We start from the raw sequence: 72,089 nt of genomic DNA, 5'->3' as shown, positions 1-72,089 counted from the left end.
CGACAATTAAGGCAAACAATAGATTAAACACAAGCTTGAAATGCAACACTGAATAATGAATTATCCATAGGTGCTTTGAAAAGCTCTAACATATTTCTGAAAATCTAGACAACCATATGCACATGCAGGGCTGCCTGCAGGCTTATGAATGATGCTAGAAGGCCCTGTGTCCTCACCTTTGGTTGACCTTGAGGCTCTGTATAAGTAAGAAGTAAAGGTTAAGGCGAGTTATAAACTGCCTGGTTGAATGTGGAAGACAAGCTTCAACCTGCACACAGAGGCCCTTGGCAAAGACTGGAGACTTATTCATTCACACATTTAAGAAATTCTCCATTCAGTCATTTCATTAGTTGATTATAAAGCTAACTGAGCAGCGACCTCAGTGGTAAGACATGACAAAGAATACATATTCTATGGAATTAGTTCAGAAAAGTCACTGAACAAACAACAACTCCAACAAGCAACAACAACAAACCCTGGGGAGAGGGGAGAATCTGATTTCCAGAGGTGCCACATTATATTATTTGAAATGTCCAGGTTTCAACAAAATTTATGAGACATGCAGAGAAACAAGAACGTCTGATCCATACGCAGGAAAAAAGCAATTAATTGAAACTCTGCTTCTGAGAGAGGGAGAAAAGACTTTGCTCTCCTGTCATGTACAATCTTTTGAATGTAAACCAATTCTCTTGGGAAGTAAAGGGGAAAGTCCCCACCCTGGAGTGCAAGCAAGCATTTGCCTCCTGAGGAGATAAGTTTGGTTACCCTACAAATAGGAGCTGTTGGCTTCAAGTCTAACACCCTTTAACTTCCAAGGTTTGCCTTTTTTAAAAAAAAATGACATTCTTTTCTTTCTTCTTCTTCTTCTTCTTCTTCTTCTTCTTCTTCTTCTTCTTCTTCTTCTTCTGCTTCTGCTTCTTCTTCTTCTTCTTCTTCTTCTTCTTCTTCTTCTTCTTCTTCTTCTTATTTTTGGCTGTGTTGGGTCTTCGTTGAGCCATGCAGGTTTCTTTCTAATTGTGGTGTGCAGGTTTTCTGTCTCTAGTTATGGCGCGCGGGGACCAGGCCGCATGGGCTCTGTAGCTTGCAGCACGCAGGCTCTCTTGTTGAGGCATGGGAGCTCAGTAGTTGTAGCACACGGGCCTAGTTGCACTGCATCATGTGGGAATCTCAGTTCCTCAACCAGCGATCGAACCCACGTCCCTTGCATTGGAAGGTGGATCCTTTACCACTGGGCCACCAGGGACCTCTCCAAGGTTTGCCTTTGAACCCAAGTTTTAGTTTCCTTTGCTTGGAAAGCCCTAACTGTGCTGAAAAGGAAAATATTTTCTCTACCATCCGAACTAAGCCATCAGGCTGACTGGCCAAGATGATGGCCACCATAGGAATGTCTAACATTGGATGATCTAATTGGATTTAATTGGATGATCTTATAGCTTGGTTTGCCCAGGGCAGTCCTAATACATACACGTTGTAGCTCAACCAAAGCTTGTCGCTGATTTTAGCGCCTCCTTTCACTTCCAAAAGTGTCCCAGTGTGACGATTAGCTGTGCCATCACCGCACACAAAACACTAATGGTGCCTGTTTAGCTGTAGAAGGGTAAAAGAAAGCAGGAGGCAAGGAGATGGGGCCTGGGCACCAACTAATTTGTCAGCTGGAGTGAGTTTCATTTTATACAGCCAGTATTTCAAACTTGATCCCATACTTCTATAGCAATTAATAAAATGATCTGATTATGAGATGCCTGTGCCTTTTTGAATTGAATAAGTGACACGGTAGGGGAAATCTAAACTTCAGGAAATTATAGGAAGTAGATAAGCTTCAGCCAAAGAGAATAACAAAGGAAATTGTACGAAATAGTGAAGAAATGAATCGGCACTGAGTCACAGGTAAAAAGAAAAAAATAGCTCTTGGTCTTTTTCAGAGATGTGAATCAGAGGAGCAAAAAAAGGGGAAATGGTCCCAGAAGAGTTTGGCTTTCAGGGAAGCTCAGGAGTCAGTGAGTATTGATTCTGATCTGTATTTTGCTTTAACATCTTTATTGGGGTATAATTACTTTACAATGGTGTGTTAGTTTCTGCTTTATAACAAAGTGAATCAGCTATACATATACATATAACCCCATATCTCCTCCAGGAAACACTTTGATATTAATGAGGCATCAGAGGGGTATTATCTGAACTAAGCTCTGGTGTCGTTGAATCCACGGGGCAAGACTTCTGCCATTCAGTAGGGCGTGGTGAGGTGTTGAGGAGCTTACCCCTGGGCTTTCTCGTCTGTGGATTTCCTTCAAAGAGCCACCAAAGGGCTTACTGCTGGTAACATCCCTGAGAGCCTCTCAATCTCATTTGCCTCTTGGTTTCTCAAGCATTTTACCCAGATGTCTACTGTAGATTTATCACATTTAGTTGTTTCTATACAGCATCTTCCTGATGCTCTTACAGGGCAGGGCTGTCTTATCCACCATGGTAATGAGTACCTCCAGATTTGGAGTGTGTCCAGCACATTGTGTTAAAATGGAATGAAAGTGGTCAAATCATTTGTTGCCTTTGTTTTCAGAGAGGCAGAATCGTCTGTCTAGGTCTCTCATTTAGACCTAGATCTAATGAGCATCACCTGCCTCCTACTAGAGGATGGTGGCTTGAATTTGGGAGCCAGGAGAGAGCTGGAGAAAAGTTGTAAAGAAGGGGATGCCCAGCAGCGAACTCCTTTCTCTTTGACATTAGGCGTTTCCTTAGACATCCTTAGTGTGATGACAGGATAATGGAGAACTCTATCTCCTACTTTGGGATCCTCTAGCCACACCTCCCTTGTCTTTTTGTTTGTTTGTTTGTTTTTGTTTTTTGCGGTACACGGGCCTCTCACTGCTGTGGCCTCTTCCGTTGCGGAGCACAGGCTCCGGACGCGCAGGCTTAGCGGCCATGGCTCACGGGCCCAGCCGCTCCGCGGCGCGTGGGATCTTCCCGGACCGGGGCACGAACCCGGTCCCCTGCATCGGCAGGCAGACTCTCAACCACTGCGCCACCAGGGAAGCCCACCTCCCTTGTCTTTTATTCAACCACACATCTAAACTAAATCTAGAGGTGTCAGGTGGCATGCCACAACAGAAAACCATCCAGCTTTTTTAATATCAAAAAACATGGAAAGTGGGTCACAGAGTTGCTGCTTGGAGGTGAGCTACTCAGTCAAGATTACTGACGTTGGACCACCGTGAGAGCCCCAGATAAACTTATTTGGGTTGGTAGTAGCCTCCCTAACCAACATACCCCATATGAGATCTTCATTCTGCAGACAGCTTTTTCTGTGTGGTCAGTCACAGTGGTTGCCACTGGCTCCGGACTGACCTGGTTCCAACAGAAAGAGAGCTTCCTTCTCTCTGTGTCCACATGCCAACGCTGAAACAGCTCTCATTATTCTGATTATGACTGACCTGTAGCCCTCTTCCTGGGCCAGTTACGGTTTATGATGAAATGGTGTTACTTAGTAGTTTTGAGCAGGAACTCTGACTGCCTGGATTAGAATCCTGGCTCTGTCACTTTCTTAACTAGGACACATTGGACTTGGCTACTTAACTGCCTCACGCCTCAGTTTCCCCATGTGCAAAATGGGAATAATAATAGTACATTCTGGCATGATGGTAAGGAGAAAATGGGTTAATATGTAGATTTAGAACAGTCGTCGGTGCAATAGGAAGGAGAGCAAGCACTTCTACAGCCTTGGTCCCGCGGTGTCATCCACCTACCGCTGTGGCTGAGTGTGTCCATGCTGGGAGATGTTGCAATTGAAAGAATTATCAAGAATACAAGTGTTTTGCAGTTTACAAAGTACTTTTCCCATCTAGTTTTTCATTTGCTCTTGCCTCAGGGCTGCCAAGAGGTCTTAGAGGACACAGAGGCTCAACGAGCCTTAGATCACCAATGAAGAAACAGCAGTGATGAATCTTGAACCCAGAGAGCTTTCCAGGATACCCTGAGTGATATGGGTATTGCCGAAGAGGTGGTGATTGCCGGCTCAGCAGCTTGAGAACGCCGCTGGATAACACAGCCCTTTGCAACCTGTGATTTAAAGTAATCCTTGGGAAATGGGTCTGTTGGGTGCTGTGAGGCACTGTTCTCTGTTCTTCAGGGACCTGGTGCATAGAGGGACACAGGACCATGTTCTGCTTCCATTTGGTTAGGCACTCCCTGGCTTGATGTTTGGGGTAGCCACGGTGCTTGATCTCTGGGGATATTACCCCGTGTGCAGAAGTTTATATAAAGGCCATTCAGAGCCTGAAATGACTGTGTGGGCATTTCTTTCCCTTCTGGCTGTGGGTTCTGCTCTGATTCTCTCTGCTCCTCAGGGGACTTGATGTTCCCATTCAGTCAGAGACTTTGCTTACAGGGATCCCATGACCAGCTTTTTCATTTTCTCTGGTCACATAAACTTTTATTGTATCCCTGAACTCAGTGTCCTTTCTGAATCAGCACATGTGAACTCATTCGTCTCTCTGTCTCTGTCTCTCATTCTATTTCTCTCTCACACACACATACACACACACGTACACACACACTGGTGTCCACAATGTCTTTTCAAATCAAGACTTTGACTTGAAAAGTGCTCCCTCCTTCCACCTCTATCACCATTACTGGGGCTCCAAACCTCTGGGAGACGAGACTGTTTTGTATCTTGACCAAAGGGTGGGCCAGGAGTCAGAGGAAGAGTTTGCTATTTCTCTCTCTTTTCAAACCACTAGGGTAATCCTTTGCAAAAGTTATGGCTCTCTGGGGTTTTCTTTTCCCCTTTAGTCATCAAATATGGACTCTACCACTTATCCAAGATTATAAGTCAATAAGACACATACCTTATTTGAGATTGCTTCACTATTTATAAACTGGGAAAAATAATACCTGCCCCCTCAAAGAGTTATTGTAAGGAACAAATTTTTTTATATTCACAAAAATAGTATTCAGGTAGTTTTCTTATTACTCTTCCTGGTCAGGGACTCCAAAGTAGCCTGTGTATGATAAAAGCATGAATCATGTTCTTGAAAGGTTAAAAAAACAAGTGCAACAAAACACATCAGCCAGGTGGAAGCTGGTTCCTGTGCAAGGCAGCTTTAGCTTCAGACAACAATCACACATGATTTAGTGAACATCTAAAGGGCCCCTGGACAGTATGTTTTGTGGGTGATCAGAACAGCACTGGACCGACTGTGGGAACTTAATGAATGCCTTCTGCCTCTGTGGATGCTGACGATGGTGGTGATGGTGATGATCATATCAAAGGTCATTGCACATATGAAGGTTGGTATATAAAAGTGGTACTGATGCTTGCAAAGATGTAGCCATTTTTCTAATGGTGCTCTCTGGAGGTCTTCTCATGTCTAGATGCACTGATGAATGGGCAATTATTTTCCACTGATCTGGTTCTCCTCTTTGGCTTTCCAATTTACTGCCTCAGTGCGGAGCTAATCAGTGGACGTTTGCAGTGGAATCTTGCTGGTTGGCTGAGCATCAAGCCCGACAGCTGTGTCTGGAGGGTCACAGGCAATGAACTGCACAGCTCTCTTTCAATGAACCAGTTTTCCAGGAATTCAATGATGAGCTGACATCTTATGAAATAATCGTGTGGATTTGGACAGAGAACAATGGGCCACTTTTCATGATTCAAGACGCATGACCACCTTGACAATACAGTCAAATTTCCAGGGAAATAACCAGATGAGTTTTAGGAGAAAGCCAGGGGAAATGGGATAGTCACCACGTCATTAAGCAATACTAACCCGCAGTCTTTTAGACATCTCTGGTAGCAATTAAAGCTCCTGGAGAAAGTACATTGAGCTTCTCACGCTGCCAGGGTGCAACTGAGTAAGTTACTGAGATGTTTCAATAAATTAACTAATGTTTGGGTGACAATTACCATCTGGGGACTAGTTTTATTCCTGCCTTATTTTAAAGGAAATTTTGTTGCTCTAGGAGGTACAACAAGGCTACAGCGGTAATAAAATAATCCCTGGTTCAGCCTCCACAAGCAAAGTCACTAGATCCTTAGTGGTGCCCATTGCCACAGATTGAAAAATAATCTGCTATGTTTTTCAAGGGTGTCTGGGGTCTGACATGTGATCACTAGTGCCCCCTCCTTCTACCTCTGTCACCCTTACTGGGGCTCCAAACCTCTGGGAGATGAGACTGTTTGGTATCTTGGCTAAAGGCTGGTCCAGGAGTCAGAGGATGAACTTATTATGTCCCAGTTCAGCTGTGCAGCCCTGGGTGAACACACACGTAGCCTCTCTGTGCCCAAGGTTGGTTCTCAGTCCTCTTCTCCTCTCTTCACTTCTCGCCCTTGGCAATCTCATGGCTCCAGCTGTTAGCATGCACAGGTTCAATAATTCAACATTTTTACAACAAACATTTACTAACTGCTCACTATGTACCAGGTACTGTTCTTAATGCTTGCCGAAACACACACACACACACACACACACACACACACACACACACACACACACACAGCTTCTAGTGGTAAGACATGAACAATAAACAATTAACAATTTAATAAACAATCAAAGAAAATATGTAAAATATCAGAGGATGATAAGCACTGGAGAGAAAATTAAAGCAGGGAGAGCCAATGAGGGGTGGTGTTCCTGTCATTCGAAAGGGAGGCTGGAGGAAGTCTTAATGTGAAAATGGCCTTGAAGCAAAGTCCTAAAGCCCTAAAGTAGGGAGGAGAGCAAACCGTGAGGACCCTCGGAAGGAGAGTGCCCCAAGCAGAGGAAACAGCCAGGGCAAAGGCCCTGGGGTAGGAGTGAGCCTGGTGGGCTTGTGGTCCAGCCAGGCGGGTAATGTTGCTGCAGCTGAAGGAGCAGGGAAGAGAGCAGAGGAAGACGAGTTCTGAGAATTAGGAGGGTGGGGTCAAGACAGGGCTGGTACCCAGCAGGTGGGGTCATGCAGGCCTCTGTGAGGACTTTGGCTTTTACTTGCCTGAGAAGGGAGGTCACTGCAGCGTTCTGGCTGAAGAGTGATCTGAATTACGTGTTAGAAGGACCACAGTGCCTGTTGGGAGAACAGATAGGAGGGGTGGGAGGGTGCAAAACCAGAAACCGCCAAACCAGTTAAGATGCATCTATAAAAAGTGATGGTGACTTGGACCAGCGTAACAGTATTAGAGGAAACGAAAAGTAATCAATTTGGAGATGACTTGTAAGTCATGGCCAACAGGATGGGCAGGAACATTTCCAAATGGGCATCTCTGGTTGGCTTCTTTCCCAAGTACCAGTCCCACAATTTTAATCGGCGTCTGGACAATCCCACCTGATGACTTTTCAGCAATCTAAATTGATCATGCCCCTAACACCAATCCCCGTCTATCCACATCTCTTCTTAATATTTTTCCCCTGGACATGGAAACTTAGAATCATCTAAAAGTCTTCCTCACTCTCACATCTAATAGTTGATAAATTCTAAAGATTCTTTCTGCCTTGCCATTTGAATCCACACTTCCTTTTTAGATCTACTGTCGTACTGTAGTTAGACTTCTCTTGTCTCCTGAAGATTCAATTCCATAAATACTGAGTGTCTATTATGGGCAAAGCCCTGCTGGAAATGCAAGGAGGGGCTGGATGCAACCCAGCCCTCCAGGTGGCTTGCTAATAATAAGACGAGACCTAGAGAGATAGGAAGCCTCTGTCTGGTCACAAAACAGCACCCGCAAGGCTTGGCCCCCAGGGCCTTGATCACACCCGGGGTGGGGGGGGGTTGGTGCTCACAGCCCGCATGAATGCTGAGCTGGCAGAGGAGGGCTTGAGCTGTATCACATCTCTTATATCCCAGCTCTTGCTGAGTGCCTCCTTGGTCTGCAGCTCACAAGACCCACAGCCATTATCCCAGGGAGTCAGGACTCGCTGTAGGGGAAGGACCACAAACTCTATTCACATGCTCAGAGCCTGAGCCTCCGTTCTACCCACCATTCACTGCAGGCCTTTGATGAGCTGCTTAATTCTCTCTGAGCAAGATTCCTGGAGTTCAGAGGTAGTAAATATGGGGCTTCCCTGGTGGCGCAGTGGTTGAGAGTCTGCCTGCTGATGCAGGGGACATGGGTTCGTGCCCCGGACCGGGAAGATCCTACATGCCGCGGAGCGGCTGGGCCCGTGAGCCATGGCCGCTAAGCTTGTGCGTCCGGAGCCTGTGCTCTACAACGGGAGAGGCCACAACACTGAGAGGCCCGCGTACCGCAAAAAAAAAAAAAAAAGGTGGTAAATATGAAGTGGCTTGCAGAGTCAGCATTTGATAAACAGTAATGAATATTGGATGTTGGGTTTTCCCCCTTCTGGCAAATCTTTACGATACCACTAGATTCATTCTCCGAAAATACAGCTCTTGGGCTGTTATGTTGCCTCCAAGTAATTTTCCTTAAAAGAAAAGCCTCAAGGAATGTAATGTATGTGTTTTTAAACTTTAATCAGTATTTCTTTTTAGATCTTTGACATCCTCAAGACTTTTCACCAATAGAAACCACCTTCTCCTCCTTTACAGACAAGCAAATAGAAGGAAACTTTTTTCTCATTTCTGTTGGGACAACTCAGTAAAGTAGAAAGCACTTTATTATGTGCCTGAAATGTTCCCGGGTGGGGCAATAGGAGTTACAAGTGTATAATATTTGTCTCCTGTTTTCAAGGGTCTTGTAGTCCAATGGGAGAGACTGGATTCATATATGAAAAAATCAGAGCAATACAATTGCAAGAGAAAATCTAAGCAGTGAGATGATTATCCGAAAAAATAAAATAAAGCTCTATGGAAACCATGGAGCTCGCATTGAGTACCAAAGATTGAATAGATTGGGCTGGGCGGAAGGCAGGGAGAGGAAAGTCCAATTTGGATCGATGATGCTCTGCTCTCTTATCTAGCTCTCTGTTATAGACTATTTGCCTAGTAAATGTCCTGTTCTGAAAAATCTGCATTAACACTGACACACTCTATTAAATTCAAAAATTCATTTTAGAGCCTTTATGCATTCCTTCCTGCAGGAGCCTCTGCAGCCCCTAGCTTGGGAATTTCAGCTTTCCCTGTCATTTGCTACTATCCCCTGCTGAAAGTAGGATCTGTATCATGCAGATAAAGTCTGATAAGGAAGCTGGGGTCACTTACCAGCTTTTCTTTTCTCTGGGAGTTTTCAAACACCCAAGTAAAGCCAAGTTTTCCCCAGGGAACCCAAACTGCTTAGGTTTCCAGTTTAAAGTCAGAAGGTTCCTATTATGCAATTTGTTCCCACTATTTTTCTCACTTCACATTGGAATGTTGATCTTAAGCAACTGTCTCTTCTACAAAAATACACAGGGCATCTTTTAACACAATATCCCTTTTTATTTCATTTGGCTGGGGAAAGGCAGCTCTGCAAAAGGGAATTTAGAACTTGTCAACTGAATTTTGGTTAATCCCTCTTGAGTTTAAAGACAATAGATTACTGTTTCCCTTCCTTTTCCTAGAAGCGAGACCTAAATTCAGTCTTATTTCATAGAACTTGTGGGACGTGTATCTGGGCACTTTAAAGTAGCAGAAAGCTCTTTTCTTCAAACCTAATGGCGCCCTCAAGCGGCACATCCCATTTCAAGACCCTAAACCTAATGGCAACTCTTTCAGAAGCTTCCCTTCTTAGAAATTGAGAAATGATTTTTTTTCAGTGATCAAAGCTGCGGTTAGGTTAATTAGCTTTTAAGATGACTATCTAAGTTCTCCTGGATTAGGCTTCGATTCCTGGAGCACTTGAGATGCTTCTTGCTGACTGCTGCCATGAGAACAGAACGCAGGTGCACACACCGATGCTACAGAGCACGACTGATGGACGGTTTCTCAGGATGCTCTCACGGGAAGGGTGAGTTCGCTTCTAGAATCAGTGGTTGTGCTGAGTTAAGGCTTGAGCAAGGGAGAAGACTTGAGAAAGTAGGTAAAGGCTTGGAAACAAAGCATAGCCTTGCCTTTATTCCTCCCATACACGCAGTTTCAAGAAAGCAGAGTGATGTATACTTCACAGGGTGGTAAATAATGCTGATTTCTTTGGTTTCCTCTCAAGTGTCAGTGGTCAGGTTACTGGGGGGATGAACAATCCATTTTGGTCATTATTTTTCAAGGCTGACTTAGAGCGAAGAATCTTTGAGGCATTCTAAGGAGATGGATTCAGAGCTTCCCACCCACTGGCAAACCATTTGCCAGACCTGCTCACATGCCCCAGTGCAATAGGAGTGACGTGGCTGACAGGAGAGACAGGCCTGCCAAGGGCTGTGGCCAACAGTCCAATATCTGTTACATGGGTGTTTTATTCGTCACTTGGCCCAAAGAATTAGCCCCCTAAGAGCTGGGAAGCACTGCCCCTCCCCTTACTCAGCCAGGATGAGTGGTCTGATCGACAATCAGCGCAGACTTAGCTTGGCACATGCAGACACGGTCTGGGGGCTGGGAAGGCAAACTGCTTCGCACAGCGTCTGTCAGGGGAAGAACCTAGAGTGATTCTCGGGCTTACGCTTCCCCAATAATCTTGGCATTTTATACAGGCCCAAAGGAAGGGTCAAAGCAATGATCTGAGAGCTTAAAAACTATAGGAGTAGGAAAGAAAAGCTTTACTAATGTCTCTTCATTAATTGGAGAATGGGGGGTGAATTTCAGTAGGGTGTCATGGAGATTTACACACGAGTCAGGGGGTTCATCAGCTTTGGAGACACCAACTGGGTTGTTGTCGTTATTGTTGCTAAAACTCAGAGATATTCCCAGGAGAGCACCACTAATTATGGGAGTACAAGTGGCCACACTGACTTGGGAGAAGAAAAGAGGCTGAAAGAGCTGAGAAAGAGAAAACACAAACGTAGGTGTGCTTAGTTGGCACCAAAGAAAAAAAGAGTTCCCTGGTTCTCTTGCTCCCTCTTCTGGGAAGGGAACTGTGTACTCTTGCCACAAAAAGCTGCTCCCATAAAGTTACAAGACTGGAAGACTGGAGGAGTTTCATCATGAAGGGAGAAACCTCATGCTCCATGTTTTCTCATAAATGCCTGAGCCTGGAAGGAGGGGACAGCCCCGTAAAGGACAGGACATGCCTTCTAGCTCTTCCAAAGAAATCTGAGCCGACGGTGAGGGAAGGATTGCAACCTGGAGACACTCACAGGGATTTAGTCTCGTGATTCACACTGGCCACTGGAGGGCGCCCGTAAGTTATCACTGCCCAGAAGCCCAGACAAGACCTCTCCGTCGCAGGTCCAGATGTATATTGCAGGGTTTCTCAGCCTCAGCACTGTCGATATTTTGGACCAGACAATCTTTGTGGCGAGGGGGCTGCTCTGTGCACTGTAGCATGTGTGGCAGCATATCTGGCCTCTGACTACTAAATGACAGTGGCCCTGAAATCTACCCCTCCGCCCAGTCATGACAAAAAGTATCCCCAGATATCTCCAAATGTCCACGTGTGGCAAAAATCACCCTCCAGTGACAAACACTTGTGTACTGAATGTTGGGTCTAGACATCAGTCAGACCATTGTTCTAAGGCTCAAATTCTCCTTCCCTAAACTCTTGTTTAGCCTGGGCTCAATGGACAATTGCATAGACACAAAAGTTGCTCTGGCCAACATCTGCAGCCATTTCCCAGTTAAACCCCGGACCCAGGGCTCCCAGTCTGATACGACGCAGATGTACATCCCGCCTTCTTTCTCTGCAACTGTCTCTCTTCAAAACCTCGTTCCCAGCTCCAACGGAGTGCAGACTACTCGGAGGTGAGGTATTTTGTTAACTAATTTACACAAGTTTCCTTTTTCATCTGGAATACTTCTGGGCATCATCATGCTGCGGGATACACACGTTTAAAATGAGAGAACTGCCTGAAGGAGGATGTGGTTTAAATCTAGCAAATGAGTCTCTAACAACAGAATTCCAGGTACCATGGCATCTATAGAATGTGGATATTAATAGTATTTATCTCATAAAGTTATAATGTGGATTAAATAAGTAAAGCACTTACAACAGTGTTTGACAAAAAGCAAACACTCTAAGAATACCAGTTGCTTTTATTGTTATTATTACCATTTTTATTATCTATCCAAGAGACATGTTTGGGAAGAGGTGGGCTAGCTTTTAGCCTGAAACACTTCCTATAAAACTACCCTTGTCTTCAAAATAGACATTTCTCCAGAGAAGACAGGCAGATGGCCAACAGGCAACTGAAAAGATGCTCAACATCGTTAATTATTAGAGAAATGCAAATCAAATCTACAATGAGGTATCACCTCATACCAGTCAGAACGGCCATCATCAAAAAAATCTACAAACAATAAATGCTGGAGAGGGCGTGGAGAAAAGGGAACCCTCCTACGCTGTTGGTGGGAATGTAAATCGTTACAGTCACTATGGAGAACAGTATGGAGGTGCCTTAAAAAACTAAAAATAGAGATATCATATGATCCAGCAATCCTACTGCTGGGCATATATCTGGAGAAAACTCTAACTCATAAAGATACAGGCACCCTAATATTCACAGCATCACTATTCACAACAGCCAAGACATGGAAACAACCTAAGTGTCCGTTGACAGATGAATGGATAAAGAAGATGTGGTATACGTATGCAATGGAATACTACTCAGCCATAAAAAAGAATGAAATAATGCCACTTGCAGCAACTTGGGTGGATCTAGAGATTATCATGCTAAGTGAAGTAAATCAGACAAAGACAAATATATGATTTCACTTATATGTGGACTCTAAAAAAAATGATACGAATGAACTTATCTACAAAACAGAAACAGACTCACAGACATAGAAAATAGACTTACAGCTACCAAAGGGGAAAGAGGGGGAAGGATAAATTAAGAGTTGGGAGTAGCAGATACATACTGCTATATATAAAATAGATAAACAACAAGGTCCTATTGTATAGCACAGGAAACTGTATTCATTATTTTGTAATAACCTATAATGGAAAAGAATCTGAAAATATATATATATCTCAATCACTTTGCTGAACTCCAGAAACTAAAAAAGCACTGTAAATTCCCTTTTGAAATTCCCCTTTGAAGTCATCTTTGAATATTCCACCCTGAGTTTAAATAGCATTGAATAAATGAATAAATGAGCTATAGAGAAAATGGCAATAAATATTTGTGAAGCACCTACGCTATGCAAGATGCCATGAAGCTATCTAGAATAGCTTGTTTTAATTGCATTGTTAAAAATAATTGCATTGTTAAAAATTGCATTATTAAATAATAGACATAATTGCATTGTTAAAAAAGTTGCAGGCAAGGCACTCAAATCATCAGGACACAGCCGGGCTAGTGAGAGTAGAGTGTAAGGTGTATGCGAGTGGAGGGGAGGGAGAATGAGCCCCGCACAGCAGTTTGGTGGGGAGGGCACTTGGTGATTGGGTGGGGAAAGAGGATTGTGAGCCTTTATTTGGGGCCCAGGTATTATTGTGTTACCAGGAAGCAGCGGCCCCTCAATCCCAGGGTCCTAGACTCACGCACTGCAAGTTTCACATGTGCCATCTTCACAGCAAATCTAGAGACTCTGAAACCTCAAACTTACACAAAGACCAAATAGTCTTTTCTGAACCTTCCAGTCATGCTCCCTGCATTTATGTTCTCGACGAGAAATGCTCCATGGAGAGTAAATGGTCTAAATCACAAGTTTTGCTGAGCCAGAGAAATAGGAGCCTTCATGAAAGTGCACAGCTGTTGCCCAATTTTCTCAGTTCCTTCCAATGCAAGCAGAGAAGTACGAAGTACGCTGAAGATCTCTCTCTCTCTCTCTGTGTGTGTGTGTGTGAGAGAGAGAGAGAGAGAAAGGGAGGTATTGATTGCCAGTTGCTTTATATTGGAAGGAAGATGAGGGCTTCCTCGAGTAAGAGCATTAGTGTTTACTCCTATTTTAGAGTTAATGTAATATTGTCTTTGGATTAATTTCCTTTAAAATAATTTGTATAAATGGTGTGATCTTTGTGTACAAATTAACTCCAATCTTCATCCCAGAGGTGATGAACAGTCTTTGAAACTCACAGGGCTATTAATTAGTCATGGAGAATCCTGAAGAGCAATCTAAACCTCAAGTTGATTTCTCGGCTCTTAAAGTGTTCTTACTGAAATAAGACCTAAGAGGGCATGTTAATTAGCATAAGGGATGTCAGATAAGTTTAAGTGATGACATTCATGGTGTGCGATAGAGTTTGATTGGGAATATAGTACAGGACTCGCTGTCCTTGAATGAACGATGTTCAAGAATTTGTCAAGCCCAGGACTTTAATATCTGCTTTCCAGATCTACAATCCCTTTGTCCCTGCTTCTGCTGGCTACAAGGAGGACGTTGTCACTGGACTTGTTCACACACCTTGGAATGGGCCTTTCATGTGAAGGCGATCGTGTGGCCAGGGCAGAGAGCCACACACAGACTGGGGACTGCATTAGGACTCTGGGTGGAATCTGTCCCTTTTGTTGTTCTATCACCTGGTAGTGAGGTTACAGTGAAGCGAAAGTCTAACCCCACCCACTTAGAACCACCAGTGAGTTAGCTTCCGGAATCCAGCCAAAAAGAACCAGACGTTTGCTGAACGACCAAATGGACTTAGGCCAGTTTGCAGCAGGGCCAGTAGCCCTTCGGGGCAGCTCTGGGCACATGGAGCTGGTCAAGACGCTTTGTTCAGAAGTCTCCTTTGGGAATACAGGCTTCCTGAGGAGGGGCACACTGGGCTCCCCCATGGATGTGAAGTGAGTGATGGAGTGAGCCCCCATCAGCTGGATCTCTTGAAGCCTAGGAAAGCTTCAGTGAGGAACCACAGAGCAGCAGTCTCCCTGAACAGACGCTGTGGTTATGTCACAGCTACTTCTTGGCTACTGCTTCCTCAGGTGACAACCTCCGAGCAGCTGAAGATGGTACATGCCTTGCAGACGCTCTAACAAAGTACCTGGCACCATGCTGCAGGTACAGAGGCACTAGGGCACAGGGCCTGAGGGCTTTCGCTTCAGAGACTTGGCTTTAAGGCCAGACACTCTTACAGGTAGAAGGGGGAAGAGAAATAGGAAGGAGATTCACTCCTCAGCCTGTATCTTCTCGATCTGTTTCCCTCTAGATTCGTATCCTTCCTCATGATGTAAAAACAGAAGCTGTCACCCAGTCGCTGACTAGGAAGAGAGACAATGGGGTTACAGGGCTAGAGGAATGAGAGAAAAACAGGTATTTTTCATGGTGTCACGCAGAATGCTAACTTCCACACAGCTTTAGCAACTCTTCCTGTAACTCTGTGGCCTACGGGGGACTTCTGTGTGACTCGTGCTGATGGACTAATCTTGAATCCAATCTTGGCCAAAGGAAGTGCCTCACATGGCCCTGAGTCTCCAGAGCTGTCTCTTAGAGGAAACAGAAGAAAATCCCCACTGGCTCATGTCTGCTTTAATACTTTATGTCTTCAGCTTAAGGCCCTGCTCCCAAATGCTCTGGGAGACCAGTCCTTGAAGTGCCTATCACTGATTTGCACTTTTGTATGGGGTATTTCATCTACTTTCTTCAGAACAGGTTTTCATTATGAGAAATCATGAAGACAGCAGAGGAGTAGAAGGGTCCCACGGGAGCAAGGGCAGCACTGGCATTTAGGGGTATTAGGGTGTACACTTCACTGACTTCTAAATTTTTCCTGGGTGTCTCTCTGAGTTCTGCTGTGAAACGATTCCTGGATCGCAAGTATTCTCCAATAAACTGATAACTCTAAATTGAAAAAAAGTTCAAATTCACTTTTTCACCAAATATTTATTGAGTACCTGCTATGTGTCAGTCACTGGTGCAGATCCTGGGGGTATAGCACAGAGATGATGGTTAGGTGGATTAGGGTAGCATAGAGATGGAGAGAAGCAGGTCATGGTTAGAGGCAGAACTGCAGAACTTTGGATGTGAGGAAAAGAGATGAATGAAGATTGATGCTTAAGGTTTGGACTGGAACCACGAAGTAGATGGTAGCGTTATTTACAGAGAGGAGGGATATGAGAGGAGGATCAGGCTTGGGTGGGAGGGCAAAATAAAGGGTTCTAGTTTTGTCATGTTAATTTTGAGATATCTATCAGACAGCCAGAAGAAGATGGTAAGTAGGCTTGTCTTAGCTCGGGCTGCTGTAAAAAAATACCATAAACTGGATGACTGAAATAAGAAACATTTATTTCTCACAGTTCCAGAAGCTGGGGAGTCCAAGATCAAGGCACTGGCAGATCCAGTGTCTGGTGAGAGCTCACTTTCTGGTTTGCAAATAGCTGTCTTGTCATTGTACCCTCACATGGCAGAGAGCAGAGAGAGGAGAAGAAGCTCTCATGTCTCTTGTTTTAAGGGCACTAATCCCATTCATGAGGGCTCCAGCCTCATGACCTAATCACCTCCTAGGGGCCCCACCTCCAAATACTCTCACATTGGGGGTCAGAATTTCAACATACGAATCTGGAGTGCAGGGACAGACACATTTCACCCAAAACAAAGCTTTTGGAAACAAAAGTAAGGCTGAAATCCAGGGGGAAGTTCATAACTAGGGATGTGAATCTGTGAGTCATTTCCATGTAGTACTTAAGACCAGGGGGGTGGGAAAGAGTTTGCAGGTAGAGAAGAAAAGAGGAGTCAGGGTTGAGCTCTAAGGCACTGCAGCCTGTAGAGATTGCTTGGAGCTAGCAAAGGAGACCGTGTAGGTGAGGTTACTGAAGTAGGAGGCTAACCAGGAGCCTGTGCTTTATGGAAGCCAAGAAAGGGCAGGGTTTCAAGGAGGGAGTAGTCATCTTGAATGCTACTGAAGGCCGGGGAAGGTAAGAACGGAGACGCACCACTGGATGCGGTGACTGGTGAGCAGGATAAGACCAGATGCAGGGGAGCAGGGATGAGGAGTCCAGGCTGGAGTTCCTGAAAGGAATCTGGGAGATGGGGAAATGGAGACAGTGAAAGGAGACAACTGCCCCCCCAAAACTTCCTTTCTGTGTTACTGGAAGGGAAGTGCGTTGGGCTATAAGGACAGGATGGAACTTGGAGTCTTAGAAGACTTGAATCCTAGGACTGAGACTCATTGGCTGGATGATCTTGAACAAATACTGTTCCACATCTCAGTGTCAGTTTCCTCATCTGCAACGTGGGTTTGACAATATTGCCTGCTCCACGGGGTTTTGCTTTGTTTTTGGTCTTTAAATGTTAATATTTGTTTTTTGCCCTTAATCTCAAGAAACTGAGCATAGCTCAACAGCCCAAGAGATTTTCCTGAGGGGAGACAGAGGCAACTCACCTACTTATATTGTAAGAATCAAGATTTAGTCACTCTCATAGAGTATCTCCCCAACTTGATCATGAGGACGTATCAAAATTCCATTAAAACAGACACTGCAGTAATACTCTAAGTAACGACTCATTCACTTATTTTTTCATTCATTCAACACATAGTAATTGAAAATCTATTATGGCCCAAGCACTGGGGTTACTGCAGGGACCAAACCAAGTCCCTGCCACACAGAGTTCACATTATAGTGTAGGAAGGCAGGCAATAAATGTGTACACACACATATTAGGCAGTGACAAATGCTATGGAGAAAAATAAAGCAGGGGAAGTGGGATGGAGGAGTTATTTTCCATAGGTGACTATGGAAGGCCTCCCTAGTTTGAGGACATTTAAGCAGAGACCTGTAAGCAGAGAGGGATGGACCAGGAGAACACAGGAACTTCACAGGCAGAGGACACGAGTGTCAAGGCGCAGAACAGGGAATGTACTTAGGGTGGTTGTCTGCTATGGCATTGACTTTTCCTTAGGAATCCACTCCAGACATACTTGTCGTCTTCTTGTTCCTCAGAGTTTCAAGTTTCACAAACAGCTATTTAGAGAAAGAAAGCAACGTCTGGTAAAGTGAAAGTTGCTGACGGTTGACTAGGAAGCACTGCCATCTCCTTAAAAAGTATGCAATCGCCACTCCTTCCATATGGCCCTTTGAAGTTTGCTAATTCAGAACGACAATATTTTCCCTCCTTTGGTATCCCTGAGATTTCCCCTCCCTTGCTTATCAGAAGTCCCTCCACCCCCATTTGTATATCACGAAATCCCCACACCCCTCCTGATGCATAAGGCAATTCTCAGGTGGTGGCAGGTGTGTCTTTTCCATGTGTAAAAGAAAGTCTGGGGCTTCCCGGGTGGTACAGTGGTTGAGAGTCTGCCTGCCGATGCAGGGCACACGGGTTCGTGCCCCGGTCCGGGAAGATCCCACATGCCGCAGAGTGGCTGGGCCCGTGAGCCATGGCCGCTGAGCCTGCGCATTCAGAGTCTGTGCTCCGCAACGGGAGAGGCCACAGTGGTGAGAGGCCCGCGTACCGCAAAAAAAAAAAGGAAGTCTGTAATGTTGATGTATTAAGGATCTGGGCTGTGGTGTTCACTCACCTTCCAGGCACTTCCCTCCCTCCTTCCTGCAGTGCAGTCCTCACTGTAAATTCTGAGACTTTGGTCTTCTTTTCCACAGAGGAGTAAACGAGAGGGAAGTGGTAGAGGGCTGGAGGTGAGCATAGGTCACGTGGGCCTTGTAGGGAATTGGGAGGACGTTGGCTTTTCCTCTGAGAGATGCCTAAAATCGCAAACTTTTTCTGTCTTCTTACCTGTGTGTCACAGAAGCAGCATTGATGGATGTCATTATCTCCATGCTACCCAATTACCAGAACTTTCAAATCTCTTGAATTCCTACTCTTGCACTTCACCAACCGAGAGAAATCCCAACCCTGCCACCTCTGTGTCTGGATGCAGGGCTCTGCACCACAGGAGAAAATGACTCAATGGTGCAGATTGAAAAAACACAAATTATCTCTCTATCTATCTATCTGTCATCTATCTATCTGTCTGTCTATCTATCTATCTATCTACCTACCTACCTATCTATAACTTACTGTTCCAACTGCGACACTGTTGAGAGTGAATGGATACGGTGAAGAATTACATGAGGACAATACTGTAGGCATAAACCAGGACTCTCTCGAACACACAGGGAGTAATGGCCAACCTACTTATAAACAATGTTACACAACCAGAGAAAAGGGAAGGAGGATCAGGTCAAGGATAATTCCAAACATCATGTGACATCACTTACACGTGGAATCTAAAAAACCAGTGAACTTATTTACAAAACAGAAATAGACTCACAAACATAGAAAACTAACTTATGGTTACCAAAAGGGATAGTGGGGCGGGGGGGAGGGGAGATACATTTTTTAAAAAAGGATAATTCCGAGGGCTTCCCTGGTGGCGCAGTGGTTGAGAGTCCGCCTGCCAATGCAAGGGACACGGGTTCGTGCCCCAGTCCGGGAAGATCCCACATGCCGCAGAGTGGCTGGGCCCGTGAGCCATGGCCGCTGAGCCTGTGCGTCCGGAGCCTGTGCTCCGCAATGGGAGAGGCCACAGCAGTGAGAGGCCCGCGTACCGCAAAAAAACAAAAAACAAACAAACAAACAAAAAAAACAAAAACAAAAAAACAAACAAAAAAGGATAATTCCAAATCTTCCAGGCCTGTGTTGAACTCACCTATAGTTAGTAGACACCTTTCGTCCCATTTCATAGAGAAAATTGAGGCTACCAAGCTCAATTCCCTGTGCTCTGACCTATAAACTTGCCATATGCCTAAGTTCATCCTCCCCTCCTTTCCCCTTGTTCAGGACAAACCTCCACTTGCATCTGAACCCCATTCCTTCCTGCCTCTCCAGGACCCATCTCCAGCTTCCCCTCTCTGTCCTGTAATCTTCCATCTCTCCTTCTCTATTTTTCCCCACCTAAACGTCAACTCTAATCCTAAAAATCCCCTTCCTGGTATTTGATCCCCTCACCCAATAATCTAACTTCATTCCTATTCTTCTAACCAAACCCTTTGAAGCTCTATCTGCATGTGATGTCTCCTCTTCTTTGTGTCCCAACCATTCAGGGCTGAATAATTTCTGTCTCCCGCTGAGTTTTAAAGTGACTCTCGTCAAGGTTAGCCTTACCCCGGTGGCCAAAACCACTGGACGAACTTTATCTTTCTTGACTTCTCTTGATGCCTTTAGCATTGTTGAACCTTCCTGATGAATTCTCTTGACTCCATCATCCTCCATGAAACAGCACCTCCCTGGATCTCCTGGTGCCTCTCTTAGGCTGCTCACTCGCTGTCTCCCCCATGGTCAGTTGATACCAGTGTATTATGTGGACTAAATACCATATGAAGATATAAAACATTTGGCCATTTCTACTTCCTGCAGATGGCTCCACACACAGGGTCGTGAGCAGGTGAGCAGAGACGGGGCTCCAGAAAAGCTAGTGATGCTCTTTATTTCGGACTTGAAAATCCTCTGGATCTGGATCTGGAGAAGCAAGTGACCAAGGGGTCTTTCAGCATCCTTTTCTTTTCAAGTCCCACCGACCTGTGAAGGCAGGAGTGAGTCACATCTGTAACTTGCCTAAGAGGGAGGCCAAATGCAGCACTAAATAGTTTTTTGAAAAGCAGAGTTCAACAATTTAAAATCAATTTTTTAGTCCTAAGATAGCCAAAAATAGTTTCCTGTGGCTTATTCTATTTCTTTAACTGGGGTTACCAGGACACAGTTTTGTGTTGGAAATGCAAGTTCAGCAGAAACATGTCTTTCCCTAATGAGGCCTGGTGCCTGTCGGTATTGTGTGTGAGCCCCTGGGGCTGTTCAGTGGGTGATTTTCCAGTTGCTGAGAAGTACATAGGCATCCTGTAAACATATTAAATGGCCATAAACTACCCAGGGACTCAGTGCAGAGCTTCCGTGTGAGGCCTAACCCCACGCGGGGCCTTGTAGTCAGCTTACGGGGAGCAGCTTACCACTCCGAGCTGGCTGTGTGGACCCCTTGGGGGGGGTGGTTTTACATTGAAGCCTGTGGCCTGATGGAGCCTTGGTTCTGAGTGAAGCTAAGCAGGAGATGAGGCCGTCGGAAGCAGAGGATTCCCCAGCTGTGGGAAGGTTGCAAGAATTCCCATTATGGCTACGGACAAGAGTCATCTTTGTGTGTTCTGTGTTACTGAAAGGCCTCTGTAAAAGTTCATTTGTTCAAGGCATCATGGAATGTGAGAGCTGACAGGGGCCTCAGAGACCCATTAGCCCAGGCTTCTCATTCTTTTTAAGTTTCGAAATACAGACAGTGGCTTGACCCCCGTAATTGCATCAAGTCATGTGATTCCAAAATGTTTTATATCCCTTCGACGTTAAGCTCTTCCTTGCTGACAGCAAAACAAGAAATGAGAACCAAGTGCAACATGAAGGTTTTGTAAAGGTATATTCTTTATACCACCAGCATCCCCCGTTTTTTATTAACCAGTTGCCAACTGCCTTCTGTCCTCACTCTCTACAGAAGCAGACCTCAAGGCCTTCATGTCCTCCTTCTTCCTGGGCTCTTAGGTAATTTCCACTGACCCACGCTTCAAAGTCTAGCTCAGATACCAAAAAGGGCTCTTGTTCTCCTCATATTCGTCATACACAGACGTTTGTTCTACTTAAGGCCCTTTTAGTGGGATTCTGTTCCTTGCAAACAAGCTAGTGTGGCAGAGTAGTTTTTAAAATTTTTTGTTGTTGTTGTACGTGGGCCTCTCACTGTTGTGGCCTCTCCTGTTGCGGAGCACAGGCTCTGGACACGCAGGCTCAGCGGCCATGGCTCACAGGCCCAGCCACTCCGCGGCATGTGGGATCTTCCCAGACCGGGGCACGAACCTGTGTCCCCTGCATCGGCAGGCGGACTCTCAACCACTGCGCCACCAGGGAAGCCCTAAATTTTTTATTATTTATTTTGAGGAGGTCATTCTTTCCTTTTTTTAATTGAAGTATAGTTGAGGTACAACATCATGTAAGTTACCGGTATATGATACAGTGAGTCACAATTTTTAAAGGTTATACTTCATTTACAGGTATTATAAAATATTGGCTATATTCCCTGGGCTGTGCCATATATCCTTGTAGTTTATTTCTTTTATACATTATAGTTTGTACCTCTTAATCCACCTACTCCTCTCTTGTCCCTCCCCCCTTTCCTGTCCCCAGTGGTAACCATTAGTTTGTTCTCTGTATCTGAGTCTGCTTCTGTTTTGTTATACTCATTCGTTTTATTTTTTAGATTCCACATATACGTGATAGCATATGATATTTGCCTTTCTCTGACCTATTTTACTGAGCATAATATCCTCCAGGTCCATCCATGTTGTTGCAAATGGCAAAATTTCATGGGCGCCCACGTGAAGGCATCCAGGAGCAGAGAACTGCCACACCCCTTCTCCCAGTCACTGCTGTCTCGGCACTACATAAGTCCCACGGCGCTTCAACACAACACAACACAGGGAAATGCAGGAGAGAAACTTAAATTGACTGAGATACAGTTTTCCATCCACAGCAAACTGAGAGGTCAAAACAAATTAAGTTGAGTTTTGGGAAAATGTAGAAAATTATCCTTCACGCACACCTGAATTTGCGAAGCTAGAGTTGTATACTAGCTCAGGAAAATGTGGATTTATCAAAAGAACCCAGGAGAATCTCATGGAAACAAAATTCAGGAAGTACAGCTGGGCTTCATGAGACTACGAAAGTCAACAGGCAGCTACTGTCTTGTTGCTCTGACTGTCCCTCATAATCACCTTGTCTCTGGGACGTGGTGCCAATCCTCTCTCTGCAAAGACCAAGACAGAGGCAGACAGCTTCCTCTCCTGACTCATGGTCCCTTCACGACCTTTGTGGACATGGGTCTTTGGCTGGTGTTCACTAAGGAGCCATCTCCACATGACTTACTGGTCTGTGATCACCACCAAATCATTGCATTCTTAACGCCTCTTGGTTGAAAGTTTTGAGAAGGAATCAGCTTTGACACGCTTTTCTCCAGGGTCATGCTCCTTCGACACCAGAAACCCACCCTGCCCCAGTAATGTGGGGTCAGAGGGTGAGTGGTCATGTAAATGAGACATGGCTGTTCAAGCCAGTCATACCACCAAAGATGTATGGTTTGGACAGTTCCAGAGAAGAGTCTTGAGCCCAGTTTCTAATGTACCTTTATTAAAATTACTGCTATACCTGTCTTATACTCCTATGTTTTTACTTTTTATCTTATTTTTTGGCCGTGCTGTGCGGGATCTTAGTTTCCCGACCAGGGATCGAACTCGTGCCCACTGCGATGGAAGTGCAGAGTCTTAATCACTGGACCACCAGGGAAGTCCCAACTCCTCTCTATATTGTAACTTCCTTGAAAGCTGGACCTCTAATTCATCTCTGTTTTGCACCATGACACCTTTTGTGCGCCTTTTGCATTTAGAAGAGTTCAATGAATATTTGTTGAATGAATATCTATCTCTATATTCATTCTCTGTTCTTTATACCTTCCTTTCTGAGTGAACAGTGTGCAGGTTAACATTTGAGTAGAATAATTCCTGTTGCTGGGGCATAGCAGGTGAGTGTCAGTCAGAATGACTAGATGATTAGATTTGAGCGACTGTTACATAGGTGGGTTTCCTGATCAGACACTATAAACACCCTTAGAGTCACCATATTTATCATCGGGCTTTCCCTAACAACTGAGCATGCTAATTTCTCATTATTCTAGAGCCACCTTAAGAGCTATGGAAATTGGCTAGAGACTTCATTCATTGTTTGAAGCATTTATGTGATAGATTAGAACTAATTTAAAGAAGAGGAGCAAGTGGTGCTCTGCAGGGAGATAATTCCTAGTCTCTTTTTGACCCTTTGAATGATTTCTCTAAATTAAAAGCTCCAAGTTTATTGGCAATCACTGATTTAAGTACAGAAACTCAAACATTTCATGTTTCTCTGTGCACTAATTAAAGGGCTCTATTTAAATGGCAGAGCTGTCCTGATGCCAATGATGACAAATCAGAATCATAAAATTTTGAACCTGGAGAGAATTTACAGATCATTTAATCCAACCCTTGCATTTTATAGGAGAGGAAACAGAAGCTGCCACACATCTAGAGGCAGAACCATCACTCCCACCCACCTGGTCCAGGGTCCTTCAGCCTCAAGAAAATCAGCACGACTATGGGCAGTGGGGGGATGCTGACGATTACAAATATGGGTAATGTATGTAGTCTTCAGCAGTACATATGGCTAAGGCCATGGAAGGAAAATGAGACAGTCCTCCATCCTGAAGGAAAGATAAAAGATGGCTCATTCTCAGGAGTGTGTCTAGCCAGAGTTGTTCAGAGGCTGGCCAGAGAAGCCCTGTGGGCCTAGCTAGGCTCCCAGGTATAACAAGACTGCCCAGTGAGTTCTTAACCATGAGCCAGACACCATGCTTAACACTCACTCCTCATGGGCTGGATAAACCTCACAACACACCTATGAGATCAGCATCATTATCTTCATTTTACAGATGAGGAGACTGAAGGTGGGACAATTAAGAGATTTGCCCAGGGTCACATACCAAGGTCACTTATTAATATCTGAGCTGGCATTTGCCTTCACGTCTCTCAAGGTACCAAGCTTATGTTCTTAACCAGGGATGACATTTGAGTAGTGGCTCCCTGGGGACACTGGTGACAGTCTGCGGCCTCTCTGGGCAAGCCTGCGCTGCACGGCTCGTGCTTTCACATTTATGTGGATACCTGAGCCTGCCAGGAGAAATTCCGCATGCCTGGATCAGCCCGGCCTTCCGACACCAGGCACAAGCTACACAGAGCCAGCCCTGGGTGGGGTCATTCTCTGTGCTAATACATTCCTTGTGGAGAGACTTTGCATTTGTTTAGAATTTGAACGTGAGAATGGTAAAGCTGGAAGGACCTTAGAGATTTGGTGCACTCTCCATGTTTTAAGAAGGAAAAAACAGAGGTCCAGTTCGTGTTTAAGTCTTACTCATTCATCCAACACGACTGCCGGTGCCTATGCACCAGGTATGCATTGGGGATTCAGCAATAAACAGGGGCTCACTCTGGTGCCTTAAAGCCGTGTTAAGTTGGGTCCTACCTCCGTCAGGAACGCTTCTCCCTCCAGCCTCCATTTCTCAACAGCGCCCGCTCTACACTCAACTCCACTGCAGCACTCGCCCGGCAAGGCGGGGGACGCGTACTCTCTGCTTACCGACCTTGCCTGGGCGCTGAGGCCCCGGAGCGGGCCCTCCTCGACCGCGCTGCGGACCCCGGAGCCGGGCAGAGCGTGATGGGGCGCAACAGCTGCGGGTTGCAAGCGGCTCTCCCCGCCTTGGCCCAGCCCCCCGCGTTGGTTGGGGGCGACGCCCCCTGGGTCGGCTCTGGGTCCCGGCCGCGGACGGGGAGGGGCCGGCGCAGGTAGCTCGGCTGCCGCCCGGGAGCGAGCGTGGGGTCGCTGCGGCGGGATGGGGTGGCTCCGGGCCCGCCGCCTCGTCCTGCTTGCCGCCTGCCTGGGGCTCTGCGGGGAGCGCGGGGCGCTCGGAGGTACGTGCCCCCCAACCTCCCCCCCCGTGCCTTCCCCGGCCGGCCACGCGCGGAGCCCGCTAGAAGAGGGGGGGCGAGGGCGGGCGGCTCGGGGGGCGTGGATTCCCCTGTACTCCGGGGGCCTCGGGAGACGCCGCGGCCGGGTGAGCCCTGCGGCGACCGCGACTTGGACTCTCAGGCAGGGCCTTCGGGCAGCCGAGGTCGGGGTCCGCTCGGCTCTGAGCAGTGCCTGTGGCTCCTCCGCGGAAAACTTGCGACTCCCGCCCCGCGAGGCCCGGCCCCTCGGGTCCCGACCAGTTCGCGAGCCTCGGGGGCGGGCCCTGCGCCGACCTCGGCACGGCCTTCGCCGCGGATTGGGGGTTTCAGGGCCGGACTCCTGGTGTCCCTCGGACTGGCAGAAGGAAGGCTTCCTGCTGTCCTCCCTTCTCATCCTTTTCAGCTCCTACTCGGGCCCTTTCTCGGCTGCACGTGACTGTAACGGGGGCCTTAAACTCCTCGCCGAAATTCTTGGTGGCTGGCCTGTTGTTCCCTATATCCCTCCACGCGTCCGCTTATATTTTCTGGACCTACTTCGCTGGAAGTGCTTTACATTTCCATGGCGCTTATCAGAAGTCAAAGATGACTAATAAAAGCATAGTTATTGAGACTTTTTACATAACTGAGCTCGACACTTGGACGTACCCCCCTGCCCCCGCTCTCTGAGATTTACTTCAGTTTAACAAAAGACTTTTAGAGACCAGAGAACAGACTCTCAATCAAAGGTCTTGTAAATCTTTGTGGCATTCGAATTCAATTCTGAACGCTTATTTACTTCACTTTAGGCGATTTCACGAGGAGCTTTGGAGTGGAGGACGCCTCGCTCTCACCCTTGCGCGGCCCTCCTTCCAGCTCCAGGAGCAGCTCTGCGCCAATCCTGATGTTTGGGGGCCCTTCCGAGCTCCTCCCTCTTTATCTTCCTCCTTTCTTCCTGGTTCTTCCTCTGCCCCCTCCCCGGCCCCTTCCTGGCCTGGCGTGCAGGGTGGATCGGGTACTAGGGCCCACGCGTGGGGACGCTGTGACAGTGGCTTTGAGAGGGAAGCTGCTGGTTGCAGGCCGGGGAGATCTGAGAGGGCAGTGAGTGGCATTGGGGGACAGACTGGATGGCGATGGGGCCTGAGCCAGGGATCCAAGTGGTCAGTGTAGAGTGATGGAAAGCCCATGGCTTTGGAGTTAGGTGGACTTGGGCTTTAATCTGGGTGCCACCATGCATTCTCAGAGTGACTTTGGAGAAATTACTTTACTTCTGTTGGTCTTGATGTTGCATTTGTAAAACTGGGATGATAATCACTTCTTCAGAGAGACTTGAATAAAATATGTGTAAGACCTGCTTGGGAACTACTTGATAAATGCTCATTTCCCTCCTTTCCTACTCATTACTCTCCTTTCCTCTTCATCTGTGCAGTTAACTTGGGCATGAGGCATGCAAAGAGCAGCAGGTTAGGTATGCATTGAGGGGTACAGAATGTGGTTAGAGGAGAGTTATTGAGTAAAGAATCACATAGCATATATAATTTAACATATACACTGTTCTTCACCCTTGGCGCTAATAGCATGACAAATATCAGATACCGAGGTCTCACCAAAAGCTGCTTTGGGGCACTTTTCTTGAATAGCCAGTTGTGGAATCTAAATTTAGGTTTCTTCCTTACCTCCTTGGGTGATTCAAGCTGTTACTTTGAAGACTGTCAAAGCCTTAGGTGAATGCTGCTTTCAGTCCCTACCAGACACAGGGTGATGTGTCCTCAGGGAGTCTCACCACAAGCAGGAAGTCACCTTTGTCTGGTAAGCAGATTGTCTCAGTAAGAATATCTGTAGCACGCACCCCCAGTATATCTCTATTTGTAAATCAAGTCTCAGTACTACTGTCACTAACAATTTTCTCAAGGTATAATATACTCTTAGCTCTAGAACCATGTTGTCAATAGTTCAATGATTTCTCATTTTTTGACTACCTTCTTATCAGATCTCGTTAGTGTATTATTGCTTTGACCTTGTAACAGGGCTAATGAGCTTGTACAGAAAGAGGAGAAGGGCCACCACCACCAGTTCCTGTGCATTTACTGGTCCTTGCGTTATTTGTATATATCTTTAATGTATGGCTTGTCTGTAGGAATTGTTTTAATCAATTGATCCTTTTTGTGAGGGTTTGTTTAATTACAGTGAGATAATATAATTGTAAACCCAGTTAAGCAGGCAAACCCGCGTGTGGTGTGTCACTGAATGGAGAAAGAGAGAGGGAGTGAGGGCACCACTGTCCATCCTTCCACCTTGTAGAACTCGCGCTACTCCCCTAGGGAGACTTGTGTACCCAGCAGACAAGACACACTGCCAGTCTCACATGCCACCTGTGGCACGATGCCAATCAATCTGTAAAGCAGAGATGAGTAAAGCCTCAGTTCTTATGTTTTAGACTAAAATAACCCATGAAGTTGTAATTACATTTCCTTCTGGCTCTGCAGTGACTACCTTGGCGCGCCACTTTGTCATTTCTGCCTGAAATTGTGGCGCCCAAACCCAAAGGCTTCCGGTGGCCCGAGAGCCATGGTGAGCCAAGCAACGGTGGTGTGGCAGGAGGTGACGTGGAGTGAGGGAGCTGGGAGCTGGGGCCTCCACACCCTTCACAGTTGTTGTGCTGTGGGAATAAATAGGTCCCAGGATGGCCCAAGTGGCTGATTTTTCTAGGGAAGTCAGAAAGTCCAGGTTTTTAGTTAAAATGTCTTTTATTACAATTTAAAAAATTTAATGTAAAAATAGAACTCTAGAGGCCATACAAAGCACAAACAAAACTCATGCCTTCTGCTTCTGGGGTCATTTCTAATGCTACTGCTTTATTTACCTCTGTATTCTGTATACTGAGTCCAGTACCTAACAATGATAGGTGCTCAATAAATAAGAGTGACTGAGTGATAGAGCACCCCTGGGGATTGTGGTAGGCAGAATAATGTCCACCCAAAGAAGTTCACATCCTAGTTCCTAGAACATGGAACATGTTGCTTTACATGGTGAAAGGGACTTTGCAGATGTGATCAGATTAAGGATTTTGAGGTGGGGAGATTATCCTGGATCATCTGAGTGGGCCCTAAATGCAATCATAGGGGTGTTATAAGAGGGAGGCAGGAGGGTCAAAAGAGATGATGTGATGGAAGCAGAGATCGGAGTGATGTGATGGCTGGCTGGGGCCCTAAGCCAAGCAATGTGGCCGTCTCTAGAAGCTGGAAAAGACAAGGAAACAGATTCTCCCCTAGAGCTTCCAGAAGGAATGCAGCCCTGCAGACACCTTGATTTTAGCTCAGTGAGCTCCAGAAATGTAAGACAATAAATGTGTGTCATTTTAAGCCATTAAATTAGTGGCAATGTGTTATAGCAGCGATGGGAAGCTTATAGAGGGAGTGTCTGTCCTAGTAAAAGAGATCATATAAAGGGCCATTTAGTTCTGATGGTCAGAAGATGGCAGTGCCATCAGAAAGGAATGAGGAGCTGGGAGCTTTAGGGAAGGTTTTGTTCCTGTGCGCAGTGAGCCTGGCTCCAGCACTCACTCCAAAGCCTGTGGCCGGGCCTGGAAAACTCCCAGACAGAGGGGTAGCAAACATAAAAATATATAAATGTCACATGTGGAACATTTATGATAGGACACAGGCTCTGCGGTCACTAAGGAGGGAGTTGTCAGCTCAGCCAGGGGTGGCTGGGGACGAGGACAGCCTCACTGCTTCATTCCAGGAGGTGCTACAGCAATCTACAGCATCTGCAGGAGTAGCTCCCCCTGGAGTTGTGTGGGACGCAGTCTGCCTGACCATTTGCAGCAGGCCTAGAGACTGCCCCATTGAGAGGGGGTATGGGCAGGGCAAGTGCTGGTTTTCTCTTTGCAACCTGAGCAGTTGGCATGGAGACTGATGTTTGGGGGATGAATGAAAAATGAGAGGCCGGTGAATCCTGTTCTGCATTAGCAAGGATTCCAGGGCTGTGGATTGCTCAGGCTCTACCTGGAAACCTAAGATTTCCATCGTCACGGTGGCCCTGGGCCTACTACCGGCTTCTCCCACACCCTCCCAAATGTGTCAGCAACACATTTAGCATAGAGACGTGATACCAGGGACCCCTCCCACCCTTCCAGTCAACTGCCCATCCTGGAGCCGTGGAGCAAATATCTATTCGCTCATTGATTTTCTTTCCCAACTTAAATTTTAGTGGACCTAACTCTCGTGGGAGAGACTCTTAAAACTTTCCCTGTTGGGATTTGCTTTCAGTGAATAGAGGAGGTCAGGTCTCCAGGGCATGTTAGATGTTTGTGCTAATTTGTTTCAAAGTTGTAAGTTTTCTTCTTAGAGTGCTCTGGATAAAGTTAGTTATCTCTTGAATAAATATTCAACTTCAGTTTGACAAAGCACACGCCCTCGATACCATAGTAAAACACGGTGGAAACTCTTAAGAATAGATTTGTGGGGCGAAATGTGGCTTTCCTTTCCAAGTGAAGTTATTCCGCTCAAACGATACAGCATGAGTTAGAGCTGTTTTATAATGTTAGCCCTCCTTTTAGGATGTCATCTTAGGAGTTTGTATAATGCAAGTACTCTAGCAGAGAAGTTTTGTTTTGTTGCTTTTTATTTTAATTAAAAAAAATAAGCTTCTACACTTATGCTATATCATCTGTAGAACGTATTTGGAAGAAAATCAGTACATAAAAAGGCACGAAATAAAGTTACCAAAAATACTGTATTATGAAAAAGCAATTCTAATTTTCAGTGAAAGCAAACAGTTCTGAAATCTTTCTTTGAAATACTCTCCTAATTAGTTTCTACCCTAATCATGTTTTGCCCTCACACGGTCACCAGACTGATCTTTCTAAAACACAAAACCGATATGTCTTTTCCCAGCTAACACCATAATGCTTCCTTACTGTCTGCAGAGTACGGTTTGTAAGCTGCCCCCCACCCCCGTAAGTGGAACCCTGCCCATGGGGATCCAGGTGGTCCGTCAGCCATTTTCTCCCCAAACGTTCATTGAGAATTTCTTGTTATATATACACAGCAAAACAACGCAAAATGAAAGCTCCCCTCCCAGAATCCGCCTCTTAATAAGTGGCTACCCAGCCAGAAATCTGCAAATTAATCTGGATTGCCCCCTTGGCCTCTTCTTCCCTCTTGTGACAGTCCCACTTTTTAAATATCTCTTGAACCTACCCACCTACCCCCCTGTTTGCTTCCCCACACCCACCATCCCCTTGAGTCCATTCTCTGCCTTTCAGCCAGAGTCAGCTTCTAAGTTGCAAGCTGACCGTCTCATTTCCCTCTTTGATCCCTTTACGGCCCTCTTTCGAAAGAGTCTGAACTCTTTAGCTTGGCTTCCAAAGCCATCATTTACGGAGTGCCTAATGTGCCGAGCACTGCTGGGTGCACTGCCAGCTGAGCAGTGGTCGAGACCCCAGAGTCTTATATTCTGTTTGGGGTGGTGTGGTATTGGGGCTGAATAATAACCCAGAAAACAAATTAAGAAGGTATCAGATTATAATAAGAGCCTTGAAAGGAGTAACCAGGCACTGGGTATGTGCGTTTGCAGGCAGGCATGCGTGTGTGTGTGTGTGTGTGTGCGCGTGACTGTACACACTCACCTGGAACTGAAAGTTCAAGGAAGGCCTCAGATGGATGCAATGGTGTTTGCCCCTGACCCCTCTTGCCTCTGCAGCTTCTACCCTGGCTGCCCCCTCCTTATACTGTGCTCAGCCAGACTGGGCTTTTGGTTCCTTGCAGTCACCTCTCTTCTCTCTCTCCCCCCTTTTTTTCTCTCCTCTTCCGCTGCTCCAGCCCTCACCAGCTCTTCCTAGCAGCCAATGCCTTGCCTGAAGCGCCTTTCCTCCCTCCACCCTCCTTGACACTGCCCAGTGCTTCTGTTGTGGTCTGCATTTCCCAGTTAATAATCAGGCAACTGTAATTGCTTTACTTACAGTCTTTCACAGTCACCATTGAATCCCCAGGACCAAACAAACAGTATATGTAGACAGAATATGCACATGGCACGGGACACTGAAATCTGCCGGGGAGAGACGCTTAATAGTTAGATCGCTCCTTCTCTCATACCGCCACTGGACCCACTGGACCCACATCAAGCTTCTGTTGTACCAACTTTCTGCTATCGCTCGGATACCCTCTTCTTTCTGAGCAGCTCTCTCCTTGGATAGATTGCAAGCCCCTTTGTCTTATTAATTCTCCAATCCAACCCATGATAGTACCTGGCACATAGTAGGTGCCAAAGAAACTTAAACACAAAACCAAAATCAAACAAAAAACCAGAAACATATAGTTTGGAGGAAGGAATGGGAACCAATTCTAAGACAGATAGAATGAATCATATAATTACCAACCTGGAAGAAATTACAGAGAAATAGTTCTTAACTTTCATGCAAAGTATCTTACCCACCTCACTGCCAATCTTTGGTTTCTATTCAAACCTTTCACCTTTTATCTAAGCACACAAAACCAGGAAGTTGCTCTGATTTTTGTTCAGCTTGATTTGCTGCCTTCCTATAAAATGCCCAAACACACCTTTTCCTTCACTGCAGGTCGAGATCGCCTTTCTTTTTCTAGGAACCGGTTTTACTTGTGCTTCTATCGCCTTTTATTGTGATTTTGAGGCATTTACTAGGGGTCACAAAAATTAGGCTCAGTTTGGAGGTTTGTGAGGACCCGAACTGGCTTCAGGCTGTCAAACCAGAAGTTTTAACCCTGCTTCCCTGTTTTTCCCCTGAGGCAATGGAAATTTCTAGCCACCAGCTGACTGGAATTGATTTAGTGCCAGAGGTGAAATGTGGGAAAATATAGGGATGTTGTTTATTAAGGTTACTTAGTCATTCTCAGCAGTAGATTTTATGATTTAGAAAACATTTCCTGGTTTTGAAAACTTAACAATACACCCTTTAAGTCTGTCAGAAATTGGAGTGGGGGGATTCAGTAATGGGAAGGCCAGGAGGATAAACCAGGATAGCTAGTGGGTTTGTAGCTGCTTCTTTAAACTGTGTGACCATGTCCCTACATTCTAGTTTTATTGAATTTAATTATTAATGGCTGTTTTTAACGAGAGAACGGGGGCTTATACATATCTGAGAACGTCTGTGAGAGATCATGTTCATCTCTGTATCAACCTCGTATCTTGGTAAAAACACTGGCTTGGTGATTGGGAATGCTTAGTTTTTGTCTTAGCTCTGTTTTTAAATAACTGCTGACTTGACATAAGTCCATAAGCTTCTTTAGGCCTGAGTTTACTCAACTATAAAATGAGGGTTTACTAGGTTAGTTCAGTTTGGTTCAGTAAATGCTTGCTCGCCACCTACCTAGCTTAGACTGGATTCCCTAGAGAGAGAGGCTTAGGGAGGGATTCTTGTGTGAGTGAATAACTGAGTGAGTGCTACCAGGAGAGAACTGGAAGGAAGTGAGGGAAGTAGGATAGGGTGGGAAAAGAAACCAAGCAAGGATGTGGTCTCATCTCAGCCTGATCCCAGAGAAAGCTCTGAAATATGAACAGCAACACAGTTTTCTACATACTTTTCTACATACACCTCTTTCAGTCATTGGCTGGAGGTTGTACCCCGGGACAGAGGGTATAATTTCACTGAAATTTCTGGATAACACAGTTCATCAGCTGGAGGATGCGTGCACCAACCTGTAAAAGGGATCTAAATGGGACACCAACAAAATCCATCATACCACCTGTGTGCCAGGCACTGTTCTAGGTATTGGAGAGAGGAAGGTAGAAAAGATATGGTCCCTGATCATAGGAAACTTATGGACTCGTGCAGGAGCTAGATGAATAAACAAGTAATTTTAATACACCATGGTGAACACTAGGGCAAAGGAATGCGCAGTGTGGTAGGAACAAAAATGAGAAGCAGACATTGCAGGTTGGGATCCTCAGGAAGCAGAATCAAACACGGAGATGAACACGCAGGAACTTTATTAGGGAATGTTCCTGGGAGCAAGATTTGAGGAAAGGAAGAGAATAGAAGAGAAGGGAACTGGTTTAGGAAGAGGAGTCAACCTACAATGTAGTCTCAATGCAAACAGCTGAATTTGTGGGGAGCTAAGATGCTGGGGCTATCTGCCAGCAGCATTCACAGCAGCCAGGGTAGAAAGAAAGTCCTTTGTTCTCGAAGGGTAGTGGGTGCATCACGGAATCCACCACAGTCCACCCCTTGCATCACCTGGACCCACTTCATGTAAATCCTGGGAATAGTACCTGAGTGATAAGCTTCATGTTCCTCCTTATCCAGTGATTCCTTTTACCCTCAACTGGTATTTCTGCTGGTCTCAGTGGCCACCTGATGATGTGACTCAGACCTTCATCCCCGAGGGGTCTGAGCTCTTGTCAACACACTCTTCTCAGGACAGGGTGACTGCGTTTATGTACTGACTGCCAAAGAAGCACCAGGAGGCATCCAAGGGGACCACATGGACACCCAACCTACTTTTCTGTGAGCCCGTTGTGTAACAATAGTTCTACCCCCTCCTGATGACTCAGGCTCAATTACCTGCCAGATGAGGCATGACTCTTCCTGCCTGCTAGTTCCTTGATACAAGGAGACTGAAATGTCCAGGCAGCAGCTGTAACTTATCATATAGAGAGAATCTTGTTGTGTCCCCTGGTAGAAGCGTTCCCCTTTGGAAGCCAGGAGCTTTGAAACCGTGGATTTATGGTTGATGGGGATGGGAACACAGATTCCTTAAGTGGGTCACTGAGAGTGACGGTCAACAAGGCCACTCCTGGTCTGCCCCTTGTTCTCAGACCCACAGCTTATACTTCTGGAGACATAGCAGGAGGTGTGTAAAGATTTTTAATTTAAAGACCATGTAAAGATCTTTCACTTAAAGTGTACATTATGTCCTGGAGGGTGGAACCCCACCCTGATAGAGTATCGCTTCTGAGCTGGTGATTCAGCCGTACCTTTAGCACAGTCTCTCAGGCCTGCAGCTTCAGGGGTGCACTATGTGATAGGACCAGCGGGTCTCGGGGTCTTAGGCCCATCACCACGCCTCCTTTGGAGTAAAGGGTGTGCCTTGGATTGACGTGATGCTGTTCGGCATCCCGTGTTAGTGAATTAAACACTCCAGAAGCTCTCGGAGGGGTACCTGGTGCCGGCCTGCAAGCAAGAAAAGCAAATATATACCCGGAGTCTATGTCTGTTTTTGTTGAAATGAATCACTGGCTATTCCAAGAAGAAAGGGTTTCATTGACATCACCTTGCCACCCCTCTTCAAGGGATGGTCATCTACTGGGGATTTGGTGTTGGACTCAGTGAGAGGCACGCTGGGCATTCAGCAGTAGCATCGCTAGGGAAGCCTTGGTCAGAGGGGGCCCAGGCTGCTGGGTGCAGGCATAGACTCCTCCCTCACCACCCTGGCTACTTCATCACGCACCCATTGTGTCAGCATAGGGCTGGCCAATGACAGAGGCTGGCTGATGGCAACTGGCCAAGTCATTTTTTCTGCCTGGTTGTTTTAGTGCCTGTTGTGTGGTGGATGTTTCCTGGTGGGCATTAACATGCAATATAAAGGTCTTCCCGCTTCCTGCTGACACTCACGCGTCTCTCCCAGACCTCCTCGGCCCTGCTCTTTCAATCTTTCTCATTCCAGACTCCTGACCATCTGGCCGGGCTGTTTGCTACTACCTATCCGTCTTTATTTATTCTAACCTCAAGCCTCTTCTCTCTCCATATAAAGTGGGCAATTAGGTGTACCACTCACAGTTCTACCTTTTGGAGAATTTTCCCTCAACCCTGTTTTTCATGGCCACCGCTAAGAGGAGCTGTAGTGCAGTTGGAGTCCATTTTCAGCTTGCATGCATGTGATGAAGCTGACTCAGCCACGAACCAAGCTCAGGTGTTTTGCCCTTCCACCAGCTGGTAATAAGGGGTTTCTCCATGCAGCCAGTTGCATGAGCTGAGGATGCATTCGTGCTGGCGCAAGAATGGGGATGACGTGGCGCTCCAGGCCACCATCTCGTTGCACCTTCTGGTCCTATTCATGCTCGATCCAGGATGTACCACTACCATCCCTTGAATCTCTACTTTCACCATCCATCCGTCAGAGCAATTCTGTCGTGTGTGTCTCACTTAGAGTGGGTCACTGCACTTTCTATGCTTCCAGGATCCACCTTAGCAGTGAGTTCACACCATTTCCGGCAGTCTGTGCTAGCATGTTATATCCTGCATCCCTCGAGAGTGCCCCCAAATCTAGTATAAACTCTCCCTTTTTCAACTTTATGTTCCTGCCCCCTTGATCAGGTGCCCTCAGTCCCATGTGCATTCCCCCAGCTGCTGGCACCACATTCTGGGTAGGTCCCGCAGCTCCATTAGGGTCTCGTCCTTTTCCTCCCGTATCAAGCCCAGCATGTCTCCACACAGGTTATATCATGACTTAGGCTTTGTTTTTGGTCTAGTGGTCAGGAAGAGAGATGGGAGTGTATCTTCAGAGGTTACATGTTCCTCGTGGGGAGAGGTTTCTGCATCCGCTTTAAGCAAGGGGAGTATCACCTTAACAGGGGGATAGGTCTCTTCTTCAGGCTCAGAGGGTTCAGAGGGGTCTAGGGACCCAGGATATTTGAATGCACCAATCCAGATGTCCCCATTCCATTTGTCAAGGTTCCATTCTTTACCAAACAAGGCCATAGACTTGTCAGAGGTAGCCTGACATGGTTGGAACTTTGACTTAGTTTGATGCTGAATGCTCTGATAACTAATTCCTGGGTGGGAGTCTCACCTTGCCCTGCCCACCCACTATAGGAGATAAGAAAGACTTTATGTACTACCATGGAAGCCCTTTGGCTTTCACACCTGGCTTGTAATTGTCAACTAATCTCTCCTAGTTTTTCCTTATCTTTTCCAAAGCTTCATTCAGACTTAGCAATAGACTCCCAATTCCATTGTTCTCATAGTTAGTACTTGCCCTATATTTCTCATAGGTTGATATTTCAGCACTGGCTAATGTGTTCCCTTCCACCGTTACACCGGTTCACCGCCAGTGACTTGGGATTAACCCCTGTGGAAGGGAAGGAAGCAGAATTGGGTAGATGGAGAAGTAGATTTGCAATTCAGTTTCAGTGGAAGCCTCGGCCAACCCCCTTGAGAGTTCTGAAGAGGGACTGACCCATCAGAGGTATCCTGAGTTGGAGCAGGAGAACTCTGAGACTTTATTTCCCCACAACAGATCTGTGGGCTACCCCAGGAAGCAGGTGTGGGCTTGTGCAAGGCAGCTATCTTTGGCAGGGTCTCTTCTGAAGGGAGATGACAATATAAATGGAATAGTCATTGTGTAATAACTTTACTAACTTTTTTTTTTCCCCAGCATCTTTTTATGGTGAAAGCTATGTGGGGCTCAACATCATAGAAGTTTCCTCTGAGTTATCTCTTCAATTAAAGTTTCAAACCAGCAAACCACAAGGATTACTTTTTCTTGCAGCTGGGGAAAATGACTACTGTATGATAGAACTTCTATCAGGAAACTTACGGGTAAGATTAAAAACAAAATCTTTAAACATGTATAAGCCTTTAGTTACTGGAGGGAAAAACAGAGAAAAGAGAACAAGATAGCTATCCATTTGATTACTGTTATTTCACTAGAATAAAATCAGGTGCCATATGTAAGTGTTGAGATCTTTTCCAATTTTATCAGCGTGTCTTAACTGTTCCAACTCTGAAATTTTTTTTTTTTTTCCTTTTTTGCGGTACGCGGGCCTCTCACTGTTGTGGCCTCTCCCGTTGCGGAGCACAGGCTCCGGACGCACAGGCCCAGCGGCCATGGCTCACGGGCCCAGCCACTCCGCGGCATGTGGGATCCTCCCGGACCGGGGCACGAACCCGTGTCCCCTGCATCGGCAGGCGGACTCTCAACCACTATGCCACCAGGGAAGCCCCCAACTCTGAAATTTTTTAACCTCAATATGTAGTCCATAAATGTGGGAAGAGTTTCCATGTCCAAGTTTCTCTCTTTTTCTTGTGAATAGCCTTGTTTACTCAATAAAACACTATGAGATGAGATTGATTAATTATGATTCTTTCTCTTTCAGGTGAGAGTTAATTTGGGGACAGGTGAACAAGGGCTCCTTTCTGAGAAAAGACTTCGTGTGGATGACTTGGTTTGGCATTTAGTGGAATTGTACTGTTTTAAGGATAGTATCTCTCTGGTTATTGACAAACATTATGAGATGACTGGCCAGATCACCGGCGGGATGCACGATTTGCACTGTCAGCGTGGAATCTACGTAGCAGGCCACGGTGGACTTGATGTCCCGTGCCTAGATGGAGAGATCCCCAATTTCCGTGGATGTATGGAGGATGTGGCGTTTAACCAGAGGGAGATCCTTAACATCCCTTAGATCTTACCCTGGTTTTAAGAAAGTTTATGAGGTGTCACTAGGATGCAATGATGAATTTTTTGCAGCAGAGGATGAAGCCATCAACTTCTTTAGCTCCAGGTCCTATGTCTCCTTCCCAGAATGGAGGGTGCAAGGGGATGGGCTATTTGAATTTGCTTTGCAGACTGGAACTCAACAAGCCTTGCTTTTATTTCAGTCAGGTAGAGAAGGAGATTTTGTTGCTTTGGAAATAAAGGTTTATTGAAGGCTCATGTAGGAAGGAATAAGAATAACACTCTGCTCTCTTCTTTTTGCTTAGTTAGTGACAACCAGTGGCACGTTATTCAACTCAGATTCACTGAAGGGTATCTGGACCTGATGGTGGATGAACAGGGAGTAAGGACATGGCTGCCTTTGCAAAGCAAACCGTTTGTATCTGAAGGCCCTCTCTTCGTGGGAGGTCTTGATAGCCGCAAGGGAGAAGAAGTTAAAAGGTTAGAACTTGCCTCTGTGCCTAGGAAATGTGCTCAAGGAATCTCTTTCAAAGGGTGCTTAAGAGGCTTGGAAGCCAACTCAGAAAAGAAAGCATTAAAGGATGCCCTATTTCCAAAGATATATCTGCTAGTTGTAAAATGAAGAGTGGTGATAACAAAAACCCTTCTGTAACAACCACAGAAAAGCTGCTTCAGGCAGAAGTTCCCCTTTCCACGGCCGACCCTGAGGTAGGCAAGCCTATTCTTCAAGAAGCCAGTAGCTATTTCTTCGTTCTGAATAACTTGAAGGTCCAAGAAGGTGCGCAAGCCCTACTGGAACAAAGGCATATGAAGATGGATGTGGAGTTGAAGGATTTGGGTTTCCATCAGTCTCAGATACTATTTAAAATAAAGGAGATGCCTATTCGTGGGTTCCTTCGATTAGATGTTTCCCCCGAACAAGAAATGGAGAAGGCTTTTACTCTGTTAGATTTGGGGCAAGGAAGGGTTTGGTATGTCCGTGATAGTTCAGAAGAACCTAGGGATTATTTCACATTTTCCGTCTCTTCCAACAGCAAGAAGGAAGCGCCATTGTATCTTCAAGGACATGTTTCATATGTGTTTAACATTATTGCCATTCCAGTAAATGATCCCCCAAATCTTAAGCTCCCCGAAGGAAACTTGCTTCTCGTGTTTGAGAACTCTAAGAAACGACTGACTCCAAATAGCATACATGTGTCAGACCCAGACACAGATTCCTTGAGTCTTAGTTTCTCAGTTCTTGCAACTTCAATTCAGATGCTGGGTTTTTAGAAAACACCAATGATCCTGGGAGAGCCATTAATGGTTTTACATATGGGGATTTAAGAGATGGCAACATTTTGTATGTGCACAGGGGCCATCGGAACTCCCGGATCCTTCTGAGAGCAAGTGATGGAGAGCTGGTTAGCAATACAGTGGTGTTACAGGTCATGGCTGTTCCTTGGGACTTTGCAGTGGCCAGTAGAACCAGTGTGGTAGTACGGCAGGGTGGCACGGTTCTGATTACACAGAGCAACTTGTTGGTGGAGGTTAATGGTGAAGGCCCTGAGGTAGACACCCGCTATGTTATCACTCATCCACCTCGGTATGGCCAGGTTAGGTGGCAGGGGTCAAGTGGCGAGTGGAAACAAGCTAGTACCTTCTCTCAGCGTTCTGTTGATTGGGGTCAGGTCCGGTACTGTAGTAAATTCAAAGAATTGCAGCTAGAAAATGTTACGGATCACTTTAAAGTTAACATAGAAGGAAAAAGCAGTGGAAAGCTGATGTTTCTGGTTATGGTACAATGGCTGAAGTTTACCCTTCTGAAAAATGTTCCTCTTGAGATCAGTAAAATAAACAGGCACGTATTGAATTCTGATCATTTGCAGGCTGTGACAGAGGGTGTGGAAGTAGCTGAGAGGGAACTTCATTTTAAGTTACTGACCCCACCTAAGAAAGGAAAATTGCTACTTGGCACAAAATTTCTAAAAACAAACTCAGTCTTCAGCCAACAAAATGTTACAGACTCTAAGATAAGTTATGAACCACAGGGAAGTCCCAGGGCACATTCACAAGACACTATTAGGTTCTTCATGGTTGCAGAACACATGGAATCAAAAGATTATATGTTCAGAATAAATTTTAAAGCAGATAAGAGGTGCATTATTGTAATGAACAGAGGATTATTTGTAAAAGAAGGAGAAGAGAAATTAATCACAAAATTGGAGTTATTTGTTCAAACCTCGGACAGTCAGACTTTCCAGTATAAAATCACCAAGAGTCCTCAACATGGGAAGCTGAAACTGACTCGATCTTCAGATTCTCTGGGAAGTCATGACAGTATCACCACATTCACTGATCAAGACATCTTGGGTGAGCGGCTCATGTACGTGCACGATGACTCTGAGACCCAGTGTGACGAGTTCCTCCTCATGGCCTCCACCGCAGGACCAGGCCAAGAGGGAGTGGCCAGGGATTTTGATACAGAGCATCTGTCTACAGAAATTAAAGTCACCGTTTCTGTGGAGTTAAAGAACGATGAGAAACCAGCGTGTGCGGTGGATAAGGTCTTTCACGTCGTGCGGAACGGCCAGCGCTTGTTGACCCTAGCTAATCTCTGTTACCATGACCCCGAGGCAGATTTTGATGATGGGCAGTTGCTCTACACCCGGTGGGGCATCCCGAATGGGGACTTGGTGCAAGCCAGTGACCCGACTCAGAAACTCTACCAGTTCAGGCAAGAAGACCTGCGGGAAGGGCGTGTGCTCTTCAGGCATCAGGGCGCAGACTCGGCCCGCTTTGTGCTGTTTGTGACAGATGGCGTCCACTATACATCGTCCCTCCTCGAGGTCAGTGTGTCAGATCCCTGTGTCCGCATAGCCAACAACACAGGACTGCTGGTACAGAGAGGAAAGGACAGCAGCCTCACGACAACCAACCTCAGTGTCACCACAAACCAAGATGTCAGAACAGACCACGAGATCAAATTCCACATCCCGTGTCCCCCAAAGCATGGCAGAGTGCTGGTCAGCAGCTCAGGGCCCAGCTCATTTTCCCTGCATGACTTGAAGCAAGGACGTGTGATTTATAGACACGACGGCAGTGGCAGCTTCGATGTGTTCAACCTGACGGTGAAAGTTAAAGATACATATTTAGAAGTGGGCGTGTACGTGCAAGTGGACTCGGAAAGCCACCAACATCACACCCAAATTCTGCACAGCAAGACCCTTGTGGTTGAAGAAGGAAAACCAGTAAAACTGAGTGGAGGAAGGCTCTTGATTTCTCTCCTGGTATTTGGAATGACTTTGAAAAAATGTAGATGCCATTGAGAAGAAAAGCTAGAAGGTTTCATGATTTTGATACTGCTAATTGTGCTATAGGGAGAAATGGAATATAAATAATCCTAAGCCTCATTTTAAAGCTGTGTGCACGTGATCACACGCGTATGCATGTATGTTTGGTGTAGGATGACCTGAGAAGGAGGATGGAATGTATATATTATAGTCAATGAAGAGGTCATTGCTTTTTTCATTTGTCACGGCAACACTGCCAGTATTTCATTTGGTCTGAGTTACGTTTGTAATGCGGTGAAGCCGGGTATAAACGAGTAGGGTAATTTAACAGACATAAAAAGGATCCCTAAAATAGAAGAGGATACTATATTACACAGTTTATTTCCTTAGCTGTGAATGTGGCCTTGTGTAATTTGTTGAAATTGATGGATCAGATTGGCCTAGACCAGTGGAAGGCCAGGGGTGAGACCTCATACCAGAAGCTGCCTGGTTTCCTGAGGCTCCAACTTGGAAGCTTCCAGTAGCACAGCCCTGCTGCTGAGAGTCAGGAGAGAGTGAGTAATCTGTGCAGGGTATGTAAACTATGATTTATGATAATTGGCCACAAATGCAGGCTATTCTGAATCTACCCTCAGGACTGCAAACGAGTTTGCCTGCTTGCTAAATACAGCCGATAACATCAAGTAGAAATGAATTCAAATCAGAAGCAGTTTACTAAATAATGAGTTTTGACTAAGAGAATACGTGGCCTACCAGCTTTCCTCAATTCTTTTTCAGGATCTTAGAGAGTTAAAGTTTCACCACAAGGGGGCGTATATAGTTCAGTGACTATAAATCAGTAACAATGACAGTTTTGAGATGGATTTTGCTGAATCCGTAAAATTAAATGTATATTGAAAATACTGAACTAGTTTAAAAATAAGCTTTCCTCTAAAGTCTTGCAATTTCAGTGAGTAAGCTGCTATTTCTTCTACCATCTTTTATTCCTTCTCCTTATACCATTTTATTTCTTTCAGCACAACTTTCTGAGTCCTAGGTCTCTTGCCACTGTGAATGATGCCTTGTTAGTACATTAGTAGCTGTTCAAATGTTGCTTTTCCTTTGTGACCAGGGCTGAAATTCAAAATATTAGCATGGTCACCAGAACAGACCGGGGCTTAAACTGTGTATCTGCCTGGATGGTAACCTAAGCCATTTGTGGACGTTAATACAAAACAATTTGGTTCATCAGGGGTCTTGACTCTTTCATGTGTTAATGTTTTTCTTTTTGTCTGTGTGTTGTGAATGTGCACTCAGGCTGGGCATGAAGATGATATTCCGTCAGAGGCAGTGTTCATTGTTAGGACTCCGCCAGTGCATGGATACCTCCAAAGATCTTTATCAGAGGAGGGCAGCTTGGGGACAGATGAAAAGTCACCTCTGATTTTTACACAACAGGACATTGATGATGGTTATATCCATTATGTACAGACAACTCCTGACCAACAACAGGACTGTTTTTTACTGGATGTGATGAATGGCTTCCAAGCTGTGAGTAGACTTGAAATCTTGGTGGATATTGTCCCTAAGTGGATTCCTCTGGCGGTACAAAATTTCACAGTCCAGGAAGGTGGTTCCAAACTACTTCCAGAAGACTACTTCAAAATTCCAAGCAAACATTTTGAGGGACTTGACTGTGAATTCGTTCTACTCACACCACCAAAACACGGTTCTGTTGAAAATTCTCATTTTCCAAGAGTAAAGCTAATGAAATTTACCAGGAAACAGGTAATAGCTCTCAGCTGATATGTTTGGTTTTGGGTATGTTAGATAAGAGAAAAAACTTGTCTATTTATCATTTAGATCATGGACTTTCGGGAGTGATGGGACCTTAGAAGGTATCTGGTCCAACCTCCCAACAGATGGAGAAGCCCTTCCACAGTAACCCCATAGAGAGGTCATCTAGTCATTGCTTAAAGATCCTCAGTGATGGAGAACTCACTGCTTCCTGAGATGGGCCCTTCCAGTTTAAAGACACTCCAGTTGTTAGAAGTTTCTTTATGCTGAGCTGCCACTTAGAAACTTCTGCTCCTGGGTCCTGGCTCTGGTAGCTCACAAAACAAATTATACCTCCTTTCATAAAAGCTCTTTAAATATTGAAAGGAAAAATTATCAAAGTCCCTTGAATTTTATCTTCTTTAGGTTAAAGAACTCTAGTTTCTTTAGCTTTTGCTTATATGCTGTAGGTTTCTAGCCCCTGCACCATCCTGGCTGCCCAGTTCTAGAGGAGCTCCACACCATCCCCTCTCAAAGTATAACACCCAGCGATCTAATACAGGCATGCTTTAATCATTAGTGGATGTTTTCATTCATTCATTCCCTTATCAATCAGTGCTTACTCTGTGCTGTGCCCTGTGCTAAGCATAGTGCTGTCAGTGGCTGAAATGGCGCAGTCCCTGCAATCAAGCAGCTGGACACAACTGACAATCTGGTGTCCGATAAGCATAAAATAATCAGACTTAACTCTGGGCTGCTATCAGGTTTCTTTGCTTTGGGTTAGAATGGTATTATTGTGATACTTTGCTTTCTTATCATGAATAAAAGAATGATTTCCATCCTTTCTTTTTAAATATTGCAAAGTAGCTTGCAGATCCCCATTATTTCCTTTATAAGTTCCTAGGAATACACACTCTTCAGGTTGGAAACCATGAACAGCTACCTAGCATCTTTGGGTGTCCTTGTCCAGTTCGCTAAGAACCCATGTGTGCTGCTTCATTTTACTTCTGAGGATTTCACCTCATCAAGTGACTTGAATCCATTTACTAAAAACCTACTCTGTTCAAGTTCCTGTGTGAGGTTACCATGATAAGTAGACATATTCCTTGCCCTCAAGAAATGCTGTGGGGGAATCAGGCACATGAACTTTAATATAAGGCACACTCTTCTTATCTTTCATGTAGCACTTTCACAGTGGTACTGCAGGAGTGCAGAATGGTCACATTTAACTCTAACTGAAGCCTTCACAGAGGGAATAAAGTTTAAGCTAGACTTTGAGAAGAGAGAGACAGAGCAAGGACATAACGGAGGTGGAGACGGAAAACAAAGCAACGCAAGCAAAGCAGACTGCAGGGCCAAGGGCATGGAGGCACTGAAGGGCATGGTTCCTGGGGGCTGCGGAATGGTCCACAAGGCTCTAGCACGGACAGAGGAGTGCCAGAGGGTGCTTGGGGCCAGACTGCGCAGAGCCTTGAGTTACACGTCAACAGGGTTAGACTTAACCAGCTGGTGTTAGGGAGCCATGGGGAGAAGCGGAGATTGCTGAGGGTGGAAAAGACCGTAGAACTCGGTGCTTCTCAACTGGGGACCCAGGGAAGGTGATTCATTAGTGACTACGTGCAGCCGTCTCTTAATCATAGCTTCCCTCTCAAAGGCTGGACAAACCGTCCGAGATAACCACTTGCTCTCGTGTGAGCTGAATTTAATTCTGTTCACTTCGTGCACTCTGGGTGAGAGACTGAGCACTAACTTTTGGTTCTGTCTTAGCCAATTCATTGTTGTCTGTGCTTTGTAAGAAGTGTATATTTAAGCATGGTTGGTTGAAATCTGTGTCAAGCGTGTGTATTCCCTGTAGTATCCATGTTATCGTGTAACCTTGTTCACAGTCAAGGCTGTGTGTTCCTGCTCTTCAGATGAGCCCTTTCCACTTTCTCTTCCTTTAGGACTTCTGAGGTCTCTAGGTTTTGAGACATGATCATTTTCACTTACGGTGATAACCTAACAACTCGTGGCTGTAACTTTGAGTGACTCAAAGAAGGAGAGCGCTTGGCCATTTTTGCCCTTCATTCATTCAGCAGTAGTTTTTGAGTGTCCATTATGTGTCAGGTATCCTAGTTCTAAGTACTGCGGATAAAGCAGTGAACTAACCCAGCAATAATCCCTTATGGATCCTTTCTCCTAGTGGGGGAAACAAGGAGGCAGAGAGAGAGAATAAATAAAATAAATAAGTGAATTTATATAAATAAGATAGTTGAACCAAGGTTAGTGCTATGGAGAAAAGTAAACCAGGAAAGGGAGATAGAATATGCTGGGGACTTGAGTGGGGTGTGTGTGTGTGTGTTAATGTTCAGGTTCAAATAAGGTGGTCGGGGGGACCCCGCTGAGAAGGCAGCATTGAGCAGAGACCTGGAGGAGGTGATGGATAGTGAGCTCGGTGGGTATAGAGGAAGAGCATTCAGGCAGAAGGACGAGCAAACAAACAGCACTGTGAGGGGAATAGTGTGACTAGAGCTGCACACGCGGTGGGCAGGAGGTGAGGTTAGGGAGGTCCAGCATGGGAGGGCTTTCGACTTCACCTTTGACCCTGAGTAATGGGAGCGGGAGGATGTAAACAGAGAGGGGACGTAATATACCCTGAACATGACTGATGACAGGGGGCCAAACACTTTTTTTTTTTTTTTTTTTTTTTTTTTGCGGTACGCGGGCCTCTCACTGCTGTGGCCTCTCCCGTTGCGGAGCACAGGCTCCGGACGCTCAGGCTCAGCGGCCATGCTCACGGGCCCAGCCGCTCCGCGGCATGTGGGATCTTCCCGGACCGGGGCACGAACCCGCACCCCCCACATCGGACTCTCAACCACTGCGCCACCAGGGAAGCCCAAACGCTTTTTAATCTTCTAAGATTTTCTACAAGTTTGTTATCTACTTTAATTTCAAATCAGCAGATGTTTTTCTAGTATTAGAACGAGGAATAGACAAATTCCCACCAAACCTCTTTGCCTTTAGATTAATACCTACTAACTGATAGTTTAAATAGCAACGTGGGGGAGTACCACTTCATTGAGGAAATGATGTGTTTCTCCAGGAGAGATAGGAAAAGGTGACTGCTATTTAAATGCTATCTTCCTAAAGCATATTAGGTTAGAATTTCTCCTGTCCTCTGATGAGTGCCATCTTCCACATTTGTTTTCCAATAGCTTAATGCAGAATGTTCCAGGAACATGTGGTCAGGCCTACAGTCTGGAATTCCTCTTCCCACGGAACTCCAAAGAAATTCTCATGCACCTGTGTTCAAGTGACCACAACATTCCCCTGAGACTGTTCATGAACTTTTCAACTCTTGTCAGAAACACCTCTGAGAGATCAAAAGTCTTTGCTCAAAGGAAGTGCGCCATAGGACTGGGCAAAGTTGAACTGTTAAAAATGTTGGCTCTATTTTATCAAAACAAACACAACCCCGGAGACTTTCTGAGAAGTTCAACTACTCCTGTTGGGCTTTAGAAGTTCTCTTCTGTTGTATTTTTGGGTCACATATTCACTGAAGCCAAGTTCCCTCGAGCTTTAAAATTCTCCTTGTCTCTGATTTCAATGCTGAGCTCTTCCGTATTTCCATCAGAGCCTTAAAGACATGGAAGGCGTTTTGATCAAATCAGTGGCTATCACAAGTCCAAGAGGAATTTCAGAATGGAAATTAGAAAGATGAAATCTATCAGGGATAAAAAATTAACATTTGCATTTTGGTTATTACAGTGAGAGAAATCTGGCTTGACAGAATAATTCAGTTCCAATATATTTCATTATACTCTGTCCTCAGGAGATGTATGATAGCTAGTTATGGGTAGCATCTGTTAAGAGATACACCAGAAATGATTGTATTTTGAAGGAGGAGGGGCAGGGTTAGGAGGTAGCAGGTGTAACCTTGCATACAAAGAGCAGTTAAGGGAATGATGCATGCTTAGCTCAGAAAAGAGAAGTTTGGGGAAACTTAATAGTTGCCCTGGTCCATATGTCTCCAAAGAGCAGAAATCCAATCAGTGGGTGAAAACTTCAGAGCGTAAATCCGACATTCTGAATTGTCCAATAAAACAATCCACAACTTCAAAAATTAGTCACTCTAAATAAGTAGAGTCTGAATTTTAATGGGTATTGCTCCATTGGAAGAAAGGGTGGAGTATGTCACTTACAACACATTTTAGGGTTAGAAATAGCCTTTGACCTCAGGTCTTCTGATAACCAGTCCAGCATTCTCTTTACTACCCCACATTGCTTGATCACTCTGCCCCTCATGAAACTTATTTCTGGGATGAAGCACTGCTTCATAAAAATTATACCATCCATCATAATTTGCACTCTGATTGTCAGAATCATACTTCATGGGATGAAAACATGCTTCTGTGTTTTAGATATAAAAAAATCAGGATTTCTTTTAAAGCATTTTTTCGTATTTTTAAATATATTTCAGTAGTTTGGTGATATTTTGTTGTTGGTTACAGGTAGAAAATGAATTGATTTCCTGTGTTCATGATGATAGTGAGGACCTTCTTGACAATTTCACCATCTTTGCAAATAGCTCAGAGCTTGGAAAACAGAGTTTGCCTCAAACTCTTTCTGTGACTGTCGAATCAGTAAATGATGAGGCTCCAGTAATAACAGCCAATAAAATCCTCCAGGTAAGTGCTCCATGCTTCTGGATTTATCATAATAACATAGAACTACCAATTTGATTTTCTTTTGTGGTGTTTCTACTATTAAATAATAAGATATATGACTACGTATGTATACTTGGCATATTCCTCCTGGTTTTAAATAAATGCTAGTTATTACCAAGACATTCTGTTGGTTACGGCTTGTGCTATTCGAACCCAGTAATCTTAAATGCTGTTTTCTAAGTGGCAAAGGATCTAGACCACCAAGCTACAAGATGGTGCAGCACACCCGTGATGTCTAGCTGGTGGTCGACACAAAGAGAAAAAGGGTCTTTGGTGAGAGTGGTGGCCAGGTAGGTGACAGGGAGGGACAGGAAGAAAGCAAGGAGAACAACAAAGAAATGAGGAACTGTAAGCCTTTGACCTTAATTATAAAACACCCCAGCACCAACTAAATGATTGTGCAGGCATACTCAGGAGCCCACCAGGGGCTAATCAAACTAGAAAATTTTACATTGTTAAAAATCACTGGAGTTTTTTTTTTTTTAATTAAAAAAAATTTTTTTTTGGTTGCGTTGGGTCTTCATTGCTGAGTGTGGGCTTTCTCTAGTTGCGGAGAGCGGGGGCTACTCTTCGTTGCGATGCACGGGCTTCTCACTGCAGTGACTTCTCTTGTTGCGGAGCACGGGCTCTAGGGTGCGCGGGCTTCAGCAGTTGTGGCACGTGAGCTCAGTAGTCGTGGCTTGAGGGATCAGTAGTTGTGGCTCACAGGCTTAGTTGCTCCACAGCATGTGGGATCTTCCTGGACCAGGGATCGAACCTGTGTCCCCTGCATTGGCAGGTGGATTCTTAACCACTGCGCCACCAGGGAAGTCCCAATCACTGGAATTTTTAAAATCTGTTTTTATTTGCTCAAAATAATTAGATCTCGGAATAGGCTTTTTAGTGCTTTTAGTTATATTACAGCTCGGTTTGTTATGCAGCCTCTACATTTTCAGGGAAAAATTAGTGGTGTTTGGACCTTTGGAACTTGTCTCTTTATCTTTTAGTTTACTTCACAGTCATTACCCAGGTAGCCTGGGGATGGTATGTTCCAGCTGGTCAACCTCCTGGGCTGCCCCCCGCTGTTTTCAGCTGCCTTCCTCCCTCTCCTCACACTTATTCTTGTTGTATTAATACCTATTGACTCATTCTCAGCAAAGCGATCTAAGAAGGAGGTTGCAGACCAGCGTGATGAATTGTAGGTGTCAATTATTATTAAACACAGTTATAAAAGTTTACACTTTTTTACTGAGTAGAGTACTGGACATCTTCCATATTGGTGTCGTTTTCACAGCCCTACAAAGGAACTGCTGTGATTATTAACCTCGTTATAGATGGGAGCACTGAGGCCCCAGGCTGTCACAAGGGAAGGTGTGGATTTGAAGCCGAGTGTGCCCAAGTCTGACTCTCTTGCCACTGTGCTCTGCCACTTCCCCCATTACCTGTGACTGACTCAAGCTCTCTCAGTGCATCTGTGTGACCAGGGCTGTCTTATTAGGAAGAAAAAGTCTCCAGAGCTGTTGTGCCCTTTGTTTCTACTAAAGTGGACTTAAGGGAATAGGTCTGCAGCAGTTGTACTGACATCTGTGTGTTTGCCCAGGAGCCTCGGCAGAGGATTTGGGCATTTTGCTGCATGATGCAGAACTGCAGGATGAGAGAGATCCAGGGGAGGGACCTAGGATCTAGGAAGATGTGGGAGAAGAGCTGGAGTTGGCAGAGGGAGAGGAAGAACAAAGAATTAGGTAGTGAACTCTCAGGCTTCTTTATGGAAAGGAATTGAAGCCCCACTGTGGGCTTGGAGGTACCATGGATTGTAAGATGCACCATCAACTTCATAATAGCTTTATTGTATTTAAATGTACCTGTCGATTTAAGATGTTCAGAACATTGAATTGTAAGGAGAAAAAAGTGTAACCTAGACTTTGTTTCTGTCTTCCCTTAAAATTAGGGAAATACAGTCTACCAGGAACCTTGAACTTACTCAGGCAGTCTGCCCCGACCTCTTCCCCCATCCCTGATACCAGAGTATTTCTCTCAAGAGAAAAAGGAAGAATAGCCCGGAGTAGGAGCCATTTCCTTTTTTCCTATCTTCTTCCCTAGATAGCCTGGATCCAGGCCAGGAAGAGTACAACTTTTGAGGGATGTGGTCATTTGACACTGGCCCTTTCTGAGCTTATTCGTTTATTTATCGAGTAAGAAATTCATTTCTGTTTTGAAAGTTCTGGATTAAAGTTAGGAGGCCAGAGTTTAAGGCTTGTAAACTGCCCAATTTAAGCAAAATTTCTCTGGGTCTCACCTTCCTCAATACCAAAACCATAAGCAGGTTGCAGGGTAGGGTGTGTGAGTGTGTATGTATATGTGTGTGTGTGTGTGTCTGTGTGTGTGTGTATGTGTCTGTATGTGTGTGTGTTTTCCTTGGTCATCTGTCAGTCCTTCCCAGTTCTAATATCCTGTGGTTTTTATGACTGTAAACCTTGCTTGACACTCTCTGGGTGAAGCTGCGCTTAGACGGATGGAGGGAGTGTTGAGCCTTTTTCTATTGGATGGACGTACTCTGGTATACACTGGGGGAACCTTTTCTCTTTGACTGAGAAACATATGAATAGTTTTGGTTTTAAAGTCCGTGTGTCTAAAATCTGGAGGTGACTAGGTACTACGGTAGGACATATTAACTAGTCATGTAAACATGTAGAAATAGTTTTGGTAGGATTTGCTTGACTGTTTTAAAATGGAAGAGATCTCAAGAATTTGTTTCTTCAGTTGTAGGTAATGGTCATGGTGCTCTATCAATGAAAATCTTTCTATACCGAGAAAGACTTAGGCTCATTTGCCAAAATGAGTTTTTTTTTTTTTTGAATTATGACTGTTGTGAATAGAGGCTTTCTAGATTTCACTGATTCCAGCCATCCGGTACAGAACGTAGTACCAGGGCTCCTTAAGCAAAGGCATGTTACCCGCTCTGGGAATCCTGGCTGGACTCTGGCTCCCCACGCTTCTAGACGTGCTGCTCTGTTAGATGCTTCCCTGGCCACGCCAGCAGAAAGAGCACCAGGCCATCCTCTGTCCCTTGACCCTGCTTTATTCTCCTTTGTAGTAAACAAATAAACAATCTATTGTTTGTCACCTCCCATAAACGTAAGCTCCATTGGGAGGGGACTTTGCTGTCCTTTTCCTATGCTGCCTTCAGTGCCTGGCACAGTGCCAGGCCTGTAGTAGGGGCAATAAATTTTGAATGTCTAAGTGCCCTGTGGAGCTTATGTTGAGTGGAGAAGACAATAAAAGTATGTGATAAATAGAGTGATGATCTGCTGTATTTTTCTGCAGAGTATTTAAGGGGACAGAGAGTGATGGGGTTAGAGAATGCTGACCTTGCAGAGAGATTGGAGTGAGAGAGGATCTCTTCATGGAAGGGATGTTTGCATGGAGCCCTGTGTGTCAGGGGTCCCCAAGCCCTCTCCAGGTTTGCTTGTTAGCAAGGACTCATAGACCTCAGCATATAGTCAAACTCATGGCTAAGATTTATTACAGTGAGAGATAAGAAGCAAAATCTGCACAGGGAAAAGGCATGTGGGGTGAAGTCCAGAGGAAAGTCGGTCAGGCTATAAGAGTCACACAGGATGCACTTAATTCCACCAGCAGCAAGTTGTGACAATGCGTGGGAAGTGTTGTCTACCAGGGAAGATCATTAGATCCTGAGCACCCAATATGTTTACTGGGGGCTGGTCATGTAGGCGCCCTCTGCCTAGTATGACCCAAAGTCCCGGATTCCCAGAAGGAAAGCAGGAGTCCTGCACAAACCACATTGTTTGTGCTGTTTAGATACAGTGAGCCATTCTTATTATTTAGGGAAAGTTTTATATCAGTACAGAAAACTGTTTAACCATCGAGTTCCCAGATGGTTGATGCCAGCCAAGTGCCAACTTGCATGCAGGACTTTCTAAGGAAAGGCAGTCTTAAGCCTGCTTTGTTACCTCTTTTTCTGAATAAAGGCCGGTGTAGGGTTGCTTGTGTGGGGGAGTGAGGAACCATATGAATGTCTGAGGCAAGAGCATTCCCAGCAAAGGGATAATCCAGGGAGTCTGTAGCAGGTTTGGCGTATTTGAGGACATAAGAAGCTCAGAGTGGCCAGAGCAGATGGAGAGAGGAGAGTGGTCAGACATTAGGTTCCATGGTGAGAGCTGGTTTCTGGGCATAAGGACCCCCTACACTAGACCGTTTCATTCCACTGGGCTTCTACAGGTGAGGAAGGGGAAGCGGACCAGCATTTATTGAGCCTCTGCTGTGAGCCAGGCTCACTTCAAAAAGCATCACATGTGACTTCTCATTCAATTCTCTCACAACCCTTGACATAGAATGAGGACTATAGTAGACGTGGGGCACAGAAAGGCTAAGTCCCTTGGTCAAGGTCATACAATTAGTAAGAGAGTGAGTTTTAAGCCCAGGTAGTCTGAGCAGAGTCCACTCTGCTATCCACGATGAGAATGATCTGGAAGTGTTTTAAAACTCCAGGTTGCAAACTATTAATAGACTGTGAAATTAACTGAGTGGATCAGAACCAACATTTTAAAAACAAATTAGATAGAATAAAATAGAATAGAACAGGTAGCATCAGAATGCACTGTGTGTAGTGAGGGCAGAATTGTTATATGAAACTTTTGCGTCATTTGAAACACACACACATATCCATATATGCGTATGAGTAATAGGTTGTTTTGTAAAAAGTATTCCTTACTTTGGGTGTTAATCAGAGAACATTGTATGCCACTGATCTAGCAAAGCTAAATGTTTTTATATGGATAAATCACTTTTTAAAATGACTCTTCCTGTTTCTAGGAACACCGGAGCTTTTACAGGTTGAGTAAAGTCCTAGGAGTTCATTTTCGGAAACTTCTATTTAGCAGGGCACCTAGAAACGTGTACTGGAAGGTTATAACAGAGTTATTGCAGGCTGTAACAACCGCCTCCCCTCTATACCCCTTCATCAGGGTACTTTACCACATGCCGGAGGTCTCTGTGTTTAGGGGAGGCGCACAGATTGCCGTCCTCAGCTTTGAAGTCTCCCTGTGAGTACCCATCAGTATAGGGCTGCTGGCCAGGGTAGCCCTGCCTGCCTATTCACTGCCCATCTGCCTTGCTCTGTCCAGCAGGAAAGGAGATAGGGGTGGACGGACCAGGTATATTGTCGGCAAACCTGGCTGATTCGCTTTAGGTACTGCTCTTATGGCCCAAAGTCATGTTGAGGAGGGCAAATACAGAAAAGGAAGAACATAAATTATAAAATTTTAAATATTCGAAGAAAAAGGGATGTAGACCAGGGTATATAATTACAACATTGCTTTCCTGTTATATATAGCATAACGTGAATGGAATTGGTTTAAGGATTTTAGAAGAAGGAAATCTTATGCACTAAAATTTTATGATATAACTACAGTGTCTATTACTAATCTCAGCGTAATTTAGACCTGATGAAAAAGAGCCAAGAGACAGTCAGGAATTGGTTTTGCTGATTTCAAGAGCCTGTATTGGCAGTTTATGACATCTAAGATATTCTTTACTTTATGCCCCTAATTTTTTTTATTGGAGTATGATATCTCTATCATATCCATGAGAATGTGTAATAACAACGGCAAATGAACACAGAAAACTTCCTGGAAAAACTGTGTGTGTTGAACATAATGCAAGTTATTCTCACAAATGGATAACTGTTTATACAAGAGAACTGCCACACATTAGGCTTGTTAACCTTCTGAAAACTAATGTATAAACAGTATGCATTTCTTGAAAATAGCAGAGTACATTTTCCAACAAACAGATAATTTCTCCAAAGCTACAGTTACTAGTTACTTCTTTCCAGGCAGAAGTTTCAAATGTAGGGGATTATTTCAGACAGTGATTTTTCTTCTTCTAGATTTCAGAGCATAGCAAACAGTAATAACAACTATCATTTACATAATCTTAATGGTAGCTAATTCTTACCTAGCACTTACTCTGTTTCTGGCATTGTTCTAAGCATTTTATATTTATTTACTCATTTAATCTTCAACAACTCTATGGAATATCATTTCTATTTTAAGGATGAGGAATCTGAGGCACAGAGAGGCTCAGACATCTGCCCAAGGTCAGTACTGGAAGAGCTGCTGGTAGACAGTAAGTGGCAGAGCTGGAATGCAAGTTTCTGCTCATAACCGTGATGCTCTACTATCTCTTCCTTCATTGTTATGGTTAAGAAGCCCAAGGACCTGGTGAGGTAGATAAAGCAAGTATTGCTGTTATTTCCATTTTAAAGAAGAGAGAAAGCTTCAGAAGTTAAGTGACTTGCCCAAAATAACTAAGTTAGACAGTGGCAGAGTCTGGGGCAAAAACAATCCTAAATATGAATTAATAAGTCCTCTGTATTATGTAGGGTTCTCCAGAGAAACAGAACCAATAGGGTGTGTGTGTGTGTGTTTATTTATTTGTTTGTTTGTTTACTATAAGGAATTCGCTTATGTGATCATGAGGGCTGGCAAGTCCCAAGATCTGTAGGGTGAGTGGGCAAGCTGGAGACGTAGGAGAGCCGATGGTGTAGTTCCCATATAAAGGCTGCCAGGAAGAGCCAGTGTCCCAATTCAAAGGCAGTCAGGCAGGAAAGGATTCTCTTTACTGCCCTGACCCTAGGGAAGGATCAGTCCTTTTGTTCCATTCAGGTTTTCAGCTGATTGGTGAGGCCCACCCACCTGAGGGAGGACAATCTGTGTTACTCAACCCATTTAAATGTTAATCTCATCCAAAAATATTCTCATAGAAACACCCAGAATAATATTTGACCAAAGAGCTGGGTACCCTGTGGCCCAGTCAAGGTGACACATAAAATTAACCATCATAGTCTTCAGATTCTCTGGTGTCTTTGACTTTCTTTCTTTCTTTTTTTTTTTATAAATTTATTGATTTTTATTTATTTATTTTTGGCTGTGTTGGGTCTTCGTTGGTGCACGCGGGCTTTCTCTAGTTGCGGCGAGCAGGGGCTACTCTTTGTTGCAGTGCGCGGGCTTCTCATTGCAGTGGCTTCTCTCCTTGTGGAGCACGGGTTCTAGGCACGTGGGCTTCAGTAGTTGCGGCACGTGGGCTCAGTAGCTGCGGCTTATGGGCTCTAGAGCACAGGCTCAGTAGTTGTGGTGCACGGGCTTAGTTGCTCTGTGGCATGTGGGACCTTCCCGGACCAGGGATCGAACCCGTGTTCCCTGCATCGGCAGGCGGATTCTCAACCCCTGCGCCACCAGGCTTTGACTTTCAAACAACGTTTTCTCAAGACCTTCAGACTATCCCACATGACTGCTCACTCTCCTTACTTGTCATTGGAGCTTAGAGGAGAGGGCATGAAGGGTCATCTGCAGTCTACCTGCGAGAAGGAAGTGGGAGGATAGGGTCAGAGCTGCTAATAGCATCTCAGACTCTGGACGGGAATTCAGAGGCAGAAATCTAACGTTAACCCATCAGTCCCATCATTTCAAGTGTACTGAAAGTATTTTAACAAATTGCCTTAAGTCACAGGACTTGTGGCTGGCTGATCATGGCCATTCAGTGGTACAGGAGATCATTCCTGTCATGACCAGCTGGAGTTAGGAATTGGAGTTAGACCACATCAGGTAAATCCTTTGCATTTTACTCTCAGAAATATGTTCTCCTGAACATACTCTCTTTCGTACTCAAGCATGACCAGTGATTTTCGTGCATACCCGATAAAATGTATTGGTGTCCACAAGGGGGCTTCATTTTTCAACTTTTGCTTTCAGTGATACTGTACATTTTGTTTTATTATTGTTGCTGTTCATACCAGAAATAGAACTGTTTGCTTGTTTCCGATAAGCACTTGCCATCACTGAAAAGAGCTTTGAGAGCTAGGGACAGCGGAAGAATGAAGGCAGCAAAGTCTGAGCCGGTGACTTGGAGGCCTGAAGGCCTGAAGGGGTCAAATAGTGGGCTAGTCAGTTCACAAATATTTCACATCTCTCATATGAAACTCAAAACAAAGGTCTGGGTTTTTAAATATTAAGAGCATAATTTGGATATATTGGATCATAATTTTTCTAAATCTCACTAACCTCCTGTTTAAGTTAAAGGCAAATTAAAAAATATATCATTCCAGGTTCAAGTGTTAATTTTTTCAGATATTAGCTCCTTAAACCATTATTTCTTGGGCTTTGGGTCACGTTGAAATCTGAATTCAAGTTTGGAGTCTTTGTTTTTCTTGTCCCCACCCATTTGAAGTTTCCATTACCAAGGACTAGGCATTAAATCAGGCCTCACCGAAAGCAATGGGACTTTTAATTGAACTAAATTTGGTTTGAGTGGAAGTGGAGACCTGAGGTTACTAGCTCTTGTTTTCAGTGGCAGGTTTTACATTTGTTTTGGAAGATGGTGTATTCCAGAGGCAAGAGGAGCAAGAGCAGTGTTTCGCAGAAGAGTAACTACAGTGGAAAACATGCTTCATCCAGCTTTCGTATGCATGGTGTCGGAAAAAATGAGTATCTACGAGTCATGGGAAGAGAAATGGCAGTACATTTCCAAATCAGTTCAAGTTCCTGAAAAAATGAGAATAAAATACACAGATGGATTTAAAAATGTGAAAAGTGAAAAACTAGAATGATTGGACTTGGAATTTTGTTAAGCAGTCCAACTTGTGTATTTTATAGAAACTGTAGGCTTTCCATGGATTAACTGAAGACCAAAACTTTATAATTTGAACATTAGGTTGATTAACATTTCTGGTAGCTATTAAAAAATTGATGTCCTTAGAGTTTAGGGCTGAAAAATCCTCAGTGGGCATATTCCAGATGCCAAGATATAGGAGCATCCGTTGACAACAGAATCATTAAATGGATAAACTGTTTACCTCAAATTATGGAGGAATGCTGTGGGATTAAACAAAATGCACAGTACATATTATAGAATAGCCAATTTATGGTTACCAAAGGGGAAAGGGATGGGAAAGGGATAAATTAGGAGTATGTGATTAACAGATACACACTACTATATGTAAAATAGATAAGCAAAAAGGATTTACTATGTAGCACAGGGAACTATATTCTGTATCTTGTAATAACCTATAATGGAAAATAATCTGAAAAAATATATATATAACTGAATCACTTTGCTGTACATCTGAAATTAAGTTAATATTGTAAATCAACTATATTCCAATTAAAAAAAAGTAAAAAAAAAGAATAGCCTTAAAAGTGGTAATCAGGGTCTTCCCTGGTGGTCCAGTGGTTAAGAATCTGCCTTCCAATGCAGGGGACATGGGTTTGATCCCTGGTCAGGGAACTAAGATCCCACACGCCGCGGGACAACTAAGGCCGCGTGCCACAACTAGAGAGCCTGCACACCGCAGCTAGAGAGAAGCCCGTGCGCCGCAACTAAGACCCAACACAGCCAAATAAATAAATATTAAAAAAAAGAAAGTGGTAGTCATTAAACTCCAAAGGACTTTTAAGTAATGTGAAGGAATCACATCTATCCTCAGAGCCAAACCTGATGAAGAAGATGGGCAACATAAAGGTAATATTTATTGAATGCTTACTATGTGCCAGATAAAGCTTTTCCGAAGCACTTGCAGATCTTCACGTACTCATTATACATAATAACCCTATTATTCCTAGTTCACTATTGAGGAAATTGAGGCACAGAGAAATTGAGAAATGTGCCCAGGCTTTCATAGGTGAAGTGGCATATCATGTCTGGTAGGTAAATGTAGGGATCCTATGTACTTTCTAATCTCCCTATCTCAAATTCCATTTAGTTACAGGTAAGTTATTTTATAAACTGCCTTTTCTACTGAGAAGAACAGCCCCTTAGACCAGAGCGATTACCTAGTAAATTGCTTAGGATTGAATTTTTAAGCAAGTTGGTAACAAGCGTAGAAGATGATCAGGGTCTAGTCAGAGAGCAAAGAATGACACATGAGCTTGGGAATGGGCACAGAATTTCTGGGGGGAGGATGTTTATAAATACAGAGAGAAATGAGAAAATCTAGTTAGTGATAAAGCCGCCATCTTTAGTTTTGGTGAAATATCACGTGACTGCAGGATTAGAGAAACTCGAAACAGCCTAATTCCATCAGACCTGGTGTGACGTCTCAGCACTTTAGACTGAGCATGTTCAAAACCGAACTCCTGCTCTTACTGCCAGATACACTTCCCCCGCAGCTGCCCTCGTTTCGGCTGACGGTGACTCCATCCTTCAAGCTGCTGAGACCCAAACCAGGTTCTTCTCACCGCCTTCCCTTCCTCTGCCCCTCACCACACCTAGCTCGTCAGAAACTGTTGGCTCTGTGGCCAACACACACCCAGAATTTCCCCGCTTCTTACCTCCTCTCCAACTCCCCCCATCTCTTCTTTCATCTCTCTCCAGGATCATTGCAGTCACCTCCTAACTGTCGTCCTCCTTTTACCCTTGGCCTTCCAGAGTCTGTCCTTGACACAGAAGCCACAGGGATCTGTTAAGACCTAAGCCAGACCAAGTTACACCTCACCTAAAGCCCCACGATGATCCCCTGTTGCACTCAAGTGAAGCCAATGCTCTTCTGGTGGCCTTCAAGGGCCTGTGGGATTTGACCTTCCAGGCTGTGTTTGACCCGCCGCCTCCTACCCTTCATCTTGCTTGTTCTGGTCCCACCACCCTGACCTCTTTGCTCCTCCTCAGACAGCTGAGGGCTGCTCCCACCATAGGGCTGTTCTCTCTGCCTCATGTTCTTCCCCACACGCCCACGGGGCTCCCCGCTCGCCTCCTTCCACGTTTCCTCCGACGAGCCTCCTATCTAACACTCTCCCACTCCTGAGCGCCTCATTTTGCTTCATTTAAAGTTTTTTTCACAGTGCCTGTGACCCTCTAACAGACTATATAATTCATTTCTTCATTATTTCTATTCTTTGTTTCCCTGTATTCCCTTCTGCTCTCCTGCTGGAATGTATGCTCCACAAGGACAAGACTGTTTTACTGATGTATTGCAAACCACAGAACATTGCCTGGAATGTAGTAGATGCTCAAAAAATGATGAATTGTTGAATAATGGGAATATTTTAAATGTAAAGATTTTAAATGTAACTGGAAAAATAGAGACTGTTACTCAGAAAGAATTGCAATGAGCTACCAGCACAGCAGACATTATAAGGCCGTAGGGACCAGATATTTGTTTTCCTGCAAGACAGGTAGGATAAAGGAGAATAATACAAAATGTGCAGTGTGTGCTTTGCCCTCAAATATTTAAAAGCTGATGAAATCATTCGCTTCTTAATGAATAGAAATCCTTAAGTTGACCCTTTGAGGTAGGTTCTGTGATTGAGATTCCACACAGAGTGTTAGCACATGCCAGCCACACAGAAGGTACTTAGTAACCATCAGCTTTTATTGCTTTTATACTTTATACAAATGCATATGCAGTTTAAATAATTAATTTTGAATAAATAACGATGAATCCTATTTTTTATTGAAACCTCATAAACCTTATAAATCTAAACACTACAACATGCTCTGCATTTCATCTGGCATTTAATTATCTGTCTGTTTTGAATTAAGAATCTTCATGCTTTAAAAACTCGGTGAATGGCTGCAGTTTTTAAATCTTTGTGCAAGGGGCCAGGGTCTCATAGCTATTCAGTTTACTAGGGTTATATGGTTGGAATTGGTCCTTTCAAGATCTGTGATTCTCTTCTTTTTAAGGTGTGGGTGAATTCTGTCACTGAGATTACCAGCGGTGAGCTCTGTGCAGAAGATGGGGACTCCTCCCCGCAGGACCTTGCCTACTTGGTCTCTCCACCCAGCAATGGGCATTTGGCTCTCAAGTCCTTTCCTGGCCTAAGCATGCAGAACCTCACCCAGGCTCAAATCAATGAGGGTCAGCTAGTGTTTGTACACACTGGTATGTCACTGAGAAAAACAACATGAAACTAAAATGTGTTTCAATCAGAGGTTAACATGTAGTCAAACCTAATAGCTGCTGAAGGAAAACCACAAGCCATCTAAAAACTTTGCAAACTCTATAATTTTTTAAAAAGTGACACAGTTTGGTGAGGTCCATAATGGCAAACATTAGAGGGTACCTGTAACTCACACGTGGCTTACTCACACTGTCGTGTAAGGCCTGCACTCATATATATGCTTCTCAGAGAGCCTTTTCCTGACCACACACTAAAATAGCGTCTCTTCCGTCACCCACTATCCCTTACCCTGGCTACCTGACATTGCAGTATAGATTGATTTGTTCATTTGTTTGTTGTCTGTCTTCCCCACTAGAGTATAAGGGCTAGAAGAATAGGCTCTTTCTTTTGTTTGCGCTTATATCCTCAGCACAGTGACTGGAACATAGTAGGTGCTTAATACAAACTTATTGAAAGAATGAAATCATATTGAATACCTATTATGTGCCAGGTAATGTTCCAAATGCGAGGGATACATTAGTGAACACAACAAATGTATTTGTTACATGAATGAACACACGAATGAATGAACAAATATAACTGTAAATTTAAGAGACCCTGACATTAAAAGACTTTGTTTTCTTCTTTCTGGTCATCAGTAAATCAGTAGGCCAAATAGCCACTGTAAATCTGCAGAAGGGGTGATCTAACCTGCCTTCGTTTTCAGGCTACCCTTGTCAGTGGTCGCAGAGAGGAAGCCACCCATTCGCAGCCTGCAGGAGGAAATAGGGGGGAGCGTGAGCTGGAGGCGCATGATGGGAAAGCTAAAAGCCATATCTTTCCAGCCATTTTTAATTATCTTCTTTGAAAATACAGTAAAGAAAATAAAGATTAAAATCTTCTAAATTCAAATGCAGTAATTTCCTGATTATCTTTGCAGTTAAGTACAAAGAATCCCCAGATAATCTGAAAATCATTTACTGTGTGACTGCTCTCATCTAGTGGTACCAAAACCTGTAGCCTGGGGACCTGTTGGGGATTAGTTTTATTGCAACAAGATCCTAAATCCACCCACATATGTACCAAAGCATTATTTCTAGACTGAATGATCTTTTCCACATATGTATGTTTTTATTTTTTAATTGCGTGCAGATGCGCTCATTAGTAAAATACAACTTATTTAAAGGGGCATTGAAGTGACAGGATGTTTCTGCCAGTTATGTGTGGTTTTGATTAGTAGATACTATAAACCCAGGTATTATTAGGCAAGGGACTAGGAAGTTTTTTATCTCTATGAAAGGATTAACTTATTTTCAAAATGGTGAGAACTACTCTAGAGACTTGCACAGGGGAGGTTTGGAATTTCTAAAACGATGCAGTTTGCAATGGAAAGGAGTTATTGACTCTCTGACACATGCTGGGCACTGCAGAAGGTGCAATCACATGATCCATTTCATTTAACCTGCAGAAGTTCTCTGTGTGAGCGGAAGTGATGATCCTGTTTTAGAGATGAAGAAACTGAGGCTCAGAAAGATATAAGTTGGTCTGACCGTAAAGCTGGGCTTTCTCCACTAGCTGCCACCCATTGAAGGCTAGGGTAGGTTGAAGAACTGAAGTTACCCTTTGCAGTGAAGGATTAAAATATAAATTAGCTCTCTGGATTGATTTATTTGTTAAACTACCAGGTCAATATTTGCTTTTGGCAAGTAGAGAAAATAATTTCTCCTTAAAAAGCAGGAAGGAGGATTATAGTCAAGCTCTTTGAGAGTGAATCATTACATTTTGTAAATGGACTTGGAGGCAATAATAGCCTTCAAAGTGGCTGGAGCCCAGCTGCGGATGAGTCTCTTGCTGAAACCAGCTGGTTCTCCCTGCTACATCTGTCCATCAGCAGCCCCAAACAAAGGCTTAGGTTTAATTAGTCTCTCTTAGCATTTATATTTGCAAAGTGCTCTGCCATTAATCTAATTCATTATTCCACATAACAACCTAAGTAGGTCGATAGAGCCGAGAAGTGGTGGAGCTAAGTGATTTCAGGTTGCCCTTCTGAAAGTACAGTCAAGTCAGGAAGATCTGAGGTTGTACAACAGAAAATCCACAGGTCACAGCTGCTTTCATGTTTCCCTCCTCCCCCCTCTTTGGTCATAATTAGTATGATAGTTAGGGCATACCCAGTACACTATTCTAGTATTTGTTTTGATATAATTCCTTCGGATTCCATTTCTATTTTGTTTCCAGATTCGTGAAATGTTCAAAGTGCCTAATGGCCGAAAGTATTCTCTCCCTAATTTCACATTTAATTAAATACAATTTTCAAAGTGCTATTTCTAGTCAAAACGAGCAGACAAAGAGAAATAACATTTCGTTGTGGGCCTCTGCTCTGAATTAGGCAGACCCAGAATTCTCTTTCTCTGTTTTTTTTGTGGGTTTTTTTTTTTTTTGCTGTTTTTAAAAATATGACTCTTGAGTGTTTTGGAAAAAAAATTTTAAAGGCTGTAACCTTTTTTTGGTGAGGAATCAGAACTCCCTGGGTTTGCTTAGATAACAGAGACTTGAGAGACCGTTAAGCCATCCAGCAGCCCTTTATTAAATCATGTTATTACGGGAGTAGTAGGTAATTGCAGAGTGAACCATGCCTCCTTTGTTCCCTGCCACATGTCCCTGAGGGCAACAAAGAGGACATTTCTACCCATTACAGGATGCAGAGACCTGTGGGCCTGCAGATTTATGCTGGATGAACAATTTCAAAGGGTGAGGGGATTGTGATCATCAGGCTGTCTGCGTGGTGATCCTGCCTGGTGCTTTGGGAGTCAGACTGGTAAAGCACTCCCGGGAACGGGATCAATAGGGGGTCCGACTCAACTTCTGTTTCGCACATAAGTTAATTTATAACTTTTCTGATATCACTAATTGATCCCTTGACAGAAGTGTGGGAGTAGAATTCTCTTCTTGCAGGAATTTAACAAAAATGGGGCTGAGTCTTTCTCCACTTTTCTCTTTCCCCTCTTAGCGGAAAACAGCTAGTTTGAAATAGATGAATAATGGGAAATTATTTGGGGGGAGGGGCTAAGTGTTATTTACTTCCCTCTAGTTTTCATTTTTCTTATTATCAAGTAAGTGTTATCAGTAGTTCAGAAATTGCTAAGGGCTGTGTGTGTGTGTGTGTGTGTGTGTACATTGCATGCATGTATTACTTTTATTGGTATAAATTGATGCCAAAATAATAAAATGCAGGTGATGAACATGTTTTAACTTTTTAAAACAATTTCTTGGAGGTAACATCTTTGCTTTCTTTTATTACTCTCAGGAGGGGGTGAGGCAGGAATATGCATTTTAGACCTTTATCGATATTCTTTTAACTTTGTGTTTTGGCAATATTTGATTTGGTGAGCTCAGTGACTTTAACATTCTCTCAAATTGATAGGGGTCACTTTGCAGGGGGATCAGGTGGGAGAGAACGTGGAAGTGGGTGGCTTTTGCAAAACAACCAAATTTGACCAGAATGTAATTTCTTCTTTTAAAGGAGTAATGTCAGGACGCTTTAATTTTCAGGTTACTGATGGTTTGAACTTTGCACCACGACAAATTTTTAGTATCACAGCTCGAGCTCTGATCATTAGCTTAGAAGTGAACAGAGGACTGAGCATCTCTCCAGGTAAGATTTTAACTTCATTGAGTGTTTGGGTTTAAGTGTTTTTCAGTTTATTTAGAAAGTTCTACCTGAATGGTATAAAGTGTCATCTTTTACTATAGAGTGATATCAACAACAGTGACAAAGTCCCAGAAAGAACTGTCTCTTTGCAGGAATTTAGCAAAAGCAGGGCTGGGTCTTCCCCACCCCTCTCTCTCCTATCTCCTGTTCCTCAGAAGAGGGCGTGTTGGTGAAGGGCAATGGGGGGGAGGAATCTTTATTTCCAGGTGCACTTTCTTCCTGCTCTCTCCTTAGGGTCCTTAAAGAAGCAGGAGAGCCAGGCTCTGTCCTGACCATCTAGATCTTGGGGTTTTCGTTTTTGAATATAAAAACCCTGTGTATCAGGGGGACCATCAGGATTTCACTGAGTTCCTGCTTCGGGGCCCTGAGCCTTTGGACTGCTTTTTGCCAAGAATGGAAAGATCTAAGGTAGCATCTCTGGCTCAGTACCCTCACTGCAGGAATAGAAAAAGATTTACCCAATGGCAGGGGTAATGAAAAAGGAGGAAAAAAATTAAAACTTGTTATTTCCCAAAAAAGGCACTGAGGTAGGTGGCACAGGAAATAATAAAATTTTATATTTCAGTTTTTTAAAAAAACCTGTGCATTGTAACTTGTTTAATTGATATGCATTTTCAGTCAAATATAGATGGAAAAAGACACTAATCATTTTATTAATTATGGCCACTCCATGGTTACTCTAGCCAGTTGTTCTCAAGCTCTGGGAAGATTTAAAAAATACCAGTGTCTCAGCCTCACCATACACCAATTGAATGGGAGTCTTTGGAATGGGTCCTGGCCATCATTATTTTTTTTAAGTCCCAGGTGGTTCTGAAGTACAGCCAGGACCGAGATCCATGGGGCTAGCATTGTACTAGTCTTTTAATCCTTACATCTATGCGAAATAGGTGATATATTCACAGCAAGTTGTCAGAATTTGTGGCTTAAAGAGATGATATAACTTGGCTATGCAACCAGGAAATAGATAAAGCTTACATACCTAGAAAAAGGTTACTGTTTGTAACTTTAAAAAAAAAACAAGAATTTTAAGGAGAAATTTTGAAATTTTTAGGTGCTTTAAGCATTTGGGCTCACGAAAAGAAACCTTATCAAAATCTAGTTGAAGATATGTTGGCCCAGATTCTTCTCTTCTGAAGCCTTTTATGTTCTATAATTTTTCTCTGAGAATAAGTGTGATGCTTCCATCGGGTTTTTCAAGGCAATTAGGGTACCATTTAGTGTTTTAAAAAATAAGCGAACTACTGCACCCTAAAATTCTGAAAACTACAGCAATCTATTAAAAAGAGGGTCTAAAATCAGAGTAAATCTGCTTGCTGCAAAAGATTAAATACCTTTCATCTATTCTGACTAAACTCTGGTTTAGTAATTGAAGACAGTTTTATTAGATTAAAGGGGAGTTACAGCCGCTACAGCTTAGAAAGTTTTGAGTTTCTGGCACCTGCTTTACTGAATATTAGTTTAGCAAGAAAAATGTGTTGTCACCTTTGTGGAGCTATGCAAAACATAGTTGTCACCCTTGTGGAACTATGCAAAACATATAGTTTTCTTAGCCCTGTATTTAATATCTGGACTCAGCCCTGAGCCACCATCTCATTTCCCTTCCCAGCATGCGCTGCATCTGCCCTGCCCTGGCCTCCCTGTATCCTGTATCCAAGAACGCTCCCCTAGAACGTGCACGTTATCCTCAGATTCCAAAGTGAGCTGTTTCATTTTCCAGCTCCCTCTAGCTGGTTAGGTCTGTTATTCTTGGTTTCTGTGTCGCCTTTTATCCCCAGACTGTGACTTATTTCCAACTCCAGCTCCTGGCCAGGAGGAAGGAAAATGGATTTTTATTGTATGTTTCCATCAGGTGGTTCTTACATTTGATCTGAGGTTGGATGGGTGTGGAATGAGAACAATAGAGCCACAGATTTTAGAGATGGGACGGACACTATGGGTCACTTGGTCCAGTTGTTCTTGGCATTCTTCCTACCCTAACACCCCCAAGTAGCAGTGGCCCCCTCTGTTCTGTATCAGAATTCGTAGGTGTGGACATGCTTCTGAAGACCACATCTCCTCATCCTGTCTCCAGGACACAGTTGAGCCTTGCTCAGTCTGGCCCAGCAGCCTCCCCAGGATGTTGGTCCCTGAAGCTGTGTGAAGCTACAGGGATGATGATGACAGATGCCCCAGTCTTCTTCCCTCAGGACCCCCCATGTGAGGTCCTGCTGGGAGCAGACCCTGAGTGACCCCTCATCTATGAGCCAGCCCCTTGGCGGGGGGATGGGGGGCACTCTGTGTCCCACCTCTGGGGTGACTCCAGCTGTCAGCTGTCCGCTGTTGCTGCTCTTGTCAGACTCGAGTTGACCTACATGTTCTGAAATATCAGGGAAAATCTATTTCTTTTTATAGAGCTATGGATTTGATAGAACTATAATAGGAGAAAATCTATTCCTATTCTAGAATAGATATTCAAATACTATTGATATTTATGTTTTTATAGTGTTTTATATTTTTTATCTACTGAACTGAGTTGTTAGAAGGAGTTAAACAAAATCATGTGTTGAAAACCAAGTTTTGATCATCTGTATTTGGCACATAAAAAACATTGAGGCTTGGACAGTTTCAAAGTCATGTAACTAATAGGAATCCTAAGCCCCAAGACCGAGTGCCGATGCCAACCCCAAACGCTGTGCTCAGATCACAACTCCTGTCCTTTCTGTACGTGCCTGTGTTCCAGGGCTGTCTCTATTTTAGAACATCAGTTCCCTGAGAATGAGACCATCATGGTGGCTATTTAGTTTGTCTCCTTCTTAATGTTATTGATGGACTGATATACACAACCAGGAAAAGATACATAGCAATTTAATAAACAACAATGATTATACGGAAATTTTGTGTGTTTTACTTTCTTGGATTATGGAAATACTGCAACCCAGAATTAGCCAGCTTTTTTTTCACCTTCAGTGATCCCATGCCCATTGGGCTTTCCCCCGTGGCCATGCTACTGCCTTCTTTGCATGTACTGCCCTAAAAAGTGGCCCTGGCTCTAGACTTGTAAGAATTTGTAGCATTAGACAAGGTAGTGATAAGGATACTTAGTGGGTGAATGTTTTAAGGTTCGTCATAGCTTGTATGCCCTGCCAAATTTGAGAGTCACTCTTTAACTCAGTTATTTTAAAGCAGGAAGAACTATAGTTCTAAACAAACTTTTTGTGTGTGTGAACTAAGAAATTCACTCGATGTGTATTTTCATTTTGTTATTTTGTATAAAAACACATACATACATATATATTTGTGTGTATGCGTGTGTGTGTTTATATATATATTCTATTTCTTTCAGGAAAATTTATTCCCCAGAAAGGAATTTTGTAACCAATTTTTTCACCTTGAATGCCACCATTGAATGTGTTTGTTTATCTTTAGTGATGGCATTTTGGAACAAACTATGGCCTTAGGTCCTAGTCTTTCTGTGTATCCAAGTTGTACTTGGTTCTTTTGCATAGAGTGTTGAGGAGGGGTTGACCTTGAGAGCTTTGTCAAACTAGTCTAGAATATAAGCTTACACACAGACCTAGAGTTAAGTAACCGATTAGTGAAGGGTATTCATAGCAAACTGTGTGACTTCAATCCCCTTGGGGTTTGGTTATGATGTAGAGGGAATCATGTCTCACCAACGGGCCATCTATCCTCCATGGTGGGAATTGAGGGAGAGAAGAAAGCAGAAGGAAGTCACAGCGTGTTGCTAAAGGGTTTAGAGCAGAGATTTATGAAACTTTTAGTCAGATGGTGTTGAAACACTGGATTGAATATTGTAAGGCTTAGCAGGAGGTAACCGAGAGCTATAAGAAAAGATTGTCAATCTTGAAGGAAAAAATTAAAGCCTTGCTAAGTAGGGAAATAAGAGACTTATACTTGAGAGTACACTAATCATGCAAAATATATTATGCTAAGTGTCCAGTGAGGGCGCAGACTGGGTGAGCTACTTGCGTTCAGGGGAGGAAAATTTCCCATAGACTGCAATGGTGAGGGAGATCTTGTTGGCCAGATGGGTCTTAGGCTGCCCCTGCAGAGTGAGTAGCATTATGATGGGTGACAACAAAGAGGGGTGAGCATACCAGAGAAGACAGCATAAATGCAGGTGTGAAGCCCAGGGAAGAGGCAGCCTGTTTCTGGAAGGTGGAGAGCAGAATCTATCAGATTACTTGCATGATTCCTCACATTTCCTAACTCAGATATCATTTCAGCACTGAGCTCAAAGTAATATAGTGTAGGCAATATAGTGTCAACTTTTTAATAATACTCATTTCAGAGTCAGTGAGACCTACATTTGACCATTAGGCAAGTTGCTTAATGTCTCTGAGCCTTATCATCCCTTCTTAGTGATGAGGAAACAAATACATACTTCTTAGGATTACCATGACATCCGAAAGAAAAGACAGGACTGTGTGTGTGCTATTTCCTGGTATATCTCTACTCCTTATTCTAGGGCTTGTCACATACGAGGCACTTGATAATGTCTGTTGAAGAGATGCACAAGACCCCCTAGCCTGGTGACCATGAAACTCTTGCTGTTATTGTGGTGGTTGTTTTTCATGAAATAAACACAATAGGTGTACCTAAAAGAAGGGTGAAAAAGATGTCTTTACTCCAAGACTTAGAGTCTTTAATGTGCTGATTTGCTCTTCATATCTCCAAGAGTTACATATGGAGTGAGAGCTTGCCAAACAGATATGCTTAGAGTCCTTTTATTACCACACTCCTTGTAGGACAGTTCTTCTGTGGAATATAGATTTAGGTGGGACCTTCGTGAACCCTTTCCCAAATTAAGTGCTTGAAGCTCATGGATGAAAATATCAATGCTTGGATGAAAGGAGATGGGGTGGGGGGGGCGGAAATGATGGCTCTTGGTGAACTGGGCTGCGTGGCAAGAGATGCTCATGGAGCAGTGGCAACATGGGGCCAGCTAGCCTTTCTGACTGAGCATGCTCCAGGTGACTGCTGACTAACAACTAGACACTCTTCTGGGTTAGGAAGCTCGACAAGGGAATGAGGGATTAATATAACCTGGCTGAGAGAAAAGTACTCTTGGCCTGGAACATCTCTGGTGGCCTCTACCCCAAAAGGCTAAATGAGATAATGAAATGATTCTTTTAAAGAGTCCCTCCCACCTACCACCACACACACCTGCCAAAGGTAATCCTTGAGGTGAAGGAATAAATGAAAAGTTAAGAGTCCTTTATAAGAAGGAAATAATTAAGAAGGCACGGTGGGGAAAAGTTCCAAAACAAAACTGAAGATGAGAAGTTGGAGGCTGGGGAGCCCAGAAACTGCACACAAAAGAGGTATAATCCACTTGACAGGATGGGGGCCACCTTGGCAGGCAGCAGAGAGTGGGCCTCAGTTATGACTTTCTGTAATGTTGACTAAGCATACAGAATAATTCCTCTTGGCCTCCCCGGGGTGACCTCACATCCTGGGTCCCCAGCTCCAGAAGCTAGAAGGTGGCAGTGACCGCAAAACTTTCAGCAGCAAGAACTAAGAGAAATGTGGGAGGGAGTTAAAGCATCTTTGTGTGTGTGTGACAACCAAGGTTGTACCAAGGCAGTCCTGAATCTGGGGCAGAACTGTGTTCCTGAGGCTAATATGTCCAGGTACTCCTGCCTACCCCTCAGGAGCCCCAGGACCTAGTGCCTATCTCAGGAGCTCTGGTATTTTATTTTATCTTATTTTATTTTATTTTGTCATTTGTTTTTCAGCTTTATAGAGGTATAATTGACAAATAAAATTGTAAGATATCTGAAATATACAACCTGATGATTTGATTTATGTATACATTATGAAAAGATTCCCCCTCATCCAGTTAATGAATACATTCATCGCTTCACATATTTACTTTTATCTTTTCAGTTCTACTCTCTTCGCAAATTTCAATTATACAATACAATGTTAACTATAATCACCATGTTATACATTAGATCCTCAGACCTTATTTATCTTATAACTGAAAGTTTATACCCTTTTAGCAAACTCTCATCATTTCCTTCACCCCCAGCCCTATGGCAACCACTTTCCAATCTCTGTTTTCATGAGTTTGACTTTTTTTTTTAAAGATTCCACATGTAAGTAATACCATGCAGTATTTGTCTTTCTCTGTCTGCCTTGTTTCACTCAGCCTGGTGCCCTCTAGCTTCATCCATGTTGTTGCAAATGACAAGATTTCCTTCTTTTTTAAGGCTGAATAATATTCCATCGTGTGTGTGTGTGTGTGTGTGTGTGTGTGTATCACATTTTACAACATTTTCTCGATCCATTCATCCACTGGTTGACATTTAGGTTGTTTCCATACCTTGACTATTTTGAGTGATGCTGCAATAAACATGGGAGTACAGATTCCTCTTTGAGATCATCATTTTGTTTCCTTTGAATATATACCCGGAAGTGGGATTTCTGGATCATATGGTAGTTCTACTTTTAATTTCTTGAGAAACCTCCATACTATTTTCTATATGGCTGCACTAATTTACATTCCCACCAACAGTGTGCAAGGGTTCCCTTTTCTCCACATCCCTCACTAGCATTTGTTCTTTCATGTCTTTTTGATAATGGACATCTTAACAGGTGTGAGGTGATATCTCACTGTGGTTCTGACTTGCATTTCCCTGATGATTAGCGTTGATGAGCACCTTTTCATGTGCCTGTTGCCTATTTGTAAATCTTTGAAAAAAAAAGTCTATTTAAGTCATTTGCCCATTTTAAAATTGGGTTATTTGGGGTTTTTTGCTACTAAGTTGTATGAGATCCTTGTATATTTTGGATATTAACCCTTTATCAGATATGTGGTTTGCCAATATTTTCTCCCATTCCATAGGCTGCCTTTTCATTTTGTTGATGGTTTCCTTTGCTGAGTAGATGTAGTCCCACTTGTTATTTTTGGTTTTGTTGTCAGGTATTTTAAAGGGAACCTCTAAATTAAAGGCTCAGAACAATCTTTGCATGTTTGAAAATCTTACTGAAAGCTGGCTTCCTTGTGTATGAGCTGTCGTCAAGGTCCTGCCTTTAAGCTCCTAATGTGGTTTAAATACTGCAGTCGGTGGCCCTCACTCTCCAAGGCTATAATGGTTGAGTCAGGAAAGCAAAATGAATGTCATTTAGGAGGCTTAGTTATTGGGTGATTGGCTCAACTTCACAGACAATTTATAAAGTGCCGACTCCAAGAGCTAGTGCAAGGCCCCTGTGCAAGACCTAATGCTAAAGCCGTTTAGCAAGGGCTAAAACAGAAAAGAGAAGGTGAGATTGGGCCAGGATGACTGTAAATCTCTCTCAGATCTGCCACCTTATCAGGTTGGGGATATTCCCTAAACCCATGCAAAGTAAAGCGATAGAAACTCTAGCCCTATATTCCTCAAATTGTGGTCCATGGACCTCTAGTCTGTGAACTGATAAGAATGGGAAATGAAAGGAGGTGTTCAGAAAATTTTATAGCAATTTGACATTGTTGTGACATTTTATTGTATTTTATAAAATTATTGGTCCACAATGGATTTGGTGGGAAACACTGATCCTTCACTACAGAGTATTTGAGAAGCACTGCGCTAACCTGAATGTCCCCAAGTCACTCTGGCCCTTAGTTATCAACGAGATCACATTAGCACACTGACCACTCACTGGTTCTTCTTCTCTTCACATCCACACAGGCCCTTCCCTCCCCACGTTGTCCATGCAACCTGCACATCTGGGGGCTCCTCTGGAGACCGCCACCATTTGTTTCAGAGCCAGCCTCTCCCCCAGGCATCCACAGATGGACACTCCGTTGAGCACCTGCAGCCACTGTCAGGCCAGGACGCGTCTGTCCTCCCAAGTTTAGCCGGCGCCCCCTTCCTGTGCTCAGAGCCGAGCCGGGTGTCACTCGCCTGGCATTGCCTTCTTTCTCTCGAGATCAGTTAGACATGCAGGACTGCGGGGGCTGAGGGGCTCTTTTCATGGGATTTCCCTCCTTCATCTCTGGCCCCCGTAGCAAAGCACATCCACAAACAGCAGCCGCATGGATCTGTTGGCCCCTCACAGCCCAATTTCAAGTTCGAGCTAGCCAGCCCCCCGTCCATAACTACGTGTTTTCCAGTTTTCAGGGGTCTGTAAAGATCATTTCATTAACCATAGCCTTCATATGCTTTATACTTACATGCATGTTTCAGTCTTCACTTAGGTCCCATAAAGCCCCTTTCAGCTCGTGACCTGAGAGCTGTGACCAATGACATGGACAGTGCAGGAAACAGAACTATAACCTTTACAGTTGTAAGTTCCCCTAGACTCGGGAGGTTGGTGCGAGTCAATTCTGACAACAGCACAGAGGATGTTTCCATGTTTACGCAGCATCTGGTGAGTCCTGACATCTGTCCGTGCAGCTGGGCAGGGCTGGGCGTCTCTACAGGGCGGACCCCTCGCTTGTCCTCATCCTGTGAAGCCAAGCAGACGTGCCCATTTGCCCAGGCAGTTACTCATTCCTGTTGTGCTGGTTTTAAAACCGGATACTTTGTAGTGAGCACAGGATGGAACACAATTGTCAGAAAGCACCAAGCAAATTCAAACGCTGTGTCTAAGAAATAAGAAGGGATCCTTTTATCACTAAAGATGAATTTAAAAGGAAACCCAAAGCAGAGTTGCAGGAGTAAATCCTACAGGATAAGTCTGTCCATTTATGCTTAATATGTAAAATTATATACATAATTTCATGTATTGTTGTGTTTATATAAATAGGTGCGTATGTAAGGAGAGGGTGTGTATTTAAGCTGCACCCAGAGCCATCTGTTTCCAACTTCACTGGTGCTTTACCACTACGACCATCCACATGCCCTCTTTATATGCATAAGCCTTCAAGTCTTTTTATTTTATTTATTTATTTATTTTTACTTTTGCCTCCTAGGAATCTGACTGACTGGTCGTGTTTGCGTCTATGTGATTTCATTTTCTAAATGTCTATGTTTCCAAACCATCTTCCTGCATATAACTTTTCTTGCTTGC

General features: G+C 44.2%; 1 protein-coding gene across 1 annotated transcript; it reads left to right on the top strand.

Moving 5' to 3' along the window:
• The first annotated feature begins 25,303 nt into the window (after positions 1–25,303).
• LOC132518308 (chondroitin sulfate proteoglycan 4-like) lies at positions 25,304–42,903 on the top strand. The gene is made up of 3 exons (XM_060146304.1): positions 25,304–25,382; positions 36,749–36,912; positions 42,340–42,903. The coding sequence occupies exons 1-3, from the start codon at positions 25,304–25,306 to the stop codon at positions 42,826–42,828; spliced, it is 732 nt and encodes a 243-aa protein (XP_060002287.1). The 3' UTR covers positions 42,829–42,903.
• Positions 42,904–72,089: the final 29,186 nt, after the last annotated feature.

This window comes from Lagenorhynchus albirostris, chromosome 3 (assembly GCF_949774975.1).
Source record: "Lagenorhynchus albirostris chromosome 3, mLagAlb1.1, whole genome shotgun sequence".
In the NCBI taxonomy this organism is placed as follows: Eukaryota; Metazoa; Chordata; class Mammalia; order Artiodactyla; family Delphinidae; genus Lagenorhynchus; species Lagenorhynchus albirostris.
This window is presented reverse-complemented; position numbering and strand designations above follow the sequence as displayed.

Coding starts and splice junctions, on each gene's coding strand:
- LOC132518308 (XM_060146304.1), top strand. CDS start 25,304: ATGGGGTGGCTCCGGGCCCGCCGCCTCGTCCTGCTTGCCGCCTGCCTG. Junction 25,383..36,748: donor GGAGCGCGGGGCGCTCGGAG/GTACGTGCCCCC, acceptor TTTTTTCCCCAG/CATCTTTTTATGGTGAAAGC. Junction 36,913..42,339: donor TTCTATCAGGAAACTTACGG/GTAAGATTAAAA, acceptor ATGTGCACTCAG/GCTGGGCATGAAGATGATAT.